Below are 72,089 nucleotides of genomic sequence, written 5' to 3'. Positions count from 1 at the left end.
AAATAGCCGATCAACAAGCTCACAATGTCACGTTGCGACACATTGTGAGCTTGTAGATCTGCTATTTTCAAATGTTTTTTTCCCCCCCCTACATTTTATTCATTGGAAAACCTGTGAAACGGGACATTCTGCATAATGAGTAGTCTACTTTCTACTATTGGTAGGCCTACTTTAAGTGGATTTTGATACCAATACTTTTTTTTGTACTTTTACGCAAGTACATTTTAATTCCAAACTTCTACTTGTGGCAGAGTATTTCTACATTGCAGTATTGGTGATTTTACATATTAAAGAACATTTGTGTTGAAGTTAAGAATTCAAGTTATTTTCCCACCACTTGTTCATTAGAAGGCTCCTTACATGCGAACCGGATCCCATCGTTCATTGCAAAGAGCCGTTCAAAGGACTCGATTCGTTCGCGAACGTCCCATCTCTAGTGTCCAATAGAAAGCTGCAGAGCATGGAGTTTTTTTTAAACAAGTACATGGTTACATGCGCAAAAATAACAGATTTACAAGCTATCAACACCGTCGGATATACAGGATGTTAGCTTGCAGATATGTTATTTTAAGCATGTGCCACCGCGCACACAGAGAGAGAGAGAGAGAGAGAGAGGAGAGAGAGAAAGCGAGGAGGCGAGAGACAGACAGACAGAGGATGCGCGAACACCCTGTGATAAGTTCTGTCGGGACAGTCTAGAGCATATTAAATAGGTTATTATAGGCCTAATCGGCGATCACTCACGTACTCCAGCTAATAAATCCACGGGGCTTCTAAATGGAGACCCTGCCTACAGTTCATGTTCATAGCCTTTTTACAAAATAATTCCCAATTTGGCATTGATTATAGGCTACTTTCAGAGCGTTTGGTGTGTGTGTGTGTGTGTGTGTGTGTGTGTGACTGTGTGTGTGTGTGTGTGTGTGTGTGTGTGTGTGCGCGCGCATTGCAACCCGGTCTCCACAGAAAATTGTGGTTTGTCTGTGCGTATGTGTGAGTGAGTGAGTGAGTGAGGGAGGGAGGGAGGGAGAGACGAGAGAGAAAGAAAGAGAGGGAGAGAGACAGAGACAGAGACAGACAGACAGACAGACGGACAGACGGACGGACGGACGGACGGACGGACGGATAAAACACAGTAGGCCTATGTAGATAGGCAGAACAACAAATAGCCTAGAAACGATAGAAGGGTCGGGGGAGGGGAAGGCTGGGTTAGGAGCGGAGAGAGGGCGAGATCATTTAGCGACCTACAACCGGGTTGCTCGCTCCTACTGGAGGCTGGAGCGTTGGCACCATGAGTCTGTCGGGGGGAGCGTGTCGCTGAGAGACTTGTTTTTTCATTGTCGAAATACCGTGCTGCCTTGTCGAACTGTTGTTGTGTCGGACAGTTGTCGTGTCGAAACATTGCCGTCCTTTTTTTCGAAAAAGGGTGCCGTCGAAACAGCGGCGCCGAAATCTCGCGATCCCTAAGTCGAACTATCGGCGCGTCGAAATTGCGGGCCGTCGAACGGGGGAGCGTGTCGAAATAGCGACACGCTCCCCCACACCCACACCCACACACACACATAAATACACGCATGTGCGCCCACACACAAATACATATGCACAAACACTTTTACTACTTTGTAACATCAACAGTCGCTCCCGTCAGCTTACTTCTCGTTCATCCCATCAGGGTTGTCACACTGAATTTGAATAAAGTCACTCCTTATCAAAATCGCCTTCCCAAACTGTCAGGCTATACTGAGTCTGATAAAAGGAGGCTGGCTGACCTTGTCCTTGTGCTCATTGTGCACGCTGCCACTAAAGCACTGATGTCCGGAGATTTCGTGGGCAGTGCTCTTTCTACAAATCACCGGGGTTATCTCTCCCATTCTCCTACCCAGTCCCCCACAACCCTCTTGCTCACATCGCCTAGGCTTCTGCTTCCACGCTTGGGTCCTTGAAATGCCAGTGTACAGTGGTGGGGCCTTAGTGTGTCTTGAGTTATGCTGACAGAAAAAGAAGCTTTCACGCTCAAATGGGCCCCCACCACCTCCACCACCACCACAAAACAAATGTCTAAGTGACATTTCAGAATGAATGATATTTAGGGAGCACAATGGATTTTGATTTGGGCAATGAAATTAGACAATGTTAGACAAAAGGAAAACAAATGCAATGGACACATTGATTTTCAGACAGAAATAATGGCCGGGGTGATCGATTGGCAGCAATAAAGGGAGACCATAAATATAGGAGGTTATAGTATTGAGGAGAGTTCGTGTCTGCTTTCTGAACAGCACATCCCCAAGTCACGGCTTAACATAGCTTTGCATGATAATACACAGTTATTAGAAAATAACTGTCTCAATACAAAAGAAATGCAAAGGTCATGACTCATGGAGGAATAATCTAATATTACCAGGAATACTATTCCCTCTTTTCTCATTAGAAAATAAAGAAAATAAATTGAAGAAGATATGGGAGAAGAAATGTTCTAGCAAACTGGAGTTGAATTTTTTTTTCCACAGAGGTTATTCAAGCCCAAAACTTGTGAGTGGTGAGTCAGGCAGTTCAGTATATCTCTTGAATGCTTAAGTCATCATTCTCTCTCTCCAGGGGAACATTATTCCACTGTCACCTGGCAAGGAACAAGCACAGCCACTGGAAAATAACTACCTGTCACGCTTTACATAAAACTGCTCTTACTTTTTTGTGTAATAAGGTTGTAGAACAACAAAGCCTCCTTTCTATTCAAACGTAGATGATGATGATAGAGAGACTAATCATGACTGTATGACTCAGCCTGTATTAGATATTGTCAACATTTTGATTGTCAACAATGATGGTTGGTATACTGTATAACCAACAAGAACAGTGCACTCAGTAAAGCGCAAATCTTCAGAAAATCAGGAGGCATGCTCTACCTGCATCCAGCTTTCTGTCTGTCTGGGGCGGGGGTCAGCAACCCGCGGCTCTAGAGCCGCGAGTTGCTATATTTTTTGTTTTAATATGGTTTCTGTAGGAGGACAGACATGACACAAACATTCTTAACGTTTTCCAATGCTGTAAAAATGTGTAGAATAAATATTACATTTCAACATTCTCTCCAGGATGCGCTGCAGGGAAAATAAACATTTAATCATGAATGCTCATTATGTATTTGTAGCCTACTTAGTCATTTTGATAGTAGGCTAATATACCGGTAGCTAACATAGACACTTACAGCATGTGTTGCCTTCATTATTATAAGGCTTATATAAGGCTTTTAATTTTTTGCGGCTCCAGACAGATTTGTTTTTTATTTTTTTGGTCCAATATGGCTCTTTCAACATTTTGGGTTGCCGACCCCTCTGGGGCATATCATATGATGACAAATTGTTTGTGTTTTGTTCAGTATGTGTATGAAAAGGCACAGGGGCAGTGGGGAGAAGGGCTGCAATTAAGGACTATCATTACATAATTATGGTGCAAACTCCTTGGACAGTGAACACAGCAATGTAAAGGTAGTGTGGCATGTTGTCATCACTATGACAGACATCACGTTACAATGTTATAACCTAATACATTTCAATATGCATAACCCTCCCAGCTTCAATGTCAGTACCGGTAGCTCTGGTCCAGAGCGTTAGAGAGGTTTCTCTAATGCTCTTCCAGGAAGCAGGCTCAGATATAGCAGGGGTTTGGAATTCATCAATATCACTACATCAATATCACTTCACTATGCTTAGTAAAACAGACCTGATTTGCACTGTACTTGATGAGTTATTTTTCCATCTACGTTCTACGACAACTCTCTTCACCAAAAATAGCAGATCTACAAGCTCACAACGCGTCACAACTTTCCCCCCAGAATAGGGTTGCTGGGGTTCAAGTGGTTAAACGTCAAGTATAATGTTATTTTCAGTCAGTTCTGATGGAAACGGATATTTCTCTGTGATGATGTAAGATTCTAAAAATTAACAGTGTAACTCAGGGGTGCCGTGTATGAAAAAGTTATTTACAGGGGTGCCCTGAGTCAAAAAAGTTTGAAAACCCCTGAGATACAGGACCAGGAATATCACTGCCCTACGAGGGCACCCTCTTTGGTCACTCAGTGGTACTCAGGCTACAGACCCACACACATACATACCAGAGATTCCGTTAGCTGGTATTTACCGGCCATTGGCCGGTTAAATGTTTAATTGGCCGGTAATTATAAAGTCCACCGGCCACCGTGGCCGGCTGGGAAAATGCCTCTTATAGGCTATTTTATCATTTAATCTTATTATTCACATAATTATTTGTCTAAAGCAGTAAAGCTACAACCATTAAAACCTATCATAATTTTAAATTTGTATCATGTTCTGTGAGTCTGACGACAGCGGAGCTCACCGCTGCTGCTGCTGCTTCATGCTGCGCTGTGCGCATTAGATCAGTCTATATTCGTCGTACGATGGTTTCGCGCATTGAAAATATCAGAGCTTCAAGCTCACAACACGTCAGCAACGTGCCGCGCTGTGAGCTTGTATGTCTGCTATTTTAGATACGCAGGACGGCCATACGGAGAAGCACACATCACGTTTAACAGCTGACAATTCCAGCAGCTTGTCCAAATCAGCGCTATACAGCGTGGGTTTAGTGTTATGATCCGAACAGAACTGGGGTTCTGAGTCAAAAAAGTTTGACCAAGCTGGACCCAGCTGGACCCAGTAGACGATAATAAAAAAAGGGACCCGAACTCTGTGGAATCACATGGATTATACAAGCACGCAAATGACTTTCTGATCGCATGGATGTGATGGCACTGTGGCGGTCAAAGCAACAGACTAACAGAGGCAAGTCAACCTTCCTCCTTGCGCCATCATAACATAACATTAACAAAACAAAACAAAGGTTGTATGTTTGCATATTAAGGTTTAATGAGACGTGAAGCCAAAATCATATACTACTAGTAAGACACCTCAGGGTGGTCGCGCCAATTCTTGACTATCTGGCCAACCACAGTGTTTCTCTGACGATTCTAGTTGTTATCATTCTGGGGGGAGTTTGTTCATGTTTTTGTGAGGGTATCAACCCTAGGAGACACGGGGAAACATGCAAACTCCACACAGAAAGGCCCTATCGCCAACCCCATCGAGGGTGTGAGCGATGGGGCCTAAACATGGAAATGTGGAGAACACTATATATGGAGATAGTCCAGTCCATCATGTCATAATGGGACTACCGTCATAGACAGTAGCCATTGTTAGGCCGGAGTCAATGGCTGTGTCTATGACGGTAGTTCCATATGACATATTGGACTAGACTATCTCCATATATAGTGTTATCCACATCTCCATGTTAGGACTCATATATGGGCATAAAAAGTATGTCATGTGACATCACTTCCTGTACAGACAGTCAGCCATTGACTCCGGATTAACAATGGCTACTGTCTATGACGGTAGTCCCATATGACATATTGGACTAGACTATCTCCATATATAGTGTTATCCACATCTCCATGTTTAGACAGCCAATGACTCTGGCCTAACAATGGCTACTTTCTATGACGGTAGTCCCATATGACATGATGGACTGGACTATCTCCATATATAGTGTTATCCACATTTCGTGTAGCCACCCTGTACAGGAAGTGATGTCACAACTCGCTGACATCACACTGACATCACAGAGGATACGGAAGGACAGTCACGAGGATACGGAAGGAAGGAAGGAAGGAAGGAAGGACACTCAAGCGACACGATTCTTCAGAGTATATGCGACCTTCGGTCGCAAGCAATTAACTTATTAATTTGTAGGCCACTGTGTGGCAGGGCACGCAAACGGTTTGCTTGAGTTGCGTCCACTTTAACTAGTATTCACTTCTTTTTTGGCAAGTGATCTAGGCCTACATAAGTTGATAGTTTAGGCTATTATTTCAGGAAAAGATTGCAATTGCATCTGTAATAAAGAGGAGCCCAGCGCTAACATAAAATGGTGTAATTATCAGTTGGGTGCACCATGCACACGCACATACAGTATCTCATCTGCAAACACGTATGTGACGTTCATTATAATATGGCCGATAAATTAATTGATTGGCCGGTAAAATATAATCCTGCCGGCCAACGTGGCCGGCCCCAAAAATGCCTAGCGGAAACCCTGATACATACGTACATACACGGATACACGGGCTACAGACCCACATACACACACGGCCATGCTATGGAGCGGTCTACCACCGCTCAAAAAGGCAGTTTTACATTGTTGAAAGTTCTGCGTGGTGGGAAACCTCTCAGCAGCCCACCCACTGTAAAATACACCATCCACCTCGACTGCCGCAGTTGAGTATTCTTATTTCCGGGTTGGTGTCTGCGGCGGTCGAGTTGGATGCATTTTATTTCATGACAAAAATAGTGTATTTAATAGTAATTAATTCATGTGTGGCAATATTCATGTATCAATATAGTTTTCCACCTGTCCAAAATCAGGTAAATTCTGAGACATGAAATAAAGTTCATGTTACCATTTATAAGATTGCTCTTAAAAATCAGTGGCAAGCGTGTTCTTGTGGACCAGTTTTAACATTACATACATGTACAATACATCATGTGTATCATTTTCCACAGACAGACAGATAGGGGCGAATCTTAATGCAACTACTTATGTACAGTGGTTTACTTAAAGCTATACTGTGTAAGTTGCTCAACTAGTGGTCAGAGCTGTATAGCAAACCGCGGTCGCGTCCGCGTCTTTCGGCCGTTTTTCGCCGCGGACCGGGCCTCTCGCCACCGCGTCCGCCTGCAGCTCGCCGAGATCTATCTTTAGAGGGGTCCCTGGTTCCTGTGCGTTCAGGCATTCCGGAGAAACTGACTCCTTCACCCGAGTATGTTGTTGTTATGTTGAGGCAAGCTACTTCCTGAGAAGTCAGCAAGATGCGCCTGTGATTGGCCGGTAGTGTACCATGTGTTTATGATCGGCGATATGATTGGTCAACGTATACACATGATGCAGATGACGTCATTTTGCCGCGAAATTCTCCCCCCCTCACGGCTCATAGAAAACATATAAAGAGAAGGCTTTAGAAGCTGAAATTAACGGAGTGGGGGTTCTAAAACTTTAGCGATTTAACAGTTAGGACAATTTTAAGATTTGTTTTATAAAAAAAGTTACATGGTATAACTTTAAGTACGGTACTGCACTATTCTTTAGGTTTTTGTACTTAAGAGTATTTCCAATGAATGTCCAGTATGCTACTACTCCACAACATCTCTGATCCAAATATTGTAGTTTTTTTTTTTACTCTACACTACATTTATTTGAAAACTTTGTTACTAGTTACCTTGTAGATTTTGATTATTATTTGAAAATAGCCCATCTACAAGTACAAGCTCACAATGCATTGTGATGCGACACACTTTGAGCTGGTAGATCTGCTATTTTCAAAAATCTTTATACATTTGAAAATGTGATGTGGGACATTCTGCATAATGAGTACTTTTACTTTTAGTACTTTTAATTACCAATATTTTTGTACTTACTCAAGTACATTTTGAATTCCGGACTTATTTGTGACAGAGTATTTCTATATTGCAGTATTGATACTTTTATTTAAGTAAAATGTTTTTTTTTGTACTTTTTCCACCACTGCTTATGTAGGCCTACTACTGTGTGTAGTTGATCACCATGGTTGACTATTTGTATATCTTATCTCACCTAAATGAGAACAGAATATCGCATAGGCTATATTGACGCCTACAGTAGGAGCATCAGTCCTCAAGTGTCACCAAGAAGTGCAAGAGGCAGAACACATGAGATACACCTTCAAGCACCGAAGACCCACAAGATCCACATCAATAGACCACTTTCATTTAAATTAGAAATACATAGCAAGCAGAGTAAGAATAGTTAAAATCCCACATCCCTGAGCCAGACATCCTGAGAAGAATAGACTTCTTCCGCTGCCAATTCCATACAGCCTGCCCAGCTAATTTTGCACACCCATTTTGCGCTCTGCTGATAAAACACTTTGAAAACCCAATGACACAGACAATGCCTTTAGATGGGAAAAAGCAATGTCTTCTCCACATTCCTATTCATCAATGTCCCAAATACAACCAAGCACGGCTGAGCATTGGCATAGAAGCAAAACTGATTCTACAGATGCCCACACACTTCAACTAAACCGCTTGGTCTGCAAATGAAGCCGTCACACAAAAACTTGTTTGGGAGGATTCAACTGCCAATGGCGCTTTGTTCCGCAAATGAAAGGAAAAATAAATAAAAATCAACAGTGTGTGTCACTGACTGTTGATTTTAAAGTGCTGTTTATTGTGACCAGGTCTATTAGGCATGGCAAGAGGAGGATGGAGCAATATTGCATTAAAGTCTGCACCTGACGGTCACTCAATCACAGCCTCGCTCGATTCCTGTCAATAGACTCAGCTCATCTCATTTACATGACGCAATCTCAAGCTCTTTATCGACAAATAAAAGGGCACGGCTTGCGAGTGGTGGCTCGCTTTTAATACCTAATGCATGGGCGAACGAGATGGATTGTGGAAGTCTACAATCCTGTAAATCACATGCGTGCCGCCACCTCATTGGCTTTTACTGAGGAGGAAATGCCTTCATCTTGATTAAGATTTCACATCTGGAATTTCTCATAAGCCTCATCTTTTATACGGTGTCATCATCCGAACCAATGGAGCGAGAGCCACCATCTTCCCAGTCTTGAGTGGTGGGACTTTACTTCCGGCTGCCTGGCAGCCTGAATGGGAAAGGATCTTCAATTTCTTTTTTTACAAATAGCAAAAATAAACAATCTACAAGATCACAACACATCGCAAACGCCACAGTTTGTAGCGCAAAAGTGGTAGAGAAAGAAACTCTTGGCCTTGACGGCTCCTCCAACCAGCCCGGTGCTCCCTAAGCACATAGTAAACTCTTAAGGTGTAGAAATGGATTCATACTGTCCACTGGCTCAATAAAACACAAGCTGTTCAGTGTTCGGTGAGGATAGCGTAACGTTAGAAGAGCAGATCAGCTCTTTTGTGGCTTGTTTCGGTTCAGCTCGTTTCACGCGGGCTATCCAAGCCTTTTCTGCACTCACTGTCACAGCTGATCATGTTGTTCACATTGTTTTCTCAATCTGTGGCCTGTGGAAGTCGCTGCAGTGCTCTGTCATGCCATGCACTGACAGGTGAAATTGGGGGGTGGCACTCTGACCACAGTGCCATACAAGCACTTTCTTGTATACGAAGAAGCAGCAGCAGTAGAATTGAAGTGATGGCCAATCGAGGAATTTACCACTAGCAAATACAACTGGGAGGACTCTGAATGTAAGAATTCACCCCCGACAGAGAAGTTAAGAGGATGTGATGAGCAGTAACTGGCATACTTATCTACTATGAGTCATTAAACAATGTGTCAGCACACAAATGTAGGTGAAATGGCAATTTGATTACAACATGACAGTATACTAAATCAGTGGTTCCCAGATTGGGGGTCGGGACCCCAAATAATTTTGGGGGGTCCCCAGATGATAAGCTTAACGGAGTAGTTCACCCTCAAAATTGCTTTTTTTCTATTGATTACTCATGCCATGGAGACTTGAGTTCAATAATATCTTTGGTTTTTGTCGCATTACTAAAACAATCATTTAATTACAATAAATGTACCCCCATTGATTCCGGATGGGGAGCCAAATGCATTTGGGTCCCCATCCGGAATCAAAGGGGGTAAATTGACAATAATATTTTTTTTTGTCTTGGGAATGTGACAAATACCAAAAAATATGATTGAACTCAAGTCTCCATGGCATGAGTAATCAATGGAAAATAAGTCATTTCGGGGGTGAACTACTCCTTTAATGTGCTCACTGAACAGTAAACAAACCAACATAAGTATACAGCTTATCTGCACATTTCTTAAGTTACAATTCAATTACTTTTGAATCTTTTAATCTAAAAATATAATGGTGTAACCATCTTTTCTATATCTTTTTTTTTCTTTTTTTCTTTCTCCCCCTGGTGCCCCCTAGCCGCAGCCCCCACTTTGAAAACCTGTGCCCCAGCCATTTCCATCAGCCTGGAGCTGCCCTTCACTGGCCCACACTGACATACCGACGCTATTTAGAGCCATTAGGCGACCAAGGTCAGCACTTAACTTACATTCTCACAGCTTCGGGCAGCGCTGTGTATTTTTTTTTCTTTCCTCTTATTTATTTATTTTTCCTTTTTTTGCAGCTTACTGCACCACAGAGCATTGAGTTGCTCATTAGCCGGGGCTCCTGGTGGCATAACTTGTGTTTAAAATGGAAAATGGGGGAGAGAGCCAGAAAATACAAAGTGACAACTTGTAACAATGCATTCACTGGAACTGACTGTAGGGTTGTTGTTTTTCCATGTGACTCCACAAAAAACTGAATGTTGCTCGAGGGAACTGATCTGAAGTATTAGATACAGAGGTCCTATCTGTACACAGTATATTATGCAGACCGGTCTGGCCCCAAACGCTGGGTGGGCGATTTACAGAGACCAACAAGTGGAAGAGCCAATCAGCGTCTGCGCTCAAGGCCCTGTTATTGAAAGACGCTGACAGTCTCTTCCACCCAGCGATTGGGGCCAGAGTCATAGATATAAAAAGCTAGATAGTAGATACCTCTTCTGCCACTGGAGTTCATTGGAGGGACACGTCAAACAGGATAGGCGGAAGTGCGGAAATGTCGAAGACACGCAGCCAGTCTCAAAGTGACTGGCATTCACAGCGTGTCTTTTCCGGGACTTCGCGGCACAGTTGTTCTTAGAGGCTGCGTATGAAAAGACCCGCCCCCACCTGCCTCTGAGGACAGCTAACCTTGCATGGTTTCCTATGCCTTTTATGTGTCAACATGTGTGTGAATGGGTGAATGTAATGCACATTGTAAAGCACGTATAGGAGAACGGTGCTATATAAATACGTCATTTACCATTTAAACTACTTTGATAGGTCTTAAGTCACAACGCTGAAGACCTGTTGGGTTGAAACGTGTCCGTTGTATCTCTCTGTGAGAAGTGAATAAAGCATGTGAAAAGGATATTCTTTGTGTGCTGGCTATTTCCTCACTTTTAGATTTTTTTAAGAGCATACTCATTTAAAGGTCTTTTAAAATAACACAACAAGTTAACCAGCCAAATGCTTTCAAGTAACACAAAGTAGATGTTTAATACAATTTGTACTATAATATGACTATCATTTTCTTGTGCGATTATAAATGCACTCATTATGCTCCAATAACGTATTTATGTTGCCCAATAATGCACTTCCATTAAACTAAAGGATGGAGCTTTATCTTGTGAGCACTCTGACATGAGAATGTAATTCACCCACTCATTCTATTAGGCCTACAAGCCAATGTGACAAGATGAGTGTGAGCAGAGAAACTGAACTCCCTGGCGGAATTGATCGCACAGACTGCCTGGGAGTGAAACATTCAGAAGTAATTACAGAAAGATAACATACAAATATTTTATTTTCAGTGTTTCATTCACACCCATACTGCGGTGATGCACTTTCTCCTGATTGAGGACGCTTGTCCTTTAATCAATTCGCCAGAGGCTAAGTACGGGTGTCACATTCCGCGTAGAGTGTAAATGAGAAAGCTGTAAATTAGCGTGAATTTTCCAATCATAAATCCAATTCTACAGCAGGAGGGGGACCGGCATTCATATTTGATGAGCAGCTATAGCTCAAATCAAAGACCCCAATAAAGCTAGTGAGGGAGCTTTTCTGTCTGGATATACAACACTGCAATGAGACTGCAGCCACTCATTGCCTGGCAACTCCCCACAGGGCCCTATTCCGCATTCACAGCTGTGAAATGTCAGGATTTTTGCTCTGATGAAAATTGAACTCCAAAACTCTTCTTCACCCCCAGCCCGGAAAACACTGAAAAATACCTTGTCATGTTCACATTGTGAAGAGGATCAATTGAGGCCGGCATCACCCAAGTCCTGGCATCAGTGGCTAACATACTGACTGAGGGAAAGAGAGCAGGTGTGTGTGTGCGTGCGTGCGTGCGTGCGTGCGTGCGTGTGTTTGTGTGTGTTATGGGAGTGAAAAAACAGAGGGAAAAGTGTGTACGTAAAAAAGAGAAACAGAAAGAGAGAGAAATAGATAAATGAGAGAGCAGGGGTGAATGAGGATTGCCTTTAATAAATTCCACCAACATCCATCCACTTTATTTATTTGCTTTCATTTTCCACAGAGCATTCCCCCCGGATGGTGCAGACCGGGACATCTCTCATCCTAATTAAACACACCCCTCCCTCCTGTTGCATTTAAAATCATGAGACGTAATTAGTACATTTAGCTTAATTTAAATAGCTTGAGTCTTTGCCGTCCCCCACCGCCACAATTTAATTACATACAACGTGCACCCTTGTGTCCTTGCGAGAAGGGAAAAGGGAGTTGCTATAGCGATGACCACTGAGCGCTGCTCTGAAATCCTTCAGAGTAGCAGGCCTTTACGCAAGCCCACACTCATGCTCATTGCTCAGTTCCTTACACACACGCACGCACGCACGCACGCACGCACACGTGCACACAAAGGAGCTCCTTTCTCCCACCACCACTTTGTGCGTACATGCAAATACACAAACAAGCATCCGTCTCCCTCTACCCACCGAAACAAACATTATTTTCCATCAGGTGCTGCCAGCCAGTAGCATAAGCATTGGCACGTGCGCACACACAGACACATGCACACACGCACGATAGATACGTATCATGATACAGAGGCCAACGCGATACGCATTTTTTTGAATAATAACCGTGTCCTACTAAATTGACTTTTGCAGAGTCCTAGACCACCGATTGCTGATATCTTGACTTCTATATTGCCAGAAATGTTCAAATCAATTTGGAAAACGTAGTTGATAACATTTAAACAAAAAGCAAGGAAATACATTTAAAGAAAATAACATTTGATGGATAAATGCAAAAGATGTAATCATTAATAAACGCAAATGAAATATTCTTTCAAAAAAGTTTTTACTGCAACTCATGTCTGAGACACACAAACACACTGATATTTCTTTTTTTTGAGCGGTGCCAACCGCTCCAACAACTGACCGCATGTGTATGTCTGTCTGTCTGTCATTATCTATGTCTACAGCCTCAGCCTGGGTGACCAACCTTCAAATGGCGCTGTTCAGCAGCCTTGAAGTGTTTGAATTGATACTATGTAGTACTATGGCAGGGGTTCCCAAACCTTTTTGGCTCGGGGGACCCCTATAAATAGTCTTTTCATCCGAGGCACCCCTACATTGTTATATTATTTTCACTCCCAGCACCTTATATTTATAGCATATTTTAGCGATTATGTTGCGAGGAAAGCAAGATAATAGCCTTTTTGGTTAGAACTGACTGAAAATAACTTTGTACTTCAAGTTTAAAATTATACTAAATATATTTTTAAATGTCCAAATAAATTTCAAATTATCTCACGGCACCCCTGGACTGCCGTCGCGTCCCTGCCCGTCACCCACTTTGAAAACCCCTGTACTATGGTATGGTATAGGCTAAGGCACTGCTCACTCCCACTGGGTGCGCACATGCACGCACGCACGCACGCACGCACGCACGCACGCACGCACACACAGTTGCATCACTGAGAGTACAGTCATCCATCCACCCCCCTCTCGCTTTCTCACTCTCTTCCCTTCTCTTGCCATCTTTCTAACTCTTTACCGGCGTCTTAGCCATCTGTCTGCCGAAGCTGCATGCACTCCCCTCACAGCGTGGGGTGCAGGGGTGCGGCGGTCATCAGAAAGCAATGGCAATGACATGACCCCTGACACAGTTATTACGTAGCCTTTTTGTTTGTGTGTCATCATACATTAGGTAAATGATTTCCAACCAAAGTCATCAGGACACCTCACACACCTCGCACACATACATGCATGCTCTTATAGTTGGCAACCAGACTATAGTACTTGTTCACCCCTGTGCTCGACCCTCATCGCATTCACCCCTTTCGGAGAAGCAGAGGACATGTGACAACTGTATATACACTTTTGGGGTAAGTGCCAAATTTGTGCAGCCCTCGTTTCAAAGAATGTCTGGGCATTTCAACCAAGTTTCAGAATTCATGCCAATGATTTGTTCCCTTCTTTACAAATCAATAGTGATGATGCCATTGGCATCCGGCAGTGGCGAGGTCACAGACATTAAAGAGAAAGGCTTTTTGTCATGCAGAATCGACAGTATGTCTCGGCTTTATATCATGGTCAGGCTAAGATTCGATATGGCAGCTTAGTATTTTGTGTGTGCGTGCATTAGTTTGTGTGTACATGCAAGTATTGTTGCGAAAGCAGAAGCACACACTCCAAACAGACAGGAAGTTCCATCACAGCATGATGCTAAGAAAATAAAAACCAAAAAACACCATTACAGACCTCCCCAATATCTTGCCAATGGCTTCAGAACAGCTTGATTCCTTAACTGCAAAGAAGTCAAATGTTTACACCAAAGACTCCCACGGGCCCCATCCAACGCAGCACTAACGAGAAGTTCGAGAACACAGGTTCTTCAGACCGGTGGTTGTGTCATTCTTACGCCTACCAAATGATCTTGCACCTATTTAGCGATCATGGGTCTTATAATGGTGCTATCAGAACAACTAACTGCTAAGACTAGTGCGCAGCCAGAAACTGAGCACTCTAACAAAATATTTCCTATTTACAGAGCATGCCTACCTAGTACCTACTACCTAGGCTGGATCACAACTGTCACAACACTCAAGTTCAACAATTTAGGTTACATTTCTGAGAGACTGCATTGAGAGTGAAAACAATAATTATAATTAATATGGCGAGTGTGTGTTGCTATCATCAGCCGGTTTTCCATATCCACAACTTTCCAACGTCCCATCATGCATTGCGCAGAAGGAGTGCGGCAGTTCCTGCGCCGCAGCCAAGAGTGATGTCCAAGCTCACAACGGTTGCATCTGCGACATGACGTGAGCTTGTATGTCTGCTGTTCTCCGGAAGTGTCCCACAAATAAATCTAGAGTAAATTCTCACGGAAACAGGTGGATAGCCTACCACAAAGATTCAAATCAAATCAATGGGCATAAAAGGGACAAGGAAGGAATTCATTTGCAACATCATTGTGATGTCAGAACAGGTCAGCTATATCCTTCTGCTGAGCTGGGATGAGGTGATGTCATAAGAACAGGTCAGCTATCATTCTGCTGAGCTGGGATGATGTGTCATTGTGATGTCATCATGTCAGAGGAGTGACGGATGGACAGACTAAGTAGCGACCATAGGCCATAAGCATAATACAACTACTACTAAACGTACGCTTTGGAGACCAAAAACGTGGTCTCCAAAGACCAGTGGTGAGGAGCGAGGCTGTCTGGAAATACTAATTCACACATTAAAACAGATTTATGAAACGCTGCGAGTATCAAAACTTTGCTTGCCTAGACGAAATTTCTGGCACCACTACTGGGTTTAATAGTCAGATTAAAAAATAACATAACTGCGAACGAGCATGTGAATATTAATGCATGTCAAGATCACATATCTCTCTTGGACCTGATGAGATATATGGGACTACAGGAGAAAGACATGAATTTCAGCAGCATGGCACCTGATAAACCCGTTTCAATCAAAATCCATCTGTATTCAACCCAATAACACAATGTTCAACATGGTAGATGACATTTCTAGGTTAAGAAAAATAAGATTGGGAAAAGTGCCAGTTTTCTTTGCACGGAGACGAGACGTGAGGAGAGAGGGAGGGAGAGAAAAAAGGATAAAAGTACATGCATTTATTCTACACTTAATTGCTTAATAGATTACCTCCAGAATGTCGTGAACCACTCCATTTCTTTATCTGTCTCGGCTTAATGGACAGCAGTTAACAGTTGTCAATATCCATATAGAGCTCCCACACAAGGGCACAACAGGGACGCACATCTTTGTCTCGCTTGATTGAAGGTTTAAATTAAGAAGAACATAAATGACAATGAGCGAGTGATTATTACGTTGGTATATAGGAAAGATTTTGCCATGCAAAAAAAAAGAAAAGAAAACACCAAATGCAACGTGTTTATGGGTTGATACCATTTTGTACACTATGAAAATTATCTACTGCACGGTCAAAGAATAATTTGTACGGAGAGGATTAGATTTAAAGGAACTGGGTTGAGCATTCAGGTATTGCAGCAATTAGCAGAGGTGAAAACAGTCGTAGCTTTGTGTGTGAAATAAAAACATTTTTTAGTTTAACATGAATAAAATATCTATGTAAAAAAAGAAGCCAATAAAACAATTCACTAGTCTAGCAGCCAGCTGCAAGTAGGCTAGTCTCGCGTGGCCAGACTGCAGCCTCACACAATTTGCAAATGCTTCTGTCATACAGTCTGGGGAACGGAAGCTGTGATCATGAGTAAGCAATAAAGCGGATGTCTCCACTTCTGTTTCATCTTTACAGTCGCGCATATTTATCCTAATATAAATCGAAATCATCTAAGCATATATAGCTTGCTACTTAGCAGAAAATATATTTTAAAATATAATGCCACAATGTGTGAACATTTCCTGGTCATTGTGTGCGTATAGTTCCTTCCTATACACTACAGTATTCTTGCATCCATTTCTTGTTTTACATACTCGCATGTGCATCTCAAGAGACTCTGCATGTGGCTCAGGAAGTGTCCAGAGTGGATGTGGTGAGCGACTTAACGGTGTGATGCCAAGTCTAATTAGCCAGCCATCCCTGAGGCTCATTACTCATACAGGCCTCTGGGACGGTGGAAGCAACTAGGACAGCAGGGAGGAAGGAAGAGGGCCACTGTACGGGGAGCAGTCACCACCAGCTGAGCTTCATCTTCACCTCCTTGCTGGAGAGAAGCGCGACAAGACACCAAATGCACACACCTCCCACGTTCTCCCATGCTTGTCTCACCAAGACCTGTGTACAACCTCTAAACACACATACATTTTCAGTGAGTTTTCAGTGAGTCACAAGCTGACTTGGAAAAGCACAAACACAAGGAGCCAATAAAATGTGCATCACTGAAACCCTTGCCACACATCATGATATTCCATGATATGCCACACATATTTTAAGCTCAGCCGTTACCTTGGAAACATGATGTCCAGTGTCCACGTGTAGCCTAAATGTTTATTTTTTTTTTGTTATCAATTATTTTTATTTTCCATAATCAAAAGAAAAATGCAATTAACAGACATGCAACACAAACAATAGCAAAACAAGAAAAGGAAAAGAAGACCCACCCACCCCCTTTCCCCGGACCAACACGGAATGTACAATAGTGCATGCCTGTGCTAGGCTGTTACCACTATATAGTGATTTCTTGAATCATAGCCTTAAGCTTATCTGCAATGTCCGACCACATATTAATGTTTTCTTCTTTTGCTCCGTGTAACCTTGCTATCGACTGCTCTAAATATACTATATCTAGAAAGGTTAAGGCCCACTGGCGAAACGTTACCTAAATGTTTATTTTGACTGCAAAACCAATGCATTTAGTAAATGAAACAGCAGCTGTTGTATGAAGGTTTGACCTGAGCTGTCTAGATTTGAATTGTGTCTTCCACGTGACATCTCAAACTGCCTCAGAGCTAGGGATTAAAATACATACACCTGGAAGTGTCTTTAACAACATCTCTGTCTTTTCTGTCAGCAATGTGTTCGCCTTCAGGGCCAACAGTTAATGATCCATTCTCAATCTAGACACTCCCTGGCATCACTGATGTAGCCTAGCACAGCCAGACAATCCACCCATGTTCTCTCTCACACACACACACACACACACACACACACACACACACACACACACACACACACACACACACACACAAGTTAGTTAGCTGCATTAGTATATAGTCTGGCCAAGCCAGGCTATCACTGATGTGCTGTGCAGAACACAATTATTATTATATTTTTAGCTTTTTTGCCATTATTGATAGTATTATAGTTAAGATACAGTAGGACAGGAAACAGGGAGAGAGAGATAGGAAGTGACACGCAGCAGAGGTCATCGGGATCGAGATTCAAACCTGCGACAAGCTGTCAGGCACTAGCCTATATGTGGTATGCACCTGGACCACTTGGCCAGTGGGCGCCCCCAGAACAACATTTTTAAGTGGTGCTCTAGCTTCAAACATCTGGCTTTGTCCGGGCTCTGAAGCATGGCCTACATCTGGCCTACATCTTGGCACAAAGTTTGTTGTACACCCAGGGTCAAATTGGCCAAGCTTTGCGAGACGCTTAACACAGCGGGTGCCCACGAGGTGTCTACACGCCAATCTCTTTGATGTCTCTGGAGGCCCACAACGCGTTGACGTGTTTACTGTATTTACAGTATTAACTTTAAATCTCACCGTTACGTTGGGGCTGCGCCTGGATGTAGCCCATTAGCCGCTAGTCGCTTCGAGTCGACGCTGAGAGCATCGCGCGGCCGTTTTTCTCTGTATACTCCAATGCATTTCCCCATCTTTAACGCCCTTTATCTCTGATGTTTGTTTTATGGCTAAAACTGTGGCCACGTGCGGCAAAATGTCCAAATTTTGATCGGCAATGAACAGCTATGATCAACACTGGCCCATACAGTAAGTTACACAATAACATCCTGTCTGCGCTCATGTGACCAAGTGACGTCATGACGCATGCATTGACGCAACAGGGCCTTGTATTCTTCTATGGAAGTGGCTTTGGGCACTTAGCTGGGGCTCTGGCGCCACCTTTTGGGCAGCCGATGTGTTAATGAAATTAACTCATAAATAGCACCACTCACTTCAAGTGTGATTTTATTTAAAATACCTGATCTGATTTAACCTGTGAATAAAAGAAGGAGCACAGCATCAGACTTCATGGTACAGAGGTCAAATGCAGGGGAAGGTTAAAGTAAAAGCCCACCAGTTAAGAGCATAACATTTGACAATCTAGAATTCTAGAGGGGGGGGTCCGGTCCTCAGTGTTACTACGGGGGGTCCTCCAAATGTATATGAACCACTTGAAACTTAGCGTCAATATTCTGAGAACTTTAGCCAAAAATAGCAGATCTACAAGCTCAAAAAAGTACAGGGAGAGGTCAAGTTTATTAAGTATTGATGCGGTTCAAGTGGTTAACTGAAAACACACATTAACATGAATCCAAAATACACTGATGATGTGCTGTCAAACAATGAAACTATGTGGAATCTATGAACAGATTGTGGGGGACCCTGCTTCATCTCTCTCTCAACTAAGGGGTCCTTGGCCTGAAAACGTTGAAGACCCCTGTTCTAGAGGATTTATTGACGAGATGTTCCATCCAGAACTTAATTGATGGCTTCAACATTGAGAAGGTTTTGAGATTAGATGAAGTTTCAAGATGGTAATATTGCTACTCCCTCTTACCACAGAAACCTTAAGAGTAGCCTAACCTTTGAAGAAGTGTGTGTGTGTGTGTGTGTGTGTGTGTGTGTGTGTGTGTGTGTGTGTGTGTGTGTGCGCACGTGCGTGCAAATGTAAAGGTTCAGGAGTAATACTGTAGGTATAACAGCACATGCAATGGGATTAAAGTAATTTGATTCCGAAATGGCAACTGTAATCCTTATTGGGTGGTTTCAAGCCAGCAGGTTCAGCCATCCCATTAGCCATGATGGTTTCTGCCACTAAAATGTTGAGCCAGCCATTTCACGCCAACAAGGGTCAGTTGTTCCATTAGGCTGTTGCCGAGATCAATGTTTAGGTCATTAGGTGCTGTGGACTAAATGTAAACTATGTGGAGCCACATTGCTGGGCTAAAGTATGTGGCCTTGGTCAGAGGTGAAAGCAGGTTCAAAGAGGCGGTAGATGCCAGAAATCAGGTTTTAATTAATGGCATAGGATGGTTATACCAGCGGTTCTCAAACATTTGGCTCAGGACACCCCTGTAAATAATGTTTTCGTCCACGGCACCCATGAATTACAGTACCTTACATTTATTTCATATTACGTTATGTAAATATGTAAAATACAGCATGTCACGAGGAAAACTTTAGAGAATACAGTATCTGTTTCCATTAGGACAGATTGAAAATAACTTTATACTTGACGTTTGACCAATTGAACTCTAATATTCCTATTCTGGGAGGAGGATTCGCCAAAAATAGATGATCTACAAGCTCACGTGTCGCAACGCAAGAGATATGGTGTACATTGAAAAAGAACGGACAGAGTACAGTGCAAGTAATAAGTATAGAGGGTCTAAGCGGCTAAACTGAAGACAAGTTATATTGACAAATTACCCAGGGGGCAAACAAGCCTTTTTTTAGGAAACCTGCATTTGCCCCGACATAAAAGGTTGTCCACCAGAAATATTATCTATGACCCAGTAGGATCACAACCTATATGGACAACCCGGTCAATTTGTACGGCAAAGTTCCAATATGGCCGCCTCAATATTAGCCCCTATTAGTTTTAATGGGGGGTGAATAGGGAAAAATTTTAAACTGAGGGATATTTCCACGAAACTTCACAGGTTGATCAATGGTATACATATGAACATTTTTTGTATTGCAAGTTTCCATGAAATCCAATATGGCCGCCACAATATGGCCGCCATAATGTAAGGAACCAGAAAATAGGTTTTGCCTCTAACTTCTGAACCAGATGAGCTAGAAACGCAAACTTGGTGTCTATTTCATGGTGTCTGACCATGGGAGACTCAATGGAATAGCTAATGTTATTATTGGGTGTGTCTGGACCTTTATTGTGCATATTTGCAAGATGGTGGATTCCCAAAATAGAGCTTTAACATAATTTCTACCATGATTGTTGACTGCTTTTGCAAATACAAGCAATATGAATCCATTTGCTAAGATTTATGGCACAGAAGGGACTTATACCTGTATTATTCTTGAGTTTGCATGTTGTCAAAATGGCTGTAAACGAGATATTATATTTCCTGTCCGATTCTACTGTATGTAGTTGTAGCAATGACTTCAGATAAAATCAGAGACCAAAACAATGTATCTTAGAAATTATTTTTTTATTTAAAAAATTTATAAAAAAAGAGAGAGATTATCTCAATGAAATGAATGCAACTGCCTTTTTGGGTCTTTCACACATAGACATGCACATGCTTTCCAACAACTTCAGCTTCAGGGAAATTATAATGAACACATGATTAAAACAGGCTGCATTATAATGCAAATAATTGCTAGTCACTATCACTGTCATGTGTACCTATCCTGCTGCATCTTGTCTCCAGTCCTTGGCAACGACACCCCAAGTAGCATGCAATTCCCTTCTTCGCACATGAACAGTTTTTCTGGCAGCCTTTGATACAGCTACATGATATTGCCTTGTCCATTGATATAGGCCAGGCTGGCTCTGTAGATGGACAGGGGACTGCCTTCCCATGGCGGCAGCATGTGGGTGAGAACAGAGCAGGATGCATATCTTCCTATCCATCACATGGTCTCAGTCCTTGGACTCGCACAGTGTCGTGCCCTGCCCTTTTGGAAGAAAAAAAAAAGTTTTTGAAAAAAAACAAACAAAAAAAAAAATCTTCAAAAACGGCCGTCGATGACGTCAGCGACGGCAGCAAATCTAGACAGCCTTTTTTGAGAACCCGTGGGATGCTTTTAACCTCCGCCTTCCCAAAACCAGAGAAAGACACAACGGTCACAAATGGGACTTTGTGAGGATAGAAGGTGCTAGTGGGACCCCAAAAAAAGGTTGAAATTTCATGGTGTATCACCTTTAAGTTAACTACAACTATAATGCAATGGTCCCCTACCATTGATGCACCAAGGGGGGGGGGGGGGGGGGGGTGTCAGGGTTTGTGTTGTAGATGTTTAGTATGTATTTGTGCTGTCCTCCTTTGTGTGTATTTATTGGTATGATCCACCAGTATATACTGTACAGTAAGTCTAATATACCGTACATCTGTTACTTTGTTAATTTCTTTTCGGAAAATGAACAAATCTTTGGGGTTTTCACTGTTCACTGAGGGAGTTCCAGTTTGACTTTGAATGCAGACACTTTATCCGCCAGCTTAAATTCAGTTGCCATTCTGCCCTGAAGTGACAGTTTGAGCTCATGGAGCAGGTTGAATATGTCACACAGTTGAGCAAGTTTTGCAACCTAGTCCTTGCTGTTCACATAACTGGATAGCTAGCTCACTAAAAGAGGGCACTTGTGTCCAATTTCCTCAACAGACTTGAGTTAATGGCATGTGCTTTGATGTATATATATTTTCTTTTTTGCAACACTTTCTTTTCCCACCAAGTGTCAATTGTCTTAAGTAATCTTGAGCTACTCTCCCTCTGCCAACCGGGGGAGAGCAACGGACTGACCTCATGCTTCCTTCTATGCATGAGGAGTCCAAGCCGCTTCTTTTCATTTGATAGGGGGGAGTTTTCCCGGTTGGATGTAGCGCGTGGAAGGAACACGTTATTCCAACCAGTTCCTTTCCCCTCCATCAGGCACCCCAGCTGGCCAGGGGGAGGTAGTATAGACCAGGATTACTGCATGTTTTTTGTGAAGGTATTTACCCTAGGGGACATGGGGAGAACATGCAAACTCCACAAGGCACTATGCCAACCCCACCTAGGGAATGGCACTGATGATGCAGAGGAGAGAACACGCTCCCAGCATCCCCAGCGGGAATTGAACCCACCTGATTCTGTTTTTTACAATTGTGTAAATGGCACTACTAGAGTAAAGGTTGTCATTAGGTGTGACTCAACATGACCCTCAAGCATGGCTGTGAACATGTATTGCTCCCATCGCGCAGACACAATAAGCCCATTCCGAAGATGAACCGCAAATTTGTCATGGGCAGATGTGACTTATGGGGGCTAGTAGTGGTACCCCACTCACTGAAATCAAAATCGCTAAAATGGCTAAAGCGATAGAAAGCAGTAAATTAAAGCATTTTAATCTTCTCATCTTTTATTTTCTCTAATTACAATCTAAAATATGAACCCTTGTTGTAAAAAAACAAAGTTGTCCTTTAAATCTTAGAACAGACAAGAAGCATATGGTTAACACACAGGGGGGTCCACACCTGATCTCATAGATGACAGAATCTTAAGGACTTCTCATTCAACGCTCATTCAGATTGCAAAAAACGAAACACATAAAACCATGCACTTGACTTGCCTCTCACTTTGAATTTCCTCTACGGACTAGATTCGAGAGGTAGAGTGAAACAAGCCTTGCCAAATATCCTGTCGTTTGAATACACGCATGAAGGGCTGTGGGGATAAGGAATGCCAGTCTGACTTTCACAGATACGTTTTTATGTCAAAGCACAATCCATGGCAGACGCAATCAGGCCAGGGACGGCAGAGCAAAAACAAGGCTGGCATTCAGATAAAGGCAGCATGACGGCTTTAGATAAACACTCAGGTGCTATTGAGGTCAACATCATTCTACATGATTCCCCCATTTTCAATATGCCATCTATTCACCCATCTATCTGTAGCCACTAGCCAGTGCTGCAGTGCTCTGCTGATGAAATGTCACTGATATAACTGTGTGCAGCTGCAGCAATCAAAACTTTGATTGTAGTGATGTTTGTGGTTATGATTTGTTGATCCGTATTTTCCTGTATTAGTACATTGTAAGTTTAGAAACAAAGATGCTAATGCTTGGTATTTCAATTTAAAGTTTCTCTCACGTTGTAATTAATTTTCATTATCTCCGCCAGGCTAGACGTTTGAAAGGCTAGAGATATGTTTTCGCCCAGTCCGTATTCCGTACGTCTGTTACTTTGTTCATTTCTTTTTGGAAAATGAATAAATCTTTTGAGTTTTTAAACCTGCGCTTTGACTGCTTGGTCACACATCACGTGCACGTGTGTGGGTACGACTTATCAACTATTTCTTTGTTACATGTTATATGCATACTGACAGTGTGCATGCCTCACTCACATACAGGCTTCCTCAGGAGGATCGAAGGTATCTTGTGTCCCCATACCTATAATACCATTGTATACCTGATGTGCTTAGTCTTTCAATCAGTGTGTGCAAGCATTATTTTATCTATTTACAAATGGTAATACCCTTTTTTTCCTTCTTTTTTTGTTTTGCTTGCTTACATTAGACATCAAAAACAAGTAAATCTGTAAAGCTGTAGGGATGGTTCAGCGTGAACTGAAGGCAACCAACAGCAACAAGACTGTGAAGCAGCTGTGTCATTTGACATCATCCTTTGCTCATGATTCTTTGAAAATGCATTTAATGGAATTTCACCCACTTTTACAGCTGTAAACTTGTGATGTGACAAAAAAAGAAACTGAGTCACTGATTGAATATACAGATTATAGTTCACCTGTTAAAGTTGGGACGGTTGCGATTTGAAGTGCATACAGTATGGGAAAGCTGTGCAATAAGGGTTTAGGTGTATGTGCAATCAAACATATAATTTTCCAAATGTCTGTCTGAGTGAGTGTCTGTCACAGCGTTTCTCCTCAATGGCTGGAGCAATTGATCTGAAATCGCATCACCATTAGCATATGAACACACCTGACATAACTGTGAAGCCCGTTTGTCACTTTCACAAATCATATGCTGTATATTAGCATTTTTATGGTGTATCTAATTCTGCATCTAGCTTGAGGCATATCTATTCTGCATCTAGCATGAGGCAACATGTTTAACCAGCTCTGTGTGTGTGTGTGTGTGTGTGTGTGTGTGTGTGTGTGTGCAGGCGGGTGGGCGGGCGGGCGTGGGAGGGGGGGGCGGGGGGGGGGGGTTGGGGGTCGGTTGTCTGGCCCTGTTACAGATTTTTTCCAAAAATCATGCAGATCGGTACACAGTATCTCTGTAGCCATTAAACGAAACGGGTATTTCATACATTGATGCTCCTACATATTATCATGCAAGCACCAGTTAAAGTTACTTTCCATCCCTCATATACTGTGTGCACAGTGCACATCCCATAACCCACACACTGCACATCATTTCGGAGCTCATATCTTTGAACGGGTAAGGGCTAGTTTAATTTAACTAAAGGGTTCAACTGGTAATACTGGTAGTTTCTTTTGGGCTTGTTTTCTGGACGCTTCTTTCGCAAAATCTGGCAATGCTGGTATCCTCCCTCAAATCTTCTCAGGGACGCTTGTCTGTCCTCGAGGACACAAGGAGGTGTACAACTGAGTAATGGGATTTCCCAAATGTTTTTGTTGTTTCTTTCTAAAGAAACTCAACAGCTCTGTGTGGCTGGAGGCTTGTGCACTGTGGCCGGTACCGTAGATGATTCCCATTGGAGACGCTCCCAAACCCCAATGACAGCTTTCCCGACAAGTGCCTTCTGTTCCCATTAGGAGGAATAAGGGAACTTTCCTAAAGACAACAAAGTCGTTTCTAATACCAGTACCGTTTCACTGATGCCAGTTTCATATAGAATATCGACCTCAAGCTCTAATATATCATTCAAATATATTTCAGATGACATTTTGCAACATGTAGTTTGAATAAATTAATGAATGAAAAATGAAATACTGCCTGTAATTTGAATCTTGAAAGTTACATGAATAATATGTTGATGTCTTCAGAGAAGTCAATATTCTGCATTCATTCTGCAAGGGAAATGACTCGTTGGTGGTGGGTGTATCACGTGTTGAACTAACTAACCTCTATACTCCCCCTTATGTGAATCTTAAAAGCTACACGATACTAGATCATTTACTCCTTGATCAGAGTCATACCACAGAAACCCTATCACTGCTGCCACAAAATCCACCGGACATGTTTGCCCATAATAAGGAACATTATACTCGTATTGAAAGAAAGCAATGAAGAAATGCGAGTAAGCAATAATGGGATGGAATAGGGTAACTCTTACACGATGGGGTTCGATAGTTTGTGTTCATTTGTTTTTAACGTGACTCACTGCCTCCATTGCTGAGACTGAGCGGTTAGAGGAGATTGGCGCTAAAAATAAAGGGAAGACGTTATTAGCATTTCCTCGCATACTGTAAATCTCTCCTCACTGTACCGACACAGCCACCAGAGCAGAAAGCAAAAGAATCAGACCGCTCCAAACTACCATAATCTCTAGCGGGAGAGGAATTTCTTAGTGAAATGTGGAGGACCATTAGGTTAATCTCAAGATATGTACTGTAGTTATGGAAGTTGTGAAAAGAAGAGAGATCTTCTGTGTGTGTTGGGATGTGTGTATTGGGATTTAATTTGTTAATAACCAAGGCAGAGGTTTACAGAAGCCTCCAGTGAAAGGACTAAGTGATTGAGAAGAATCCAAAAGGTCAGCCCAACGCAGCAATTGGCCAGCTGAAGCATTGGAATTTAGTCCAGATCACAGCTCCTGGGCCTGGGATAGAAAGACCTAACTAAAACTGATGGCAAGGACTCTGCAAAAATCAATGACCCATTGGCCTGTGATGAAAAACAGGATTTTACATTAATACGGTTGGCACCAGGACAACAGTTCTAACATCTCTCTGACAGTCTGACTGCATAAATGGTCTAATAGCGATATGTTTGAACTCTAACACCACAGTTTCCATAGGAACTAAGAAAGACAGCTATGGGTTCTCAAAATAGATTGATGAGATGCTCCAAGTCAGAACACAAGCATCACCATTTATGTTCAAAAACAGCCACAAGGCAGAGGAATGGATAGTGCATTATTATGCACTATAATCTAGTTTCATTAACAAGAGGATGTAACTTCAGGTTTTACATAATGTTATTTATTCCTGATACACAATATAAGTGCAAAAAATGACAACGCCTAAGGCACTGAATATTACACAAAGTATGCCATTCAAAAACAGCTTGTAAAAATGGGGAACAACAATGTATAATCCTCAACCTTAATTTAAACAGAGAGCAAAGATGTTGACTTAAACTAAGACCCAAATGTACTTAATTAACACAGAGTGGCCCTATACCTCACCAGGTAAAGTGCATACCCTATCAAGGCTACGTCCTTGCCACAGCTGGCCTGTGGTTGAATCTGACCCAAGGTCCTATGATGCATCCCCCAAATCCCTGATCCAACAAACCTCACACATACTATATTGTTAACAAACTTCTAAACTAGACATTGTCATCGTGAAATTAGTAAATATTTAGCAACTTAATGGCTTTTTTTTTGCCTTTTTCACCTGGCCTAAATATAGGTACAAGATGTGCATTGTGCACAGCACACAATTTGATCTTTGGGCTATTCTTTTAGGCTTGGACATCATTATGACGACCAACTACATTGAGGAGGTTCTATGTTGTGGAAAATAAAGTACCAGGTAGTCAGGTACCAAATGTGACTAGAGTCCAGTCTAGCCGGTATGAGGCTTTAGCAGGACACTCTGCCTTCTTCCAAGTAGCTGAACGGTGGCATGTCTCAGACAGAGAATGCAGTTACTGTATATTCGTATGGATGCCTGCATTCTCCCTGCTCCCATCCTGGAGACATCCCATGTAATGACATATGTCACTAATGGAGCGCACTCTCCTGAGGAGCACCAAATAAAAGCAGACAGAATTAATTACAGTCAGCCAGAGTGACCTTTTACGTTTGATAAATCATAAAGCTGGGGAGACTGCCATTAAGGCCCACGGATGGGAAATACCCAGCTATGAAAAACGACCTCGTCTCGGGGTCTGGAGCTGTATCGACCTGGGCAGCTTGCATTTGCAGCACACGCTCGTGCGCGCACGCTCACACTCTCTCGGGCAATTGCTAAATTATTTTGGGCTACTATTCATCGGTTCTCTTGACAGTCACACAGGACAGGGAGGGTAGTGCTTAACTGTCTTGACTTGAGGGAAGTCAAATTTATGTTGCATTACTTAGGAAGAGGGGCATTCCCTGGGTACTCAATTAGGCTCATCTCTAGACCATGGTTCATGTACTTAAAGTTATACTATGTAACTTTTTTTATAAAACAAATCTTAAAGTTGTCCTAACTATTAAATCGCTAAAGTTTTAGAACACCCACTCTGTTAATTTCAGCCCCTAAAGCCTTCTGTAAATATGTTTTCTATGATCCTGGCTGGGGTCCGGATTTCGCGACAAAATTACGTCATCTGCATCATCTGTATACGTTGTGTATACGTTGGCCAATCACACCGCGGATCATACACACATGATACACTACCGGCCAATCACAGCGTGTCTGGCCGTCTCTTCAGGAAGTAGCCACCCTCAGCTACAGTGTTTACGATGGTGAAGGATTCTTGCCTCTTACTCCCCAAATCCTGGCCAGAAAATTACGTTCTACCCCTCTACGGATTCGTATCGGTCGCGGTGGTTTGCGGCGGTGGTCTGCAGCCCCGCTCCGGTGGTCCGCGGCGACACCGGGCGAAAAACGACCGAAAAAAGCAATACCACTACTGACCACTAGTTTAGCAACTTACACAGTATAGCTGTATAGTTGTAGAGTCACAGAGTCAACGGGTTATTTTCTGGGGAAAGAATTGCGGGTAACACCATCATCCTCTATGGAATACATTTTTACAAATACAATACTGCATCTTATACTGTAGTAATCACTCAGCACACAAATAGTACAGGAATTAATTAATAGCTCAGCTCTTAAAAGAAACACCCACTAAAGGCTGGAGTAAATGTAATGAAAGTTATAGTTTGCCAAATGTGCAGATTTAATAAATTGTGTTATCTCCAAACATGCAGGCCCCAGACACAATAAATCTTCTGTCAGTTGACAATACAAAGAAACTAACTGTTGTCATCCAAGCTGGAGATAGATGTTGTGAAAGCATGCCAGAAAGTTCTTTTTTTTCTCCCTGCAGTATGAGTGTATGAGAGAGAAGAGGAGAGGGCGATTTGCAGAAAGGCACTCATCAATAAATCTACAGTTGGGCTATTTCTAATGAGTTCATCGCCTTCTATGTGAAAATGAGTTACAGAATGTATTTCAAAGTGCCATAAACACTTTCTTTATGAATCTAAAATGATATAAAACCAGGGACACATTATCTAAATCAGATCTCACCAAGCCCATACTAAAAAGAAACCATACTATGGTGCAGCTCGATGTCTATTTCCTAGGAAAACAAATTATGCACCACCGGTGCCCCCACATTGGAATACAACAATGCATAATATTACATTGTACATACAGCTCTTCTGGCGAGTGCACACTGCACACCCTCTGCATATTACCAACAAGCTGACCCAAGAATATTAAGGGCAGACAAGCTTCTATACAACATGACAAGACAGAGTTAGAGCATGAGAAAACCCTGTCTGCCCCAGGTCAAAGTCACACTGATGAACTACCCTATAGGATCTGATCACAACATAGCAGATTTAATTAGAGCATATTAATAAGTGACGATAATGATGAAAGTTTACCAGTGAAGAGGAGATGCTATCTGACGCAAGACCATCAGCCAGTCCACGTACGTTAAATAAACCTCAAAGGAAACGGTTAATGGGATTTAAATATTCATCATGGCTTTGCCAACTAAATACATGGTGGGATTATAACACAACAGGGGCCATTAGAAGTTCATTATGTCAAATTATAGGAAAGACTATAGGGCCTGCTGATGTAATGCTTTTTACCACAAAGGCTCACACAGTCTGAAGTTGGTCTGAAATCTCTGAATCAACATAGAGAGAACATAACACATTTTGGATAGTGTTCCATTAAACTTAGTCTTGCATTTGAATGACACATCAGCCAGAGGCTTAAATTCACCATTAAAGCGCTGTACGTTTATTAGGCTAATATTACAACCGTTTGCAAAATAAAAGGCCCCTTGGTACACAGTGAATTTCAGATAGCCCCAAAGAAGGCATTAATCAGTAAGAATAGACTAACACGTTTATTTCATAGTCATTGTATGACTATGCTGTCAGGCGCCCCCCTTCTGCAGTGACAAAGCACAGATAAAAGGCAGAAACCAAAGACAAGAGCATCAATTGTCCTCAGTATGACAGGATTAAAGAAATACAACCTCACCTTCACCACTGTGGCCATACCTCAACTACACGACTGCCTGACAGGCTCACCTGACAGAACGTATGACCTTTTTTGGAGAGTAGTGTCCTCCACCCTTCTCACCAGGAAACAAAGCAAAAACGAGGTCAAATGGCTGGGCCGTGTATAAAACAATAGAGGCGTTAAACATCCATCGCATAGGCTACGGAAAGTTGCGATACTCGCTCGGCTATGGCAAGCGATTACGTTTTCATGGATATTTGACGATCGAGAAGAAGCACAATATTCTGTTCTTAGCATGGAATATGTTTGGAATGAGCAGAGTGGACCTGCATACATCTTCTGGTGTTGCTGAGGACAAGAAGACCCCTACAGGTGTATCTGAAAACTGGAGCTGCTGCAAATGGACCCTGATGTGACATAATAGGAAACTAAATCATTTTAGACCAACTGCCAAGTCCAACATTTGACCGGCAACCAATGGTGTAATTAACTTACTTAACTTTAGTCGTTAACTCAGTCAGTCAACCATAGACTTTCATGTTTATGGGCTGGCTTCACCATTGCAGTCCATCCAAAAACACACACAAACGCAGCTAAGCATGCATCAACATGATTCAGTGCAGGCAAACAGAAACACCACACACTCACATTTGCCCTCTTCCTCTGCATCTCTCTGTGAATCCACTGTCTTAATCAGGTCTTCAACAGGGGGTCCGGGACCCCTAGGGGGTCCTCAGAGTTACTACAGGGGGACCGCCAAGTCTTTGTGTGATAGGATCATGTTTTTTACATGAATCACTTGAACCCTAGCATCCCTATTCTTAATGTAACATTAGCCAAAAAATAGCAGATCTACAAGCTCACAACGCCATCGGCGCCACAGAGGTTTGGTGTAGAGGGAAAAGAAGAGCAGACCAGTAGGTATTGACAGTTCATAAGTGGTTAAATATATGAAAATACACATTAATCCAACCTACAAAGATGACACAGTGCTGTCAAACAAGTCTAAGCTGTATAAGAAATCCATGAACATTTTTAATCTGCAACACAGATATGTATTGGGGGGTTCCTGCTTCATCTCTCTCTCAGCTAAGGGGTCCTTGGCCTCACAACATTGAAGACCCCTGGTCTTAATCACACACATACAACATTTGTCCCTATTCCCGTCAAGACGAGATGTGAAAACAGCTGGTCAGTCAGTGCTACCGTTCCACAAAGCGATGTCTCGCCCCAAAGAGGCAAACTGTGAGCTGGCCCCTACAGCAGCTGGGAGAGCAAGGTCTGCAGTGCCAGGCAGTAAATAACCTGCATAAACATGTCTCTGGAGACAACCGGCAGTCGCCAACCCATTTAATGTTAATAGGAGAGCATCGGTTACCAGATTCTAAATAATAGCTCAAAGTCACCACAGTCGGGGATAGGTACCCAGGGCACAGGAATTTATGGAGTTAGCAAATTGCTTTTCCATTCCCATTCTTTCCCCATTCATCCATTTCCCCTAGCTCTCAGCTCAGGGTGAAGATGATGGAGAGGTGCTGGTAGGTGATCGGACCCACTGCTTCCTGCTTGACTGAACACAGCTGTCTCGACTCTGGCCATGAGACTCTCATGGCCAGAGAGCTTGGGATGACGTTCCAAGGTTTAGTAGAGTCTGTGCATCTGGGTGTCGGATAAAAGCGGCCAGCCACTTGACGGAGCAACTGAGACGTTATTGTATTATTCTTCTAGCAACACCTAAGCTTTGTAACTGGTGGCACATTTGTTGAACAGGGTGAGTGTCATGACATGCTGTGTTCAATAATAATTATTCAATAACAGTGTTGTTTGCCGTTTTTTCCTGGGCCCCTAGTCAAGCCTGAGTATCATTTACATGTACAGCAGGTACCCACCCTACCATCTATGCACGGCACAGATGCTGAAACAAAAAGGTGATTATGGAAAAACACATTGCTAAAGACATGATCTGCTCTGCTGGAGGATGGAGAGGTTATATAAGGTCATAGCCCAGAGTCAACTGCAATCAAATCACAGCAGTTTGACCCCGTGACCCAATGGGTGTAGCCACTTACATCTCATGAATAATTCACCTTCTGGACAGAGACCAACCTTGTGTGATCTTATTATTCAATTATATCTGTGCCGTTTCTCTACGGGAAATCGGGGGAGCAAATTATTCATTGATCATCATGTGAAATCAACCCAGTTAAAGCTGCCCCATTAAAGATAATTCTAAAAGCTCTCCTGCAGTTACTGAAGACACATAACAGGGCAGGACGTTAAAGTTCCATTTTGGGGGCTGGGCGGCCAACAAAGTAAATCGTCACTGTCGGGCAGAAACCTTGAATCACCAAGTTTCAAATTTATACATTTTTTCGCAAAGCAAAGCCCTGCTTCATCATATAAGGCTGTTGCACAAAAGTAGTGAAAACAGCAGATCTACAAGCACACAACGCCTCGCACCTGCTTGTAGATCGGCTGTTTCACTACATGTTCTGAAATGGCTGAGTAGCATCAGCGCTATATTCTCTATAGCACGCAATGAGGGCCTCTCCAACAATTTTTCCCGGGCTGAATCAGGGGCCCAGCACGTCCCTGACTTATACAATTGGGGTGGTTGTATTGTTTCTCCCTGTACTTCTATTGAGACATTTAGATCATGTCAAAGGTCATGTCTCACCTAGACACAGGATCTGACATGCATTTGACCTGATGGTCAAGATTCAATTTATCCCACGAGCTAGCAGGTTTTGGCTCTATTAGATAAGATAAAACATGTCAGCATTCGCGCAGGAAACCAGGTTCAAATCCGGGTTAGAAAAGTTACATAGTGCTGCTTGAATTCAGATCTCTCTTAAATGAAAAAAGAAAAAACTAAGAAAAGGGTCTTTAGCTAGTATAAATAAAGCAACTAAAAAATACATGCTTAGGAGCGATCTGACGTAAAGAGGGAAAAGGATGAAAGGAATCTGAGCCACATTTGCGTCAGGATGTTGTGTATCGAGGATTACACACACTTAACCCTGTCAAGATCATACTATAGTCTACAAATAAGAAGGGCTTTTCCACGTTGAAGCTGAATTGAATAGGCTATATATTGTTAAACTGAGAGAAACACAGCCAGGGGGAGGATGAAAATGCATAGCCATGAAACATGTCCAAAGGCCATTCAAAAATGGCAGAAGCAGTAACAGTGAAACACGCTCCTAATCCGTTTAATGTGGCACACATTTACAATGCACCATACAGGGAGGCTGAGCCTTATACGCAGTGAATCTCTGATTGCTGCAACAGGCAATGAATCATACATCATTGTATACTTCTCACTTCTCAATTGCTAAGAGGGAACTCCCACAATGCAAAAGTAGATATTTGACCTGCCATCATTTAACATTTGTTGTTAACTTGTTTTATATTAGGCCTAATATGCCTCCTCCTAGACAATATTATGGTTGAAAGAAATAAGCTAGCCTCAGTAGTTTGCTTGCTTTAGAAAGAACCATGGACAGTTGACATTGAAAAGAAGCCCATCAAACAATCAAGGGCAAAGCAATTTGATGGCTTGAGGCTTCACAGTTGATCTTTTGAACTATTTTCTCATCTTTCTACGTCTTATCATTATTACCTTTTTATAATTGTTTAGATGTGGTTTGCTGTTATTATATTGTTTTACTCGTATGTACCTGTACAATGTAATGATAAAGTAAAACCTTGAACCTTGAACAGGACTTTCCTCTTTGGTGTGAGGACCTCTAGCAGAGTGACAGCAGGCTATAGGTCTATAGGCTACTTTCACTTCTCAATGAAATTTAAGGCCTATGCAGGGTTGAGAATGAGAACCTTGCCCATGCAGCTCCCTTCAATCCAAGATAGACAGACGTTTACTTGATTGAAAATGCCACGAAGAAAGAGCTGCAGCCTGCAGAAGCCTCAAGAGGGTGAGGAATCAGATCAAAGTGGACAGACGGCCACAAAGCCGCCTCCCAAGAAAAGCGTATTCGGTGCTTTTTGTTAATTTGTTTATAAACCAGTAGGCTATGCAGTTGCTACTAGTATATTTAACATTCCAGGGGCGTCATTTGGGGCATCAGGGTTTGGCAATGGCCACCCCTAGTGTTCACATTTAATCTAAAATTCAGTTATGCATAAAGCTATTGTCCCCAACTCATCACAATCGATGCTCATCCAGCTACATGTGACACATGACATGACGTGGTCTAATTTAGACAAGCATTTTATTGTATGCAACCATTAATTTATTAAGCACTTTCAACGTGGCATCCCAATTTGAGAATGTCATTATAGGCAAACATTTTCAAACATTCTCTTTTCGCCCCAAAATAGTGTCTCTAGCTACTACAAGTGACGCGTTGAGAGCTTGTAGAGACACTATTTTAGAAATGGGGTACTATGGCAATTTATTTTTGGAAACCCCAATTTCTCTCTGAAATTACGCCTCGTTAGACTTTAAGCGCCTCTTCCCCTCGTAGCAGGCTAGAGGCTACATTGGTCATTTTGACAACCGGCTTTCACGCTGCGAGGTAAATTCATCATTTTTCATGATTCTTCTACAGCTGCATGAAAGCAGATTGCTTGTTGCGACCGTAAGGTCGCAGTTTAGTTGCGACCGTAAGGTCGCAGTTTAGTATGAAAACCTCCACCGGCCGTCCGTCGGTCACACGTGCGGTCGACCGCACGTCACACGTGCGGTCGACGTGTGATGAGGTCACGATGAGTCATCTATGCCCAAATATAGATTTCTAGGTCAGATGGCCCATAGAGTTTGTGATGTCAAACCTAGCAACCCAATATAAACAAACCTGATGTCAGACCTGAAGTATCCTTTTATACCCATATATGGAGATACAGAGATCTCCATATATGGGCATATTAGAAAGCCCATATATGGGCATATACGGATGACATCAGGGATATCCATATATGGGCATAAAAGGGACAAGGGCTTACAGTTAAGAGATCTCCATATATGGGCATATCAGAAAGCCCATATATGTTCATATACTGATGACATCAGGAATATCCATATATGGGCATAAAAGGGACAAGGACTTACAGTTAAGAGATCTCCATATATGGGCATAAAGGGACAAGGACTGTTACAGTAGATATAGAGATGTCCATATATGGGCATAAATGAACAAGGACTGACAAACACTGAGATCTCCATATAACCTATGGGAATATAAGGGACGAGGACTGTCAGCTTGTAGACCTATTTTCTAAATATTGTTGTACATTAAAAACTTGAAATGGGTCGTTCTGCATAGTACTTGGGATTTGTTGATGTAAATGTTCACATAGAGTGTAATAATTGGTAAAACAAACTTTTGGCCTATTTGTGGAGATAAGCGACCAACGGTCGCTTATCTCCCGATTAGGGAGTCTTACTGGTATGAAAACCTCCACCGGCCGTCCGTCGGTCACACGTGCGGTCGACCGCACGTCACACGTGCGGTCGACGTGTGATGAGGTCACGATGAGTCATCTATGCCCAAATATAGATTTCTAGGTCAGATGGCCCATAGAGTTTGTGATGTCAAACCTAGCAACCCAATATAAACAAACCTGATGTCAGACCTGAAGTATCCTTTTATGTGGAGATACAGAGATCTCCATATATGGGCATATTAGAAAGCCCATATATGGGCATATACGGATGACATCAGGGATATCCATATATGGGCATAAAAGGGACAAGGGCTTACAGTTAAGAGATCTCCATATATGGGCATATCAGAAAGCCCATGTATGTTCATATACTGATGACATCAGGAATATCCATATATGGGCATAAAAGGGACAAGGACTTACAGTTAAGAGATCTCCATATATGGGCATAAAGGGACAAGGACTGTTACAGTAGATATAGAGATGTCCATATATGGGCATAAATGAACAAGGACTGACAAACACTGAGATCTCCATATAACCTATGGGAATATAAGGGACGAGGACTGTCAGCTTGTAGACCTATTTTCTAAATATTGTTGTACATTAAAAACTTGAAATGGGTCGTTCTGCATAGTACTTGGGATTTGTTGATGTAAATGTTCACATAGAGTGTAATAATTGGTAAAACAAACTTTTGGCCTATTTGTGGAGATAAGCGACCAACGGTCGCTTATCTCCCGATTAGGGAGTCTTACTGGTATGCTGCCTTCCCCAAATGCCCACGCGCGCGCACAAAATGACATGCAGCATGACACGTCGAATCCCAATCCCACTCACAACTTGTCGCTTGACACTTTATCACACCTGTATCTCATCAGTCGCCGGGCCCGCACTTTCAACTAATAGCCTTCATATAGAAGGCAAATTGATTGCACTGAAGGGTTTCAATGCACGCAGCTTATCCCAAATGAATCCAAATAAAGCGCCGGCAAAAAGGGAGACCGAGCCGAGGCGCGCACAGTCAACATTTAGCACTAAATCCACTTACTTCCCCTTATGAATGGTGAAAAACACCGTAAATTCGTGCAATGTAAATTAATCCAACCACAGCCTATTCTACAAGTCATCCCATGAATATCAAATTCAGCAAACAGCAGTGATAATAACGGATAAAACAAGAGTTTCATCCGACGAGTCCCTTGCCAAAATGTTAGGTTGGTTGCGCACCCTTTGTTTTTTTAGAGAGAACGGACAGGGAGCAGTAGTTAATCTAGTTATACGAGTGTTGGTGCGAACAGACCAGCAAAATATAGCCTACTGTCAGAGGTCCGTTGCAAACATTACAAATGAAAAAACTGCTGCGAAAACTGACCACCAGGCTGACAGCCTACGCTGCAAGGAGAAAATAGACCAATTGACCAATCTTTTGAACCCCAAGCCATATGGTTAACTAAAAGAAAGCCACCAAATCAAAATGCACGTATAGTCGTCATGTCGACGGTTAAAACAATTCATTCAATTAACACTTATTAAACAGTCTAAAAAAAAACAACAACCGTAGCCTACCTTGTTCTTCTGGGCTTTGGCAAGGATAGCCTATGATTCAGGTAAGATGACACATCAGTTCGGTGTATAAATGTTTCGCAGACGGGGCGAGGGAAGCATAACGACTACAGTCGTACACAGCATCAATGTAAAGAAAGTGAGACAAGCGGTGCAGATGGAGCGTTCAGACCGACCGAATAGCGACTCATGCAGGTTAGAGGAGCGGAGTCACTCTCTGCCCCTCACTGACGTTGACACCAGAGAACTGCTTAAAGGCATTGGTTCTCAAATTGGGGTCCGGAGACCCCCAGGGGTCCTAGAGGGAGTTCCAGGGGGTCCCCAGCTAAATGATAGTTAGAAGCCTTATGGGTATGCAACAGGGCATTGGTTCTCAAATTGGGGTCCGGGGACCCCCAGGGGTCCTGGAGGAAGCTCCAGGGGGTCCCCAGCTAAATGATAGTTAGAAGCCTTATGGGTATGCAACAGAGTGTACAAAAGGAACCAAAGTCCATAATGGTACACTCAGACTTAAATTAACATTAATTTTACAATATAATTGGAGTCCTAGAAATGAAATGTTATGGACTCCGTAGCCAATTGAAAATCTCAAACTGGGCTTCATGGGGGGGTCCCTGTTGAATCTTTTCAAATGGGGGTCCAGTGGGTCCACAGGCTAATACCTTGACATTCAAGTCTGAGACCTACTGGCTTAAAATGACTCTACAAGTTTGCTCCTTGGACAATGGTTTTGATTTCTTACTTTTATCCATTTACAAAAGGAAATTTTGAAAGAACGAAAATGTGGTCATTTTCCCGCCAAATGGACATCATCCATGAAGACAATGAATGAGACGGATGACTAACAAAAAAAGTCCTCTTTACAAACAAAAAGATCAGCTTTTTAATATTTAATATTTTTTCGCAGTCTGGTATTTTGAACCAAGCAGTTTCAAAATGACAAAGACGCTTTCTCGGACTGAATGGGTAATTTATCCTTTATTTATCAAAGAAATTTCACACTGGTTTAAAAAGAAAAAAGGCATGAAAAAAAAATATTTCAATGCTTGTATGGTCTAGCTCCTGTCCAGTGTAGTTCTGACTAATGAACTGGACGGGTTTTGCAAACCCCCCTGACTTGGAGAATGGCTATATTTACAACTATATTTACAACATCTTTTTACACCATCTTTAAATAAAGTCAACATAGTCCAATTGGTCCTTGTTCCATGTTCCAGTGAGGCTGTCAATTTGGTCCAGGTGTTGCCTGCTGCAGTGGGGTCGTCGCCCTGGACGTTGGTCTGCGGAGGACGCTTTTCACAAACTGCTGAAGGCCCTCAAAGCCCTGGGCATACAGATAATCCAGGTACCAATCCCACACTTTGGGTTTCTGACAAACACAGACACACACACACACACACACAGATCTTTAGATTATTGAAAGACAAAAACAAAAAAGAAACATACAACTTGCATGCCAAAGTTCAAACTTACATCACTATAGACATGTCAGAAAAGAACTGTAAAGTATGTTAGAAAAGGTGAAGATAAGGGTTTTCATACCGTTATGGAATTGAGGTCTACGTCTCTGCTCTCTGGCCAGCACTGATAAAGAAGAAACATAAATATTCATGGTCAGCCCTCCTCAGTTAAAGTCTCAGCAGAACATTGCTGGTTGCCGCAGTCTTACCAAAAAAGGTATGTGTATTATTAAACATGATGAGAACTCAAGTCTCATACAGCTCCCATGAATAATAAAATGTGCTTCTGTATTAATGGTTCTTCAATGAAAGATACATTAATACCACATTTGTATCCTTGTCTAGCCCAGTTTATTAACCGAGCTGGCGGGAGTGGCCATTTGGCTGGCACGTCAGCAAGCTTTCAAGGAAAAACATTTGTGCGGTACACTGGTGACCCCAATTACAGTACAAGATATGCTTTGGTTAACCCGTCTCTAGACTGCAATGCACCAGACAGGATTATATGTAAATTCTTTCACATGTGACAAACGTAAACAAAGCATCCACCTGGCGATGAAAGTTGACGGCGTAATACAAGAACGCAGGATGGTGGACTAGGTCAAAGCCGGGCACTTTGCCAGTCAACAGCTGCTCTTTTGACATCGCCGAATCTGTGCCCGTCTCCAACGACGTGTTGCTCCACAGGCATTTGACCATGCATATTGCATAGTTGTTGAACTCTATGAAAGTCTGCCGGCTTATGTGAACAGCCTGTTTTAAAAAGATGTGAGGGAAAGTGAGGAGAAAGGTGTGGGGGGGGGGGGGGGGACAGACGGAGCAGGTTCCAATTAAACCACTCAGGTTAGTGTGTCTATGAATTTCACCAAGGTCACATAATGTGAAACGCTGCCGTCCATCTCTGATACTAGCAGCACTCGGAATTTGCATGGCATTTACTGGGCCCATTTCTCTTCATGAGAAGTGCTGACATTTTCAGTTTAGCACAGGGTGTGCGTGGCACCTACTTATTCAATCAAGTGGAAGTGTTTTACAAAACCATCCATTTTTTGCTCTTTAATACAAAACTAATATCTATCGTTTTTTAAAAGGCAAGTCTAGATTAGTACCAAACTATAAGAGGCAGTTTAGAGGGGTTTACATTTACAAAACAGTATACCATACGGTTTATAACTAATGCACAAAAGCAACTTTGAGTATCTAGAAAAGTATGATAGACATTGGATGCATTATTAAAGCCAACCATGCCAATAAATCAAGCAGCATTTTGGTTAAGTGAAGACAGTCCCAATATACAGTTTTTTCCCATTAAAAGGTTTCATTAGCAGGTTTATGTAGAAATTACGTTTCACAGAAAGAAAATAAGGTGTGACCTCTGTCTGTCTTTCTTGTGCCTTGGCTGCGGCCAAGTTCTTGTGGTACCTGAAGAAAACAAGCGCATTTATGATCAACAGCAGGAAACCATTTTATAATATGCAGGCACACATGGACTGAAATGTACTGTATTTTATGGTCGTTCTGACAATGTGCTAGTATTTTTCATGATAAGTCAAATAAATGTTTACATTCTATGCAAAATAGTTTTACCAAGGTTACACAGTAAACACTGCTCTTGTTCAGCATATTAAAAAAGGCAGGAGTGTGCTTAAGTGCAGTGCCTCTTGGACTCGTCATAAATCATACATGTCAGATGAGGAGGTTGACAGAGCCATTTCTGATTGCAAATCCTTTTCAGCATTAAATATGCATGCATAAGTGGGCATTTAACAAGCAGAGTGTTTTGTTCACAATATGGAACCAACATGGAATGGAACCTGTGTGCATGCGGCCTGAATTGTGCATATTTTTATTGATTCACCCAAACATACCACTCATAATGCGGGGAATTCCCACACACACACTTTGTGATGTAATTATGAAAAATCACGAAAGCCCGTCTTTAAGTGAAGCATGGAAAGCCACCGTAAAAAGAAACTGCTCTTTATACGATTGACATCAGGGACTTTGTCAAAGTACATTAAAGTATATAGTTCAGACATTTCCTAATGCCAAGTGAGCAGAGACTGATGTCATGTGAGCAGTTTGATCATATTTTTCAACAATAAATGTTTATAGGATGTTTATGTGCCGGACATTATTATTATTTGTTTCAACAAAGTTGTTAATTGGCAAGACATGAAGCAGAGGATAGAGTACAAGAATAGAGCATGGAGACAAAGAGACACTAAAAAAGGACAAAGTAAAAGTAGAAAGAGGCATAGTTAGAATCCCTGGGTCAGAGAAGAGCAACAAAAACTGCAATATGGTAAAAAGACAACGCAAGAACTTTAGTTCAGGGTTCCCACACTTTACCAATTAATTTCCAAAACGTTTCCAGAATATACCCAATTTCCAGGACTATATAACAATAATTCAGCTCAATAACAGGTCACTTACTCCTATGCGCAATGCCCAAAGACAGGTAGCGTTGTGAGCATGTAGATCGGCTATTTTCAAAATTTCTTCCTCTATATATTTGACACAATTTCTGCCTCTATATATTTGACAATTTGGCCCATGTTTAATTTGTCATTTCAGAGGTATTAACAAAATCGATAACCAAAGACAATGCATAGATATTTTTTCCAGGACCTTTGATAAATTCCAAAACTTTTACCTGGACATGATGTGGGCCAGTCTGTCCACGCTGATGGGCTCTGTACAAAGCAGGGCCGGATAGAAAACCCCTCTAGGGGGCAGCACCACCAGGGGGAGCCCATACGCTATAAACATGTCACACACCTAGGAGAGAAAACCCATTAATGCTTCATGTACATGCAGACGAAAATATTGTCGTTGTCGGGTGGAAACCTTGTATGTCCAAAACCGTTTGTTTTGTATTATTTTTAAAATGATTTAAACTAGTGGAAACAGCCGATCTACAAGCACACAACGCCTCACACCGCAAGGCGTTGTGTGCTTGTAGATCAGCCGGTTTCACTAATTTTGTGCGATGGCGATATGAAGAAGCATTGCTTTACTTTGCGAAAAGAAATGTGCAAATTTGGAACTTGGGAGATACGAGGTTTCTGCCCGACAGTGACCATATGTGCGTTACCATATTAAAACAAACACTGCTGCTCTTTTTTAGGCATGGTTTTGCAGAATTATATTAAAACAAACACTGCTGCTCCTTTTTAGGCATGGTTTTGCAGAATTATCTGTTCTGAATAGAGAACTATCAGTTACCGTTGTGTAAAAGTCCAGGATAATGCTGAGGAGCAGAGCATGACCTTGCTCTAGCTGCAGTCCCAAGGAGCTCAAGCGTCCCACGAAATTAACCAGCTCCATCACAGAATCCTTGAACGCTGACAAAGTCATGTTCCTTGGGAAGAGAGCAGAGTGGAAAGTCAGATGTGCTCTACACTCAGCACAACACTGGCTGTTACAGGCGAATGATCACAGTGATGCAAATATCGAAAGTCCTAGTCTAGAGGATTCAGCCTTCGATCATAATCAGTATTTCGACAATAAGCATCAAGGTGTGTGGATAATTAAAATGCGTTCTCTAGTCTCAAGTCAAATCATTCTTGTCCCCCAATTTGTGATGATCAACTACAACATATTAAAACCCAAGGATTTAATGATTTCAGACAGAAATGTAATAAACCAGAAACCAACATTATACATATACAGTACGTATGTATCTAGGAACAGAGTCTATATAATTGCAGTGCTGGTTGTATAGAATGTACAAATAATTCACTGCAATTCAAAGCAGAACTCTTCATGCATCGATGAGAGCATTTGTCATTTTGATCCGATATTCATTCAAGTCTAACCTTTTCGTAGGTTTGGTTAACATTTGTGTAGCCTATACCGATACTCGTTGCTATAGAGTAGAGTTATTGACCAAACGTCTTTCCAGTAAATTACAAATACCTAAAGATTTACTTGAGTAAATATACTTCGTTACTTTACACCACTGAGCACGTAGAAGCTCAGGGATTGGTTGAGAGGGATGATTTGGGGTGTGTGCTCCCAGTGCACTGTTATAAGTTTGTGAGAAACTCCCTTTAAAACCAAAGCATAAAGTTGAAACGATAAACTGAGGATTACATCTCTGCCAGATGTCAACCAGTCGATCCTTCTTTTCTTGTGTCCATGTGTTATTGTGTTGTGCATTTGTTTGTGTTGGGTTTGATGCCCAATTGAATTGATGCCCAACACATGGACCCACAGAAAGGAGGATCGGCTGGAACGGTTTTCTCATTGGTTGAAACTGATGCTTCTCGCATTGCTCATCGCAGCCCAGTCAGCGATAGAGCCAAATATCTAACCTGCCAGATATTCAGAAACGCTCGAGAATCTCTCACTGAGCGCCGGAATAGCGCAATGATCTTGTCGCAGAGGCTTTCACACACACACACAACGAGCAAACCTCGGTGAGCAACTCTCTATCTTGCGTCAGAATGGTCGGCGACAGCATAATCAGTCTCAGAGAAAATATCTTGCAGTGTGTACCAGCCCTTAAGTAGCTTCAATATATCGTCGTTGTCGGGTGGAAACCTTAAATAGGGTAGCAGGTTTATAAAGGAACAGCTTGCTCTCTATCATGAGATGAGACTCACTTGGGGGTTTGACTGTTTTGGCTGATGTCCAGACTGTCACTGTCGGCATACACAGAGTGCCAGGTCAACCACCTCTGAAGCATGTCTTTCAGACTGTCAATGACACTGCACTAGAGAGACGGACACATTGCACACTGAGTGATCACAGGTTAGACACTAAGAAGATAGTATAGGCACAATCAGCATCTAATGAATACAAGATGACAGCCAGCAGTCCGTTTCCACTCGTCTCAGAGTGTAAATCTAGCCTATTACTTGCCTTAAAAAATACTGTGGAGGTACAGAACAGCTGCATGATGGGTTCAAACAGAAGCTGCTTCATATCTGTGGCAGAAGATAAGGGATAACACACGCATGCAATTAAATATAATTTGAAAATCGATATGTGCAACCCCCAGGGTTGCATCATTGCATGTGGCAGCATACATCTGTCCATCGTTGCTGTCGGGTGGAAACCTTGTCCAAAATAGCTAATGCGTTGTAGTGTTTAAACTTCTAGATCACCTTGCTTCTGCTAATTTTGTGTGACACCGAGTAGGACGAAGTAGAGCATCAATTTATAGATAGTCAAAGTTACCGTTACCGCCATGTTAACAAATACAATCCAAAAATCATTAATGCTTTAGGCCATTTGGCCCATCCTTAGTTGCTCTAGGTCTGTGAGCATGCTCACAGTGATATGTAATTGTAAACACAGTATACAATGTGCATGACAGAGATAAAAGAGCAACAGGTACAGTAAGAGTGGTGATGTAGGGCAGCAACTCACGGGAAATGGGAACCACAGGCATGAAGCTCAGCAGACGCAGGATCTGTGGGCGGAGGTAGGAACCATCCCAAACGCTGAGAAAACTGCTGAGAAAGATCTCGGTGCTGTACAAACCCTCCTGGATGAGTAAAAAGACAGGGGATGAAAAGACACATGGGTCACACAACACCGATCGTCCATCTTTTGGGTCCCAAGCTCACGTTTGGGAACCACGGCTCACCTGGAGGAAGCTCTGCGCTGACAGCAACAGCTCCAGGAACTGCACAGCCCCTTCTGAACTGGAGGGCTCTTCATCACTACAACATAAAAACTCTATAAAAATAGAAAATAAAAGGTTTATAAAAATAGAAAATATAAGGCAGAGAGAAAAAACTATATCAAAGCAAAAAGCTAACTGATTCGGTAAACTGCTTCTTGGCAGTGTGACCCCCAACCTCCCCAAGTTAACCCCTTCCATCAGAGTCATAGATATGCCAAACACAGGTAATGTTGTCTCTGGGGTTCTTCTCAGGGTGAGCTTGCATCGGCATCTTTCAGACGTTACATTATGTTTTGCAATAGTCTGTTCCCACTTCCTCTCTGCGCTACCTACCTTCAGCAAGGGCATTTCCTAACCAGGCGTTGAGGCGTAAGAAGGCCGATTCATCCTGTACGCAATCCAGGTAATGCAGAGACAGAGTGGAGCCCAGTAGAGAGCCCATCTGAGCTGGCAGCTGGCGGAAGGAAGAAACACGCATGTAATGCAAACATCATGAATGCTTTTAAAAAGCCTACCACAGAACATCCACAGAGATAGTTATTCTATACCAGCGCGCACACACACACACACGTCTCTGGAGCTCACGTACACACGCTCACACATATTAATCATGCACACACTTTAAGGCCAGAGCACAAAGCTATTCCATGTGATAAATCACTTCAAATCAGGAAATTAGTACAACCACTGAGGAATAAGAATCCTGTTTGCCAGTGTCCTCGTTTTTAACCGTGGCGATCATCAATCCACCATTTGGCAAATTCTTTGGCATCGAATAATAAACCTCCTAACACAGACACTGGGACATCTTTCTACCGTCACTGATGTATGACAAGCTGTCTTGCATTGGGGACATCGTAGTCGAGTATCTTTTTCATCAGAAAAACAGACTGTCAGACAACCAAGAGTCCTTCCAAAAATTGTGCAGCAGAACATCATTATTCATCTAAAACAGGAGCAACATGGGCTTTTAATGACAGGAACAAGGGTGCATGATGACAGAACAATGATTCCTCCATCATGGTCGTGACTGCATAGTTCCAGATGCATCTCCCATCCTGACAAACTCATCGGCCATGGAAACAGCCAAATGGTTATTGCACGTGCAGAGTGGTGAAAGGGAGGAGAATTAATAGCACAAGGCATAAACGTTGTCTTACCTTTAGAGGCGATTTATTTGTGTTTATTGGGTCGATGCATCTACCAGGTAAACAACTTGTATCATGTGGTTTACTTTGTAACATTTTCAGCGTGTTCATGGCCATTTGTAGATACTCTACTTATGGCAGATCATAAACAAAGCCATGATTAAGTCTGTAAACTGAGCAATGGTACATTTACATAACCGGGCCCATAATGGGGCAGGTTTATTGTTGAATCTAAACAAATAAGCCTCCCAGGCCACCTAGTACTTTGTTGAATGTCTGATATTTAGCCTTGGTGGAAAAAAGTTTGTGGCACAGTGCCCCCATGTGGCCAAAGTGAGACAACACAAATATGATGGACAGTGGTCATGCCTTCCATTGGACTGGGAGGGCTGCCATAATATAATGCTTTATCCTGATATCCATCAACCATCTGGCCTAATTCCAGAGTACTCTCCATAATCTCAAAGATATAGCACCGCCACTAACCTAGAAACTGGGGGAAGGGGTCGGAGGTAGAGTGAGGGGAAAGGTATCGCTATAGGCAATAGGCAAATAATAGGCAAGAGAGAACGAGACACAGCAACTGAGAAAGTATTGTAGAAAATGGGCAGGAGAGAAAGAGTGAGCAACTGAGAAATAAAGAGAACTTACTTCAATGTTGCACAAATTAGTCAGCAGTTCAGAGAAGGACTGGAGCTGCAGCATAGGGACCAACTTCTTACTGTAGAAGGGATCGTTCTGTGTCTCCATCTGGGCTGCCGCACTCAGCATAGGCAACTCCAGATTAGCTCGATGTTTCTGAAAGAACAACAGTTAGTTAAAGGTTAGGAACAGTTCTGAATAGTGAATACCCAGCCTCAGTTGGTTCTTCCAGTCACAACAGAAATGTTTAAATCTGGCCTCCATACCCTTTTTCTAGATTTGGTCTTGGTTGTCACCCGAGAGGTCAAGATGACAGAGGCTGTACAGGCATTGCTCTTCTGGACAGCGGCCAGCGCTATTTTCCAAGTGGAATTGTGGTCCCGATACCGAACCTGATGGACAATAGGATTACATTCACTGATGGTCTAAAGATAATAAAAATAAGAATGGAAAAATAAGAATGAAAGGCAGTCAATGTACAAACCTTCAATTTGGACTGAAAGGAGCACGTCACCAGCTCAGGGCTAAACATTTTGTAAAGCATTAGAAGGTTTACGAGTAGTGGCTGCTGGCCCTGAGGAGAACGTATAGAATATTTAGATGTTGCAACAGTGTGATATATGTCTGTAATAATTTGCAATACAAGTACATACATGATTGCGTGGCAGGACTAAACAGCTTATGGGTATTACTTTGTGTGATAGGATTTTTTTTGCATTAACCACTTTAACCCTAGCATTGGGGTCCTTGGCCTGAAAAATGTTGAAGACCCCTGACTTGTGAAGGACATACCATACCAGTATAATAATAATAATGAATTGCATTTTTATAGTGCTTTTCTAAGCAAGTTGCGAATGACAAAATGACATTTCTCCTGCACTTTACAGTACCACTGAATTGTTCCTAGTACCGAGTAAAGGAGTCATGGGCTAGGTTTGATAGTTGGCTGCATGCAGAACACGCTGCATGCAGTGTATAAATTGCTTGTACTTGCATGAGCTGAGAATTACAGTCGATTACGAAAGGTCAATATGACAAGATTCTTACCAATTTAGTCTGAAGCTCCAATAACTTCCTTACTTTGTAGAGATGCACTATGTTCAGGACAAAAATAACAAGAAAAAAACAGAATGAATTTATCTTAATAAATAAAAAGTGCTGTGTGGATGAGATAAACAAAACAGGGAAGACTTACCATTTTCCTTTCTTGTCAAAAGGTAGAGCAGGTGACTGATATAAGGCCACTGAAAAAAAGGCATGCTTTTATTAATTAGTCTACCTTTTAGCATCTAAAAAAAGGTGGTTTTGCACAACTCAGTTTTGTCACAACTCCTTGTATGGGGCGTTCTGTCCATGACGTCAGCTGTGGTGATGTCGGTCTCTGCCGTCTTTCTATGCTGTTAGTCTCGTACTACGGACAGGGACGCTCAAAAATGATGTTGCTATACTGTATAGCAACAACTACAGGTGTTCCTGGCTTGAAGGTATAAAAACGTATGTTCCAGGTCTAAATGGGTTAATACAAGTCTAAGGCCACATTCTCATATATAATTCGGTATAGTCATTGCGAATGGGAGGGGAGAAGTTGCAAGATTCTTGCATATTTAATTGATACGTTTGCGCTCACACTGCACTTTGTCAACCTCAACAAGGAATCGCTTGGTCCACTTCTGTCCACGAGACATGTACCTGCGTAATTATATAATACCCCCTCAATCTCCCCGTTTATTAATTCTTCAAGTTCAACCCACAATGTAACCGCAGGACCCCCGCAAAATTACAGTGCAGGCGCCAGGCCGTAGACCATTTACCTGCGGTCGGAAACGGGCATTCAAAAAATAAAACCAGCAGCGGCCGGCGGGACACGCAAAATCCCACAATATAAACCAGACAGAGCTTAAACTTTAGCAAGATATGAATGTCTATGAAGAGGAGAACGTCAGCGTCTCCCTCTCTCTCCCTGCCTCTCGTCTCAGAGGGAGTGCGAGAGACCCACACATCGGCCTATATTATATTAGGCCTATATATAGCCTATATAGGATATACAGTGAGTGGCACTTTCCTTTGATCTGACTGTGAGCAACTCCTCACAAATAAACTATGCACGATCGAGGGAGCTGTGATGAGAAAAGAAATCATTGAGGGGACAGCCATGGGCTGTATAGGCTAATGGTCATAAAGCTAATGGGAGCGGACAGGGGGATAACCTATTATATATGACTATGGATTTAACCCTCACATGGCTCTATATACCACAATGTTTCATTGCCTGTATTTGAGGCGGATGCATTCACACCAACAGTGAACCGTATGCTGTAGCGAAACCAGTTTTTTGGGGGGATTTGCATTTGTTTCTTTGATTCGCAAAAGAATACAGATGAGTCTTCACACATGCCCAAACATTGCGCATTTTCCAACAATACGCTACAGGATTCGTTTTAATCGCAATAAAACGTGCCTATGTGAATGCCACCTAAATGGGTCAATACATTTTGGTATCAACCCATACCACATACCAGATCTGAATCTGTCACCAAGTAGAACAGGAAGTCGTAGATGGATCGAAGCTGATCCTTAGAATCAATCATGTCATACATGGTCAGCACCCATTTCATGAAAAGAACCTAGAAAATACAAGCATAAACTGTTTAAGACAGATGGAAAATCCTGTTGAATGTAGTACACAAGCAGATATGGCTTACAAAAATATATAAATGTTTCCACCTACATTTTATGCAAATTTTATATCATAAATGATGAAGGATTTTATATGCATTGAAGGGAAACATGTGGCAGGAAATGGACAAAAAGTATTATGACCAAGTAATTAAGATTGATCTTTTAGGGACTTTTGACATAACTAGTTTAGAGTTCTCAACAGGCCTGAGAATTAAGGCCATGCCCTAACTGGGCAGGCCCGAGGCCCTACCCGGCCCGACTAGTTAGCATACATTTTAGGCCCTACCCGGCCCAAAAACGTCGGGTATGGTCGGGTCTATCAGAGTAATAGTAATAAATTCATTGAGCCAGAGGCCCTACTCAGCCCGACTAATTAGCATCCATTTTAGGCCCTACCCAACCCTAAATGTTGAGTCGGGTATGGTCGGGTTCGGGCAGAATTTGAGAACTCTAAACTAGTTTCAGGCCACTGCACAGCACTCACATCTACGTCACACAGCCAAACTAACCAATCTGTCAGCGTTAGTGTCAGGGATTTGTCAAGAGAACCACTTCTACCCATATATGGAGATGATCAGTATATCCCCATATATTGGAATGCCCATATGGAATATTGGTTCCATCGGCAGTTCTGGACAACTGGATATCGCATGCAGAGTTAAGTCGGTCGGCCCCATAATGCAAATGACCATAGCGGTTAGATCTGTGGCTCCGGTCAACCGGATCTCTGTCAGCAAGTCCATTTTATGCCCATATATGGAGATTGTTGAAGCCGTCAATACATGCCCATATAAGTGGCCATGCCCACCCACCCACCCCAATGTGCAAAGATGGAGCAGACTTTGGTGATTAGTTTAGAGACAACACACTCCATATGTGGGCGTAGCTTCATTGGGAACCCTTTATATGGTTATAAACAAGTCATAGAGACATGAGTCACAATGTTTTAGTTTGACCATGCAGTAACACGAGTGTGATGCCATGGTCCGCTAGTCCTCCCTTAAGTCAATTTTAAGTGTCCACAAAAAATAAAATAAACATGTTTTTAATTTATCTCGCATCTATTGAAAGGCATGTCCTCTTTGACCATGGTTATGCTCGAAAATGGAAAAACATTTGTAAATATCATTGCAACTGAATCCAGTCACATCATTAAGGGAATCAATTGTCAATTTACTTTTACCTTTGTAGTAATTGGAATTTTCCCTGAATTCCCGTGACATAAAATCCAAAACACAGCTCGAGTAACAACCTCCTGTGGCACCACTGTGGCAGGGATGAGGAACTTCAACACTCGGGGACAATGCCGACCTACTCCGGGCACACCACAGAAAGAAAAACACAAGCCGAGAGAATGATAACGATACCTCCTGCAAGAACACATTACTAATATTTATGCACCATTCAAGAAATGTGTGTATTGTATACAGATAATTTGACCCCCCCTTTGCTGTAGCTCTGGTGCCAAATTAATACAGAAGCACATTCCTGATCAGTAATGGGCTTAAGTTCTGGGTCAAATGTGGCACCAGTGGGAGAATAAATACAATTTTAACACAGAAGAGCAGCATACCTATACGGAGGCTCATGGCAGCCTCCAACATGACTGAGATTGCCTCCGGGGGGAGTCCTTTACTATAAGCCACTCTCTCCACCTGGGCCAGGTTATTATCCATCTCATGATTTCCGTTGAGCACAGTACCTGCTTTAACTGTAGGAGAGTAAAGGGAAACACGCGCATCACATAGGTAATTTGTTGACTTGTGGGTTAACAAACAGGGTAGGCAACAAAACTAAAGGGGTTTCAAATAGAAGCTAAACATGTTAGGTGGTTTAAACAAGGATGTGTTGGTCTAGGTTGTATTTTAAGTTTAGCTATTTGAGTTGTGTTAATCTGCACCAGTGGTGGAAAAAATACTAAAATGTTTTAATAAGTAAAAGTATCAATACTGTCTGCAACATAGGCATATGCTACTCTGGTGTATTGGTATCAAAATGGAAGTACCAAAAGTAGAAAAAGTACTCATTATGCAGAATGTCCCATTTCCCAAGTTTTCAAATTTAGAAAAGGCATGCAAATCTTTTGAAAAATGTACAAGCTCACAACGTGTGGCTTCGCTACGTATTGTGAGCTTGTAGACCGTCTAGTTTCCAATATACAACATTTAAATAAGGCTGAAGTGGTTTACATCTACACAAAAAACTAGTATCTTAAGTAAATGTAATTAGTTACTTTACACCACTGATAAACGGTTTACGATGATAACCTAAAGTAACTGTTCTTTTTGGCAACTATGTTAAGCGACACCCTTAGCATTTTGCTGCTGCGCTGAACGTTGCTTACCGTTATCATATTAGGCAATACAACTGTTTGTAGACCCAAGTTGTCAACTTAGTTCAGCTGTCGCCATGGATAAAGGGTCTACATGTTTACAAAGCAATCAGCAACCAACAACTCACCATTTGAGAAGTAGTTCAGCGCCACAACAAATGGATCGATCGCCTCTTTCTTTCTCCTTTCTCGTTCAGCAATTCGACTACTTCTATTCAAAGACCCACCGCTACTGCTTGCCGACGTTGAGAATAAATCGTTCGATTCATTCAAAGATTCTGCCATTGCTAGTGCTTAATACGCATCCACGACCGGCGTTTAGGATTCAACAATGTTTATTTTTCCTCTTCCGTGACCTCTTCTTCATGATTCAAAAAAACGAAAACAGCTTGAATCTCCCCGTTTTATCCGGGAAGGGGCGTTCCTCTCCCTGTATTCAGCCTATAGTAAGCAGGTAGGGGCGGGTCTGGTAGGTTGGTTGAACCCATAGAGTTAGGTTGAACCGCGCGACCGTTTGCTCAGCGCATGCGTGGTGTACTCCATTCGACAATGAGAGACGCTTGCTGGTTATTGTAGTCCATCAAGTACAAACTCAACATCATCAACATCATCATCCGGTAGTGACAGTCCGTCATGAGCCCAGGTCTGAATTTTCACTAGGCCAAGGTGTCAACTGTCAAATTCTAGTTTGGTATTTTGAAAAGGTCTATATCCCTACTAGATAATATTTCAACTTGATAGCACTTCACAACTACAAGGTTAGACTACTTCCCAAGTGGTAGCTTAGTCACAGTTATCAGCCTTCAATGACAGTCAGACACCAACCACAGATCCACAGAATAAAAAAAAAAACGTCTTAACTGTTTTTCTTTTTTTAATAAAACATATCATACAGAGGGAAAAAAAACATTGTTCAATCTCTTTCATTAACTTATTTCACTTATTTAACCGAGGGTTGCCAGGCCAAACCCTCCTCAATCCGGCAGGAGTCCTGAATTTCGACCCCATCTCCTGTGGTGCTCCTGAATTGTCATGTCTCCTGGATTTGGTATCAAACTCCCAAAGTTCACCAGAACACAGGAAATTGCATCTACTAATTCTGGGGTAGGACCCCAAGACCCCCTGATTAGGGGGTGTGGGGATGCATGCAAAATCATATAGATATCATATGGTAATTATTTAAGATGTGTCTTGCTTCAGTCATCAAATATATTAACATTTTCATTTGGTGTTTTAATGGCTGAAATTGTACCCATGCTAGTAAAGCAAGCCTGATAAAAGTAGCCTCGGAAACCAAAAGTATCAAACACGCACAATTTAACAGAACACAGCAAAATATATATCTGTTAAGAAGTTTGGGGGGGACTGGGGGAGGACCCCCAGACCCCCCCTCTCCTGAATTCTGACAGTCCAATGTGGCAACCCTGAACTGCATGAACGGATGAACCCTACCATGTCTATGCTGGGGCAAACGTTCAACAAATGGTATATCTACAAGCTCGCCAACAACCTGCACTACTGTTATATATTTTATACAGTACATGTCTTGTTTCCAACACCAGATTGCATAGCTGATCGTATACTTTCATTGAAAGAACAAACATATCAGTGTCAGTGGACTCAAGATGGAGTTTTGTACCACTTCCACAGCATCCAGGCTGTGCAGTAATATCCACGTTAGTCTCTTCTTGATACAATTTCAGTGGATATCCTGACCTGCCGTTACCATGAAAACCTGGTGTTTCCCCTGAAAGTGTTTGAGGGGGTTTCTTTGGTGCTGGTACTTGACAGGAACTTAGTTTGCCTTCCAAATGATAAGTAGTTGAGTACTTGCCAGTGCCACCCTGGCATCTCTTCCATGTGGCCTACTTCATGGAAAATGGGAGATCATGGCGGTCAAAACACTACATAGATTTCACTATAATCTTTGGGTCTTTCTTTGTTGGCAGGGGGAAACGTTCAGTGGTAGCATTCTGGTTGCTGATCAACATTAGCCTAGCAAAGTCATCACCATGCAGTCCTCTTCTGGTTGGACAGCTTTTTGAGTATGGTCATGCCTTGCTTTCTCCTCTGAATAATGTCCACAAGGCCTCCAGTTACAAGTGCATCAAGTGCATTACCATTACCAATGGCATAGAATGGCATCTAAGTCTTATTAAAAGTAAATGTCCATTGTCGAATTATTGGTATATCTTTGTGGTCTGCAGGGCCTTAATTTCTGCAATTTAGAAGGGAATTAGCCTGCCATATATCTGCTTGTCATGAGCAAAGAAGTACTTGCATAGCGCATTGAGAGAAGAAAAGTGAAGTTCCCCAAGGCTTAGAGGGAATTTAGGATTAGCCTATTGGCTTTTTTCTTCCTCCAGGACTTTGTGCTAGAAAGGCCTGCTGCTTCTTATCCACCTCTTGATGGTGGTTGACATCTTCTGTCAACCAGCTGTGATGACTCTGCACATGGACCGTTCCAGTTGGGATGATACTCTAGGTCAAACATTGCTTGGACTGTTTTCCTGTGTGCTTCTAGAGCCCTCTTCTTGTACTTTGCCTTGTTGTGGTCGGACCATAATACAGTATATGTGTGCCTCATTCCAGGCTTCATCAAGCCAACTATCTTCCATCTATGGTCTTGCCAGCAGCCCTCAGTGCTGTCATCACAGTATGCCTTTAACCCAGCCTCAGCGCCCACTTACTGTAGTCATTGTAGTCATCCCTGGTCATCTCTAGTTGCTTTGTGTTCCTACAGTGCCAGGCCCAAGCTTATCACAGTCTTCCAAATGGATCCGTTAGGGACCATTTGTGCATTCTCTGAGTTACAGACCCATAAGAGTCCATTTGGTTCCTAACTATCATTTAGCTGGGGACCCCTGGAATTCCCTCATGGACCCCTACCCAACACTAATCTGAGTTCCCAGAAGTTCATTCCCCCCCCCCAACACAATCCAATCCAAATACTATTCACCATATTCTTGGCACAAAATATTTTCAGGTGAGGGTCTGCAACGCAGACAGAGGGCCGATGCATACACCACTTTTAGAGCCAACAGACTTTATGACGGTACCTGCCCCTGAACCTCTGAATGACGTCATATTCGGGGACTTCCCCATAGGTCGAACTCCTGTTGGGTCGACTGAGGTTAGGGTTAGGTTTAGGTATAGTTTTATTAAGGTTAGGGTTAGGTGGTTGGACCAAAGGGAGTTCGACCTAAGGACATGTTACCGTCATATTGTAGTTTGGACAGAGCAGAATCGATTTAAACTGGGCTCTAAAAGTGGAGTAGGCCTTAGCAAAATCAGCCCAAATACATATTACTCTGGGGTCCTTGACATGAAAAAATGTGGGAACCACTGGTTTAAAAAACATTTGGAAAGGCCAAATAAGCAAACTTCAAAAACAAGCCCAAAGTCGCTCATTATTTAAGCAGACACGATATATTATAACTCTATGAAGCAAACATGCCAACACTTTTAAACAGCAAACCCCTTGATATTGAAATTGTACTTTACTACAGTACTAACAGTACAGTTCCCTGCACTTGTCTAGTTAGTACACTGCTGCAGTAGGCCAAGCAAGTTGTTTTGTTTCTTCAGTACAACCTGGTGTTGTCTATATTTGCTTCATTTGCTACCCTTTATCTGTTACTGCTTTTATTGCCATTGACAACTGAATTTCACCCAAGGGATGAAGGGATCAATAACGTTAATGAAGCCACCCCTCCCATGAATAGACATGTACAGTATGCCCCCCCCCATCACACATCAAGTCAGTTTCATTCTCTTGTCTCTATCGTACATTTTATCAGTTCAGACTCACCCCTTTTGGAATAATATACATCAGAGACAAGACTGAATTAGTGCCCAGAATCCCCCATGTATGTAGTACCCACCGGTATTACCCCCAAATATTGCCCAATGCAGTGCCCCATCTTTCTAAAACAATCCACAAAGCAGTGCCCAGTGTTCTGAAACACTATCATTGTTTTTATACAAACATATTGTGAAACTTTAAGTTAACAATTTTCAACTCAGATCTTATGCCCAAAGCTTACATCTCTCTCTATATATATATATATATATATATATATCAGATAAACAAAATACTTAGTTGACAATGAATGTATGTAAGGCTTTATTGACAATAAATTGTAAAATCCAATTCCTTTAACAAGTAAACAGAACAGCACCTGCTGTTGCTTTTAGCTCTATAACCTCAATGTAATAATTCTAATTGAAATGATCTAGTAATTTTTTATGGGAAAAGTATTCAATGATTTGGTAAAAAGACAATAGATCTAAAATGTTGGGAATCGGGACATTTGAGGGAAAGTCTCATTTCACGAATACGGCCCTGAAAGAAATCAGTGGATGATCAAATATTTGAACTGTATAATTAGTCCAAAAGGTTTTCAGCAGTTCTTGTTTAGTTGTAATTCATAATGTCAAATAAACATGCCTGAACAACTGTAAAACAACGTACTTAATCTTCATTATTTATTCTACCTACAACATAAAAATTGTTTAAAAAAAATGTGCAGGTTACAAATTCCTGAATAACAGCATTCTCAAAAAAACTTGTAGCTGAAACAAGCTTCATATTAATGTGAACATAAAAAACACATTTAACACATTGTAATTGTGAAATAAATAGGGACAAAAGATGAAGAATGGAGGGATGGACACCAGAGTGTGACAATGAGCCAAGCTCTTTACAGTTTCCACCAGGGATGATTGTCCACAGGTATGTATTGAATGTATGGGACCAGAGTTATCAACATTACGATCAGAGTGCAGAGTAGTGGGTGAGAGTAATCTGTAACCAGTCAGCCAACAGGGGACGGCACAAACGGATGTGAGTGAGGTGCGCCATTCTTGGTGGTGACCGTTTTCCTTTCAGAATCAGAATTACTACAATCCAAAGAAACACCCAGTGTTCCCTTCGCTGTAGCCCGGTCCAAAGTGGAACTTGTGCTCAGGACTGCTTGACCTTGTTCTTTTCCTGGTCATTAACGTGCTGTTCTTCCCTGTTCTCCTCCCTCTCTGGTCGGTCCTCACCCTGGCGGGCGATGAGGAGTCGGCAGGTAAGCAGAATACCAAACACCAGAGCATGAGCGTATCGTTTCAGGGGATCTCCTACTAGCTGGTGGAAGAAGAGGACAGCCAGCATGACCAACAGCAACAGGAAGTTGGCCACGTCTTTGGGTCTGCCAGGCACCAGGGTAAGAACCACACCACAGCCCACCTCCAACGAGCCAATGATCTTACGGAGCAGCACGGAGGTTATGCCAATCTTTTTCAGGCCTGGCAAAGCCTTGGCGTAGCTCTTGTATGCCCTTTTCTGGAAAATGGAACACAGAATTGTTCACTGAATGATAAAAGCTATAAAAGTTAATACATATATTGCTTCTCCATTAAAGTGTACACACACACTTTGAATTAAACACGTTATTTTAACCTGAAATATAAGGCTACAAGTATAAGTGCATGCCACCCACCCACAATCATCATTTTCAAATGAAAGCTATTCAACATCAGCACCAGGCCAGCAGGTGCACCACAGAATTTGCTCGAATCTCTGGCTCCAGTGCGCCGCCATTGCACATGTATGTAGCAGGCTATCATATTACTCGGATAATAGTCTTCACAGAAATTAACAGCGGTTAATAGAATATTATTTTCAGCCTTAAGGACTGGTCTTTATAAAACTGTTATATATCATATTGGAATTTGGACGACAGTAACCTAATCGATCTCAGCTAGAAAATCGAGATTAGCAAGGACTGTAGACTAACATTTGGCTATCTATTGATTTGAAATAGATGTGTAATTGATTTTTCAATACAGTAGCTAGCTAACGTTAGTCCCAACACCAACAATCAACACGATGGTCTGTTAAAATGTATAATTGGGGATATTTTGTAGGCTAACTTCTTAGGCTAGCAGGTTCAATCGGGATCAGAGAATTTTGAGTCGAGACGCCTTGCGTTCACCAAAATACGTTATTTTATTTGTGAACAACTGTTCGTGCGCAATGTTATTTTCCGCCTGTTTTGCGAATTTAGGTCATCACATTGAAGCATATCATTGGAGCGCGAGAGCCTCCGCGTCTCATCCAATGCAGAACAATGGCCTTATCCTTGTGCAAGATGCCCTGCATCTACTTTGTACGGCACCGTTTACTCACCATTTCACTGTACGCATCCTTGCTTAGTCTTGGGGTGAGCTTGATGGTCCCCATGAACACGAAAAACAGACCCAGAGCAAACGAAAGGGCTACAATGGTTATTGTCCTAGGTGAGGCCATCTTTCGTGTCGTGCAAGCAGCTGCATCCACTGACTGAATGAATGCACTGCCACTGAAGATGATGCGTAAATCAAGGGGGACGGGCTTCTGGATGAGCGACAAAAATGGCGATGTATGGGGTCCGGGTTCCCTCAGGGGTTCCCCTGTCCTATTATCTAATTATTATGCCATTAATAATTATTTACAGACTACCAGTGTGGGAAAAGTTATTCACGTTTTTTACTTTAGTAAAAGTATCAGCAATGAAATACTCTGTTACAAGTAAAAGTCAGAAAATCAAATGTCCTTGAGTAAAAGACAACTAAAGTATTGGCATCAAAATGTAGGCCTACTTACATACAAGTACCAAAAGTAGAAAGTATTCATTATGCAGAATGTCCCATTGTCCCATTTCAATATTTCAAATGTATACACATTTTGGCCGAAATGTAGGGGTGAAGTGGTTAATGTATGCTTTGTATAATAATTTCAAAAGAATTACAAAGTAACTACTTACTAAATTTTTCAAATAAATGTAGTGGAGTAATAAGGCCTCTGAGATGTAGTGGAGTAGAAGTAAAAGTGGTGGAAATTGGAAATACTGAAGTACAAATACCTCAATATTGTACAGTACTTAACTTAAGTAAATGTAGGCCTACTTAGTTTATTCTTTACACCACTGCAGACTACTATCACTGCTGATTTAAACTGAAGAAGTTCAAATTCACTTGAGGCAACAACAACAAAAAACACTGGTAAACAAAAACAAAGGGGACATTTTTATCTAGTAGAATTATAAAATAATTCATGACTATAATAACTGAATTAAAAAATGAAATAGACCTAATAATATTACACAATGCTCATTTTATTTGATCCATAAAAACACAAAACATAAAAACAGTTACAGAATTTTAACAATGCCCCTTGCTCATTTCCATGGTTCCTGGAAAACTCATTGCTTGGCCATTTTTGGACAGTTTATAAAAACAGCTGATACACATAAAAAAAATGCTTCCGTTTCAATCAAAATAACAATAACAATGATACAAAACAACAACTATTCAAACAGTTTAGCAATGTACAAGTTGAAAGCTTTTGTTAATAGGATTTGTTAACAGTCTGATATAAGTAAACATTTTAATAATGATAAAACTGCCTTCTTGTGTAAATATATACAATTTCCAAGGGGTATTTAGACCTAAACAGAGAAACACTTCACTTCTTAAACGCCCTTCAATACACAATGGAATTCCCTGATTTATTCCAAAGGTTCAGGGATCAGATCCGAGGTAGTGTTAAAAGGGTATTCGAAGCAACATGCTCCTATGGGGCTGTTAAAGGTGATACACCATGAAATTTCACTTTTCCTATTTTAAAACATTTTTTGGGGGTCCCACTAGCACCTTCTATCCTCACAAAGTCCCATTTCTGACCGTTGTGTCTTTCTCTGGTTTTGAGAAGGCGAAGGTTAAAAGTATCCCACGGGTTCTCAAAACAGGCTATCCAGATTTGCTGCCGATTGTGACGTCATCTGCCGATTGTGACGTCATCGTCAACAACACATTTTTTAGAAAAAAATAATTTTTCAAAAATGTTTTTTTTTTTCTTTTTCAAAAAGATTTTGGGGGGTGGGGGGGGGGGGGGGGGGGGGGTGGCGCAGTTCAGGCCAAAGGTGGTACTGCAGCTGAAATGCTCTGAGAGCCATTCAAAAATGAGAGAGGCTCTCTATTCAGGAGTGGTAATTTTGCCTCAAACCTTTTGAAAAACGTTTTTGGGACATAAACAATATGACATAAATACTTTTTAAATGCATGGTGTATCACCTTTAAGTCTGACATCATTTTGTAGGCAGAGGAGAACTTTTGGGGCCAAAAGGCCGCAGCGCCCGTGAATCTTTTTACTATTTTTACTATTTACTAATTTTTCTTCTCTTTGTTGTTGAAAGGAAAGTGGTAGAATTATTCTTTAGATGTTATTTTTGTCTCGGATCTGTTGAAATAGCGAGGGACATATATATTGATAATAAATCTGCTTGGAGGTCTGACTACAAAATGATGTCACGGCTTAAAAGCCCCATAAGTGCTTTAGTGGTTTATTTATTTTTATTTTTTTTTAGGTCAGTTTAGTCCAGTTTGTCTTGTTTTATTGCTCACTGTCCGTGCGGCTTATCAGTGCGTTTCACAGTGTTTTGTAAAAATACTCCTTTTCAAAAGTTGTTTGATTGTAGGCAGGGCAGGTTCTGAATCCTTCCTGATGAATAGTCGAGCTGGCAGTGGTGAGTGTTTGTGTGTGTGTGTGTGTGTGTGTGTGTGTGTGTGTGTGTGTGTGTGTGTGTGTGTGTGTGTGTGTGTGCGTGCGTGCGTGCGTGCGTGCGTGCGTGCGTGCGTGCGTGCGTGCGTGCGTGCGTGCGTGCGTGCGTGTCTGTGTGTTGCAGCATGATCATATCTGACCATGATCATGGCTGGCCTGCATCCCTTGCAGCAGGGCACACATCGTCACGTGGGACCCAAGGCTCATCCAGGAAGCCCTTTCACCCCTGGCCCTGATCCTGACGGTCCTTCAGAGCCAGAATGGCTTTTCGATAAAGATCTATGAGGAGACAGGGTCATCTTTTTAAAAACTGGACTTCATCATCGAGTCCAACAGTGTCTTTGTATTTGAGTAGGGGCACTAATGGAATGACTGGGGCTCACCAAATGTGGCAGACAGGTCAACAGGTTGTGTGTAACCTGGAGGCACCTCCTCTGTAGTGATCTTGTTCTTCCTTTTTACTTTCACCACTTTCTTCTTTTTCTTCTTTTCCCCCTTTGCTATAAGATAAAAGAAAGAGATGTGTCATTATTTTCCATTACGAAAATGTCGGCTTGTTAAGAACTTCGGAGAACTGATCAATAGCCACCTTTAGAGGCCTTTTCTTCATTTTCGAGTGCCTCCGGAAGTTCCGGTACATCCCCAGTTTTCACCTTCGCCTTGCGTTTTACTTTGCCTCGTTTTGGGGGAATCAGAGCACTGCTGGCTTTCTCTTTCTGTCCCAGTTGCTCTTGCTCCCCGTCGTGGCCTTCAACATCCTCCTCCTCTTGTTCATTCTCTACGTCTTTATCCGCTTCGTTGACCTTGATCTTTGCCTGTTTCTTCGTCCTCCTCTTCAACCTCTTCTTTAGTGTGTTCTCCTGTGATAGAGATATTTGTCAGCAACAATCATAATAAGAGACATGAGAATGCGCATGCCTTATAATATAGCTTATTAAGAGACGACTGCATGAACTCTTTGTGTTAACCTTTTGTAGAATGTTTTGAATGGGTTGTTGTTTGTCTCCAGCGTTGGACCTTTTCTCTCTGTCTTGTGTCCGGTGAGATTGGCGAAGTTCAGACTTACTGGAGCGCTTTCTGAGGGTAGAAAACATTTTCTATGAAGTATGAAACTACAAAAAGGATAAACAGTACCTCAAATTTGAAATCCCTCCCGCACCCACCCAAATAAAATATAGAAAATGTATATAACAAGATTAAGAAAAAATAACTGAAGTTATTCTTAGCAACATCTTCACTCACTCACCGTTCCTCCTTGGATTTTCTGTGTTCTTTCTCCGATTTCCCACGTTTTTGTGTCTCTTCAGATGTCAAAGGCCCCCTGCTGTCGTGGGCTATGCGGGCACAGAGATCTGGGTAATCAAGACACACAGCCCGCAGCAACCAGCGCAGGCCCCGGAGGGTCTTCCTGTCTGACCAGCGACGCAGGTCCATTAAGGCTGAGCAAGGCTCCTGAAAGCGAGGAAGGTCTATTTCATTTTTTCATTACCTTTCATTTCAGCTTCTCTAATTTGTGTAAATGCGTAATCTTGTGGTAGTCAGTCAACCATTCTGTAATTTCTTTTTCTTGACTTTCAATTCAAATTACCCCTCAGTTCACCAGGATAAAACAGAAGTAGGCCTAAATCAAGGAAGCAGAAAGAGACAGACACTGAGCTGTAATAAAGTGTTCCCAAGCCTGACTCTAAAACAATTACATCTAAATCTGAATTTTAACTGTTAAAACTAGTCCCTCTACTGACTATAGTTCATTTCATAATAGATTTAAAGATGACTTGCTTATAAATCTTTACACAGACCTACTCCTGATTATTTTATTGATATACTGCCAAAATATATCCTTGGTAGAGCCCAAAGATCCACTGCTAGTGTATTCCTTTGTCTTTCTTTCTCTTTTCCCTTTCCCTTTCCTAAAAACTACAAATGATGGGAACTTGTACGAAAAATAAATTCAGGATAGTTAATACATCTTCAAGGTTCTAGACGCCAACTCAAAACACATATTTTAAAGTTTGCTTTTAAATAGAGGCTGTCAATACAATTTAATAAAAATCCTAGTTATTTACAATCTCCTTTCAAATCCCTATTTTATTTATTCTCTGTGTCAGTAACGAGTTTGAACTGTCTATTTTAGTTTCGTTTAGTTTATTCTGTAAATATAAATAATGTTTGGTTGATTCATTGATTATATCTCAGTACATACATTGCCATTCTTTTAGGACAATACTTACAATATGGCACAGTGAGCGACTCTGGTTAACCAGCTTCTCCAGAGACAGTATCTCGATCAGCTCACTTCCCAGCAGAGCATTAACTTTGTCCTGTTTATTGGCCAACCTGGCAAATTAAACAGAAAGACAATACTGCCATCACAATAACAGACTGAAAAAGTGAAATCCTTGGAGCAGATCTCCACCAGGCCGGGTTGGCTACCTAGGGCCTGCAAAACTTCTAAGTCAATCATTGCCAATGGGAATGGAATCTGAAACACCTGACTGATACATTGTGTTTTGGACACAATCTGTGCAAGTAGTAGAAAAAAGTGTGTAGGCAGGCAAAAATGGGTCCAAGGAAAAAGAAAATGTTATTACAACATACTTATAGGCCAAAATGGGAAGAGACTTCTTATAGCGGCACCATGAGGCCAATCAGAAAGATGTGGCCTACTGGGAGTAAGCCTGCAAAGTTTCACACCGAGCGGATGCAGGATTCATGATTTGTGGCTTTTTTTGCTAAACGGGTCCCTCCTGCAAACTGATTGTCAATTGTTTTAGAAAATTTGTGGAAGTAATAGCAAAAAGTATATTTTGAAGAAAAATGTGTACATTTTGGGGCTGAGGTGCTTGGCCTATGCGAGTATGCGTGCAATGTTGATCAGTCCAACAATGCCAGAGAATAGTTGTTCACAGATAGACAGACATTCACACACACACACACACACACACACACACACACACACACACACACACACACACACACACACACACACACACACACACACACACACACACACACCCACAGACATTCACAAACGAAAAACATAATTTGAGCTATTGATTGTCCGGTCTGGTGGAGATAATAAACTTTGTGTCATGCTTATTTTTACAAAGTTAGTTCACTAACAGATGATATTTTCTCTCATCAGCCACTAGAGTGCGCCATGCACCCTATAACATTTTGTAAAACCACAACACTCATCCAGCTTTGAAACTGTGCTTACACTAGTATGGGTTTTCCTGCCACTTGTGGATGCTTCAGTAAGTCTTCCAGAAGCTCTTTGACCTCCTTTATCCTCTGTCTGTCACTGGAATCAACCACAAAGATGATCCCATGGACATCTCTATAATGGTCCCGCCAGACCCTCCGCCACTCGGGGGCTCCTCCTATCTCTAGCAGCGTGACCAGGTAGTTCTCCACCCTGAGTTCTGTACGCACACACCCCTGGGTGGGACCCACGTCCATTCCTGGGGTCACTAGTGTACACAGAGAAATGTTTAGACAGTGACAGATGTGAGGCACACATACACAATAATATTACACATACGCCTGTACACTCTGTATTTGTATAATAAACACATTTGTTGAGCCATGTTATTTTGTTTCAAAGTCGTCACTGAATTACCTCTTAACATTCCCCTGATAGAGGATGTTTTTCCTGCTTTGTCAAGACCAACCACAAGAACTATCACTTTCCTGTGTAAAACAAACAAACAATTGATTTCATATATACATCATTCATCATCATCAAACATTGCCAGGCAGGCTAATAAGCAGACCCACGTCAAGCCGGTTGCTTAAGTGGTTTCTTTTGGCCTTGCCTGATGGGTTCCTGGATCTTGGAGACCCAGTTGCAGCAGTTGCTCATCAGGTTGAACATGTTTAGTCGAGGTGAGCAAGGCGAGCACAGTGGCCACCATTTTTTCTCGAGCTCGTACCTGAAAACAGATGGCAGCCCTTAGTGTGACACAGAAACATGAATACATTTGTGCACACACGCACACAAGCACGGACGCGCGCACGCGCGCGCGCACGCACGCACGCACGCACGCACGCACGCACGCACGCACGCACGCACGCACGCACGCACGCACGCACGCACGCACGCACGCACGCACGCACGCACGCACGCACGCACGCACGCACGCACGCACGCACGCACGCACGCACGCACGCACGCACGCACGCACGCACGCACGCACGCACACACACACACACACACACACACACACACACACACACACACACACACACACACACACACACACACACACACACACACACACACCAAGATTCCAATCTGTTAAATCACGGGGGGGTCATGACCAGGCCCAATACAAAGATGGAGTGTGTCTGGCTCCCACAGGTTTTAGGAGGCTGTTACAGATGGACACTCGAGGCCATGCTTGGACTGCCAAATAATGTCTCTACCTCATTAGCATCCAAAATTAGACAATCCTATTTTAGAAAACACAATACACAAACATGCATACTTTCTTTCAAATTGTTTTGGGGCAAAGATGTCTTACCTCAAACATAAATTACATTCACCTGCTGGGTGGATGTATCGACTTTACTCTAAAGAAAATTCCATTTTGGTTATTTTTTACACTCTCAGAGGTAAATTAACACTGAGTTTTAGTATAGTGTGTACATACAGTAGAACCTTTAATTACTGTTCTTTATTTGCAAACATGTTAAATGTCTGTCTTTACACTGCAGGACTGAGATTCACAAGATTAATATGCTAGTCATCGTTCTTTCATCTTCAGTTGTCCTGAGTGAGTAGGGATAGATGACTAGTCTTGATGACATCATGCTGTTGGCCTGGCAAAATCTAATAACAGTACCAGCCTGCTGCCATTAACTCATAAGTGTAGTACACACACACACACACACACACGCACACGCACACACACACACACACACACACACACACACACACACACACACACACACACACACACACACACACACACACTGAGCGTGTGTTTGAGGTGTAAGATGACAGGCCATGTTGTGCTAAAAGAAACCCCAAACCAAGCAGGTATTTCAGCCCTTTCTGCGTCTGCTCAGGCTCCATAATCTGCTAAAGCCCTGACTGATTCAGTTAGAATGGCCTCTTGTGGTGAACAAACTGACCCTGATTCTGTTTTGACGGGAGACAGTACACAAGCTGTTGTCTGTATCTATACACACTGTAAGCCTGAGCACTCAAGTAAAAGCCTATTCAAAAATAGCAAGTAAATAAAAGCCCAGCTTCAGAAACAACAGGAAAACCTGTGATGGCACAGTCACCATATACTCACTAAATATTGATTAAAGTGATTAACAACTTTTTAAATCAATAATATTATTAGTACAGTGAACCAACAACTGCACATTCAATTCTCCGTAGAAATACAAACCAATACATGATCAATATTGTGCTCAAACTTCTATTGGAGGATAAAATGTCTTCATTGTGAAACGTGAGGAGAAGATGTTAGCTTTATAGCACACTAACAACATTTATCAACTAAGTTTGACAGGTATGGTGACTATGTGATGTTTTCCAAGATAGCCATGGTATGAGGTTCGAAGATTAATGCAAAGTGTCTTTGTTTAATAATGAGCAGCAAAACTAACCATGAACCGTGAAAATAACATTAATAATTAATTCCCACACAGGACATCCTAAAACAATCCTATTATTAAAATTAATTCACATATAATGAGCAATCATAAAGGTATCATTACCCAAAAAGGAAGCATTTCCCATCCAGTGTCTCTCCCCCCCCCCCCCCACACACACACACACACACACACTGTACATACTACTGTACATACTACTGTAGTACTACCTGTTGTAGACTTGCTTTCTCAATAATTCAGACAGTATTACATCTCCATGCATGTACCACTCACTGAGAAACATGAAAGGGATGCAAAATTTGCTAAGTCTAAAAGGACTGTGATAAATCCTGGGAATACTCACAGAAAGATGTCCATGCATTTGTTTGTGTGTAACTCTCAATTGACATCTTGCACCGTCCAGTTACAATACTAATCAGGCTCAAACTAAGCCCCTGGTCACCTCATGTGGGCGGTGCTACCCAGGGAGCACAGTGTTGGCATGGTCCCAGCCAATCCCACACTCCCGCTTGCTTTCCCCATTGGCTCCTTTTTTTACTGGGCCAGATCAAGGTGGATATCGGTGTCCACAGTGGTGCGGTCTGTGACATGTTTGTTCTGCGTATGAAAGTAGCATAACTATTATGACGGCAGACTCGAAAATGACCTTGTTTTCATGATTAGGATGGTGGTCATGTGGTGTCACAACACAGTGCACACTGCTGGGAGTAGATAGGATTGCAGATATTATTGGACTCACAAATCTGTTTAGTTTCTTTGTTCTGGCCTATGCTCCTTTGTCATCTTTTAATTGGATTGGATGTGTGCAATACCTGTAGGATAACAAAGAAAGAAAAAGATTGTAGGTATATATATATATATATATATATATATATATATATATATATATATATATATATATATATATATATATATATATATAAAATGTGCATTTTTGTGTATTCTTTTCCTTCCTTGTTTTTTGTTGTTGCAGTTACTAAAACTGATAGCCAGTTGACCCGCTGTTAATGCAGGTCTATTAAATAAAATGATGGTTTCAATAAAAATTCACATTGATCTAAAATAATGAAGGAAAAAAAACATACCAACATGCACTACAAGCTGTGGGTTACATTATGGGCTACTTAAGAGGCAGTAACATGTTATGACAGAGTAATAATGCAAACATTTTGTTACCTGGTAAAAAGCTGCTGCTTTCATTGTGACAAAGTAGTGTTTGTTTTAAGCCACTAGATGGCCTTGTAGTCAAATGTTCTACATTTCTACACATGGGTTGAAACTCTGCCTTGGTGCATATTTTTAGTAGCCTACTGTTGTTGTCCTTGAAAACTTACATGAGCAAGGATGAATTTTGCCCTTGAACTAAATCACATTTATAACTCAGACATGATTTAGATATTTGAAATGCCAACCTTGTTAACCACAAATAAACAGCACAATGTTTGATTAGAGTTCTAGCTTCTAGGTATCAGGTGCATTAATTTAGGAAAATAATAGTCAAATTAACACAGCCCTGACAGCATGCAGAGCAACAGTGATTGTGGTGTAAGATCTACATACAGGATAACTGATGAAACAAAGTAACATTTTCAACAATCTGCAAACTTTGTTGGGAGCAGGGTTCTCGTGGGAGGGACTTTATTGGCATGGAAGTCCATTTTTACATTCAAATTAGCACTGGATTTTGCTATGAGAGTTTGAGTGACCCAACTAATAAACTAATTTTGCAATAGTACAGCAGTGTTGCTTGCTTGTTGAAAATAACTCATTTTCCAACTAACAATGTAAAAGTCTGTTATTTTCATCAAGCAACCTGCCTGCAATGGAGTAATGTACCCTATAAATTAGGTTTTATCATGTAAGTTAATGCCAGTAAATACGAAGCCCTTCTGAGTGATTACTTCCTAAAGTGAGGGATTCCAATCTGGATGGATGCCAGATGTAATCTCTATCCATAGAGCAGAAGGGGTCACATAAGGAGTCAATATTGAGTGATTACTATGATTATTAAAAAATGTCTCTCTTGTGAAAAAAGGTTTCAACTGAATGTAAGCCTACTGAACATATAAGCCTAACTGTAACAATCAGTCATACAATATGGAAAGTTTTGTTTTAGGAACATTCAAAGAGAAGGCATGACAGTTTTCTGGAGCAGGACAATTATGCTCTGTTGTCAACATAGCTGTTGTCAACATTCAAACAATTAATTTTCAATGAATTATCATGAATTCATACAGTAGCTACTATTCTGTGTTGGTCACGACAAGCATTAATCAATATTTTGGCATACCTGCTGACAACATGTGGCACCTGTGAACTAGCATTATTGCCATAATTAAATTAAACTGTACAGAAATAACATCATGTTCAGGAACAGTATTTTGTACACAGCTCTGATCTCATTAAGTTATTTTCCCGGTGACCAATCAGGCATGCACCTCCTCATCTGCTGACTAGACTCATCCAGGACTCTGACAACATTGTCAGCTGCCAGTGACTCACACACACAATCACGCACGCATGCATGCTCGACTGCTCGTGCACACACGCACGCGCACACACACACACACACACACACACACACACACACACACACACACACACACACACACACACACACACACACATACACACACACACACACACACACACACACACACACACACACACACACACACACACACACACACACACACACACACACACACACCACTCTGAAGTGTTGTCTTACTTCACAGAAGAATGCATTTGAACAAGTTAGGAGGCAAAGACTGGGAATGATTTGTTTGCTGCAATGTAACAAGTAACTTTGAGAATTGTGCACTGCTTTGTGTTCTATATTCAAGAGTGGACTGGAGTACCCCCCAGGGCTGATGGTATTGGCTAGTGACGGTGTGAATGTGGTGGGGGCCTTCATGCATGCTGCAAGGCTGACTGGTTGGATTATGACAGACCTTAAGACTTCCCCATGACTCGGAGTCAGTGACCATCACTAATGCTGCGCTAGACACATGCATTAATAATGACAACCTTTCAGAACTTTGTATAAACCCCTGTGAATTAAAAACCTTTATTGAAACTAGAAAAGCGTGTAGGCCTACCAGACACCCGGGCTGGTGGTTATAATCAGGGCCTGTGACAGAGAGCAACATTCTTCCTCTTTTATTCAGAGCTTTGCATGGGAAATGGAAAATGGCAACAAACAGGTGGACTCTTCTCATGCTCCTTTCAAATTGATAGCCCTTGTTTGCATATAGTTGAGCAAATAGAAAAAGGTCTAGGGGGTGGACTCAGGTAATGTGGGCCGCTTTTTGGTAAATCGCCTGGGAAACTAAGAAAAAGCAGTGCAGAACGCTGAATGTATTTTTTATAGTTAATATAGACTGTCCTTAATATATTTGTGTTAAATGTATGTAGGAAAATTAGATGGTTATTTTTTTTTAAATGTTTAAGCTTAAAATGTCACACATTTTCAAGATTAACACTTTTCAGGTTTTTTAGGCCACCTGATCAGCTAAAATGGGCCACTTTAGGGTTGACCCCATTAATTCCTAGCTCTTTAAAATTTAACAGCCAATGACTGCACATGTTTCTTGCCACAACTGTACTTGACACAAAACAATCAAAATTTGAGTGCTTTGGTTGTTTTGGTGGGAAGAGCAATGTCTCAAAACTAGCCTGCAGAGGAGAATTGCATTGTCCAAACATATCTAATTTGTCAGTTATAAGTTTGACAAGTGAATAAAAAACAAATGCACATCGATAAAAAATATATATAATATATATGTAGACGGCCTTAACCAGAAACAATGCTTATATTTTGCATATCTAGTGTATTTTTATATTAAATCATATTTTTGTCAGTGGCCCATCTTACCCTAACCCTAATAAGGTAATGTGAGCCACTCATCTGCTATAATGAGCCAAAGCAAATCAAAGCAAAACAGTCAAACAAGATTTGGAGGTCAATTTAATTTCATTCATTGAATTTAATTTCAATAATGGTACCGTTGGAACCGGCTCGCCGCCCCGCACACGATGGTGCCATCGCGGACCCCCGCGGACCCCCAGGGCCGGCGCCAGGCCCCAAAAACCGGGCCTGGGGAGCTCCGGGGACCCCCAGGGACCCCCAGGGTCGGCGCCAGGCCCCCAAAAGCGGGCCTTTGCACCACTCTGGCCGGCCAGGGACCACCAGGGACCACCAGCGGGGGTCCCCGGAGGTCCCTGCCCGGCCTCCGAGCACTGCCGCCCGGGGACCACCTCCGGGGACCCCCAGGGACCCCCAGGGCCGGCTCCAGGCCCCCAAAACAGGGCCTGGGGACGGCCAGGGACCACCAGGCACCACCAGGCACCACCAGGGACCACCACCGGAGGTCCCTGGCGGGCCTCCGAGCACTGCCGCCCGAGGACCACCTCCAGGGACCCCCAGGGCCGGCTCCAGGCCCCCAAAACAGGGCCTGGGGACGGCCAGGGACCACCAGGGACCACCAGGGACCACCACCGGAGGTCCCTGGCGGGCCTCCGAGCACTGCCGCCCGGGGACCACCTCCAGGGACCCCCAGGGACCCCCAGGGCCGGCTCCAGGCCCCCAAAACAGGGCCTGGGGACGGCCAGGGACCACCAGGCACCACCAGGGACCACCACCGGAGGTCCCTGGCGGGCCTCCGAGCACTGCCGCCCGGGGACCACCTCCAGGGACCCCCAGGGACCCCCAGGGCCGGCTCCAGGCCCCCAAAACAGGGCCTGGGGACGGCCAGGGACCACCAGGCACCACCAGGGACCACCACCGGAGGTCCCTGGCGGGCCTCCGAGCACTGCCGCCCGAGGACCACCTCCAGGGACCCCCAGGGCCGGCTCCAGGCCCCCAAAACAGGGCCTGGGGACGGCCAGGGACCACCAGGGACCACCAGGGACCACCACCGGAGGTCCCTGGCGGGCCTCCGAGCACTGCCGCCCGGGGACCACCTCCAGGGACCCCCAGGGACCCCCAGGGCCGGCTCCAGGCCCCCAAAACAGGGCCTGGGGACGGCCAGGGACCACCAGGCACCACCAGGGACCACCACCGGAGGTCCTTGGCGGGCCTCCGAGCACTGCCGCCCGGGGACCACCTCCAGGGACCCCCAGGGACCCCCAGGGCCGGCTCCAGGCCCCCAAAACAGGGCCTGGGGACGGCCAGGGACCACCAGGCACCACCAGGGACCACCACCGGAGGTCCCTGGCGGGCCTCCGAGCACTGCCGCCCGGGGACCACCTCCAGGGACCCCCAGGGCCGGCTCCAGGCCCCCAAAACAGGGCCTGGGGACGGCCAGGGACCACCAGGGACCACCAGGGACCACCACCGGAGGTCCCTGGCGGGCCTCCGAGCACTGCCGCCCGGGGACCACCTCCAGGGACCCCCAGGGACCCCCAGGGCTCATTTCTGAAGGTGGCCCACCTAAGCTAACACAAAACATAATGCTAATGAAGGTGGCCCACCTAAGCTGGCCCAGCTAAGCTTTCACCACAATTGACTATGGTAATGTGAGCCACTTACAAAAACGTCATTATTTATGAAAAATGATTTCATTAAGCAAAATATCAACATCATGCCTGGTAAAGGACATCTTAACACACATTTTGCACCAGTTTTTATAAATGTGCATTTGTTTTCATTGATGTAGTATCCTTAGCAATCTCAAGTTAAAACTTTGTGTCTCTGCACCCACCTTGCAAATTCTTCCAGCAGGTCTTGTTGTGTGGCTTAGCTCCTCCCATCAAAACGACTATGGACCAATCAAATCACTTGTTGGTGTCAAGCACAGCTGTGGCAAGAACATGTGCAGCCATTGGCTGCAAAGATTTAAAGGCACAGTTGCTAGGAGCCTGAAACTATGGCTGGCTCACATTACCTGATGGCCCACATTACCTGAGTCCACCCTATTTTAGAACACAAATGTTCTCCAATGTAGCCTAATGAGTGGTCATAATAAAAGAATGAATGACGATACAGTGAGTCCGTTTGCTACTTAATTAGACACTTATCATGCTATCTAACACACATGTCCACTGCTTTGTTCTACTCAGGCCTGGCCTATATAGTAGAGGAGCCTATGAACTTTTGTAATTTTGGAATGATAATTGTTGAAGACATGTATATCTTCATTCTTGGGGTTCTCACAATGCCAAAAAAACATGTCTTCAATTTTTCTTTTTGGGTTTAGCATGTGTAATTAGCATAATTAGCCAATTAATTGCCAAAAACGGTAAATGGCAATAACTTTGCTTCTGGGTAACTTATAAAGGTGATCTAAGAGTCTAAGTCCATGTTTGTGAGGTCCAGAAACTCATCTGTTACCATTGTGAAGTCATACAACCTTTCCTAATTAGCATAATTAGCATACATTACGCAACAACGAGGTGAAAAGAAGCAAATTGCTGCATTTCTTTGTTTAAGTCAACTGTGAAAGCTTCTCACAGACTCTAAGATGTATGTTTACAAGTCCAGAAATTATTATTATCCTATACATGAATCATGCAACCTTTTGTCTGTGTAATAATTATGTAATAATCACACCGAAACCAGAAATAGCTATATTTCTTTATATATCCCTCATATAAAATAAAGAACAATATGAGAAATGGTCACAGAATTATCAGATCGTTTATACTAATATGTACAGAAAGTTCTGTAAACACATTTAAATAGAAGGGTCTCCATCTTCGTCGTCGTCATCGTCAATCCCCAACAGTTGTGCCTTGCTTACATTACAACACACCTCTTCATCTGCCCCACACATGCACATCTCAGAGCAGTTCAAATTTTGAGATCGACAAGAACAATGTGACATGCACTGGGATTTCTTGCAGCCACATTTGATCAGTTGAGTAATGGTGGCTGGAGCTGGGGGATCCCGTGTTGTGACTGGCACCAGATGATCTCCCTCAGCCTCCCATCCATATTCAGTTGCTGGTGGCATCTGTGGGTTAGGTACGTGGTCCTGATACCATACCATTGCCTGGTAATGGGCACGGGCAATGGCTTGATGTAATGCTCCTTGTGTAGGTGGCAGCTTCTCTGCTTCTAATTGTTTCTTTGTGAATAACCTCCACCTGAGTTCACCAACATCCACAAGATTTGTACCG

The 72,089-nt window shown here is 42.5% G+C and overlaps 3 protein-coding genes across 3 annotated transcripts; all 3 read right to left on the bottom strand.

Annotated features, from left to right (window-relative positions):
* Nucleotides 1-37,897: 37,897 nt before the first annotated feature.
* Nucleotides 37,898-51,044, bottom strand: cenpi (centromere protein I). The gene is made up of 20 exons (XM_080745585.1): nt 50,875-51,044; nt 49,988-50,125; nt 49,598-49,725; nt 48,252-48,359; nt 46,931-46,979; nt 46,783-46,829; nt 46,220-46,309; nt 46,002-46,127; nt 45,745-45,891; nt 44,279-44,399; nt 43,907-43,998; nt 43,687-43,804; nt 43,177-43,241; nt 42,918-43,027; nt 41,536-41,671; nt 40,964-41,088; nt 39,681-39,729; nt 38,857-39,060; nt 38,390-38,431; nt 37,898-38,216 (listed from the first exon to the last, which is right to left on the bottom strand). Exons 1-20 carry the CDS (start codon nt 51,029-51,031, stop codon nt 38,073-38,075), a joined length of 2,196 nt encoding a protein of 731 aa, XP_080601711.1. The 5' UTR covers nt 51,032-51,044; the 3' UTR covers nt 37,898-38,072.
* A 4,668-nt stretch (nt 51,045-55,712) lies between these two features.
* Nucleotides 55,713-57,044, bottom strand: tmem35 (transmembrane protein 35; the record flags this gene model as incomplete). Its single annotated transcript, XM_080746156.1, has 2 exons — nt 55,713-56,078; nt 56,925-57,044. The coding sequence occupies 2 exons, from the start codon at nt 57,042-57,044 to the stop codon at nt 55,713-55,715; spliced, it is 486 nt and encodes a 161-aa protein (XP_080602282.1).
* Nucleotides 57,045-59,556: 2,512 nt separating this feature from the next.
* arl13a (ADP-ribosylation factor-like 13A) lies at nt 59,557-63,252 on the bottom strand (the record flags this gene model as incomplete). Its single annotated transcript, XM_080746778.1, has 9 exons — nt 63,155-63,252; nt 62,959-63,029; nt 62,557-62,809; nt 61,568-61,673; nt 60,583-60,788; nt 60,305-60,413; nt 59,926-60,196; nt 59,720-59,836; nt 59,557-59,615 (listed from the first exon to the last, which is right to left on the bottom strand). The coding sequence occupies exons 1-9, from the start codon at nt 63,211-63,213 to the stop codon at nt 59,557-59,559; spliced, it is 1,251 nt and encodes a 416-aa protein (XP_080602904.1). The 5' UTR covers nt 63,214-63,252.
* Nucleotides 63,253-72,089: the final 8,837 nt, after the last annotated feature.

The sequence above is a fragment of the Nannobrachium achirus genome (assembly GCF_963921795.1).
Source record: "Nannobrachium achirus genome assembly, chromosome: 17".
In the NCBI taxonomy this organism is placed as follows: domain Eukaryota; kingdom Metazoa; phylum Chordata; class Actinopteri; order Myctophiformes; family Myctophidae; genus Nannobrachium; species Nannobrachium achirus.
The sequence above is the reverse complement of the archived record's forward strand: the minus strand, read 5'-3'. Positions and strand labels throughout refer to the sequence as shown.

Coding starts and splice junctions, on each gene's coding strand:
- cenpi (XM_080745585.1), bottom strand. CDS start 51,031: ATGGCAGAATCTTTGAATGAATCGAACGATTTATTCTCAACGTCGGCA. Junction 43,242..43,686: donor GCCTGTGGTTCCCATTTCCC/GTGAGTTGCTGC, acceptor CTTCTGCCACAG/ATATGAAGCAGCTTCTGTTT. Junction 43,028..43,176: donor CCTCCACAGTATTTTTTAAG/GCAAGTAATAGG, acceptor CCGTCTCTCTAG/TGCAGTGTCATTGACAGTCT.